We start from the raw sequence: 62,160 nt of genomic DNA on the forward strand, positions 1-62,160 counted from the left end.
CTGGCATAATAGTAAAAGATGTAAAGTTATTCGGAGGGCTCTTTTTAGTGGTATGAAGAGACCTATGAGGAAGATTTGAAGAAAAGATCTCTGAGGTCCCATTCACTCACGTAACTTTACATCTTTTCTTAAGCAAGCCCTATAAATGATACTACTGTTGTCTAAAGACGAGAATATGTATATATATATTTTGTTTGACATCGCTATATTACTAAGCTTTCAAATAGCTCATGAAATGATTGAAACACAATTATTTCTCTAGTGCAAAATGTAACATTGTAAAATGTAAATAATGTATTATTATTATTATTATTATTATTATTATAAATGTTATCGTTGAATATCTTACATTACCTGACCGGATGATCATTTTACTCGGGTAAAGCTGGCATACTAATTGTGTGTGCATTTAAAGCTGTCTATAGCTTTAGGGATTTAGTACAGGAAAAGTCCTTGGAGAATAATCACATCTTAGAAAAGTTGTACTTTTTAAACACTTACATACTTTCATAAGTCATATGTGTTTATTGGTATGATTAAAAGTTCTTTAGACTGAATTGCACACATTAAAAGGGAACTTTTGAAACTACCTGTAGCTTGTGCTTTTGCTTGTCCTTGAGGTTTATTTACTAAAATCTGGGGTGGCAGGAGAGTTTTTAATAGAGTTGTAGTTTCAGTTCAACAACTTCATAATCATTATGAAGGGCCAACTTTGCCAAGTTTCTTGTTTCTTTATTGTATTACTTATTTTTAAATGTGCATTGCTTGAGGAGTTTCATGAAAGGACATGCAAGGTCTCACTGGAATGTCTCAGGTCTTTGCATGGTCTTGAAAACAACTCACATATTAGTGAATCTATGAGCCCATATAGATGGATAAGATTGGCGTAAATAGGCATAACTGCTAAATACAAATCTTAATATAGAATTTTACATGAATCCTATTTCATTAAATTAAATAAATAATTATTAAATCCATATGTAATCAATAAAGTGACAGTGCATAAAACAACATATTGATGACTGTTTAAATGTAAATATACATATTTAAAGTGAAAATAGTGCAATACATATTATATATACTAGTGTTGTTAACTCATTACTGGCTTTTATCGATGTTGATTTTCATGATTGTTCTTTCTCCACATCTGGATCTTCAAAGGCTTGTTACTGGGGGTATTCTTACATAACATATATATACTCCTCGTACTCCAAACAGATATACTGTGGATAACAAAGCATCAAAGGGTAACTTTCTGCCTCTTACGCAACTTTCAAAACCTCTCTGAAAACCCACCTGTTCAGGGAAGCGTACAACATTCCTTCCCAGTACTCCCAACCAGTGTTCCCTCTAAGCTGTGCGCTTGTCCGCGCGCACATAGCTTTTTTAGAGAGCGCACATGTCCAAAAATTGTGCGCACAACAGTTTTTCCCAAAAAAAGAAAAAAAATATAATTTTTTTTTAAACTTTATGCGGCGCGGATATTGTGCGCACAAAATTTTTGCTCTGTGAAACTTTTTGCACAAGAGAAATTTTCTGCGCACGCTAACTAAGAAAAATTAGATGGAACATTGCTCCCAACCATCATCATAATCAAGCCATCTGAACAATCAACAGCTTCAACACATCATCGGAACCAGATCAACTCATCCCCATCCAAGCAGTCCTCTCCTACGGTCTCACTTCCCCCTCAACCACGGACTAGATTGTAAGCTCACAAGAGCAGGGCCCTCTTCTCCTTTGCACCAGTTTGTTATTGTATGTTTTTCTAAATTGTTATTCTGACTGTAACAGCGCAGCGGACTCTGTAATGTAATGTGGATTAGTTACTGGAGATTGGGATAAAAAAGGAGACGAGTTAACATACAAATACATTAAACTAAAATGTGATGTAAGTAGAATTTATTTAAATCAAGTCTTATTTTTACAGCAAAACATTCAGAAAAACAGGAACACAACATTTATATTAATGCAGTGTAAAGACGCATATTACAAATATTATTAAAAAATAGTGAACTAATTCTACAACTGAAAAATATAAAGATATGTGTATGGTATTCAGAAATGCTTGACGATGGCTACTTTATGACTTTGTCACAGAAGCATGCATTCTGATATCATCTTACTAATGTTATACTAACTTTTTGTTATCAAGAAGCAAAAGTTCATGTGATTAAAATGCAACTTCTAACTGCACCTGCACAACATCTACAGTAATTTGATTTGCTTGATATTCAGCTTTTTGGAAAAATATTTTAATTTTTCGGGAAATATTTTAATTTTAATATTTTAATAGGATTAACATTCATATTAACATTCTTCAGTATTTTTGACTGCATGTAATACTTTCAAAATTCCTAGAAACTTTGTCCATGTTCCTTATCTAAGGCACGGATGGCTTGTGCAAATGATCTTCTGATATACCCTATTTGCTCGATTATAAGACGACCCTGATTATAAGACGACCCCCCAAAATCAAAATATTAATTTAGGAAAAAAACAAAAAGCCTGAATATAAGACTACCCTATAGGAAAAAAGTTTTACCAGTAAATATTAATTCATGTAAACTAATTTTCATATTTAATAAAAGCTATGATTGAGAAAAATATATTTTTTATTTCCTTTTATTTGCCAACCTGCCCCCCCCCCAGTTATGCACATCTGCCCCCAGGCTTGCCACTCTGCCCCCAGAAATGCCTTATACCCCCCTTTTTGCCACTCTGCCCCATGATGTGCCTTTTAACCCTCTATATGCCACTCTGCCTCCAGAAATGTCTTATACCCTCCTATATGCCACTGTGCCCCATGATATGCCTTTTAACCCCCTATATGCCCCTCTGCCCCATGATATGCCTAATACCCCTATATGCCACTCTGGTATATAGGGGGTTAAAAGGCATATCATGGGGCTGAGTGGCATATAGGGGGTTAAAATGCATTTCTGGAGATATATATATATATATATATATATATATATATATATATATATATATATATATACACTGCTAACAGCAATCACACTCCTATCAAGCCAAGGCAGCCAGTACATGCTGGAACCTGGGGATGATAGAAGTGTGATTACAGCCTCCCTATGCCATGCTACCACCCCCACCCCCCTTACACATCCATGCTATCACACACACTCAGTCACAAACATTTAAATACTCATTCATTCCATTAATCACACATACACACACGCTCAAACCCCCCACCCCCTTACCTGAACTGCAGATCTCCCACTCGCAGACTTCTGCAGGGGCCCGGCTGTGCGAGCAACTTCCCTGGCCCCGCCCCCAGAGGAAGGAGGGGGGGAGGTAGAGTTATGTGAGGACTGTGCTAGCTTCCTGTTCTCCTGCTGCTAATAGCAGAGACGCTGCTCACAATCAAAACCCGGTAAGCAGCCTGGCCCCAGCAGAATGAGGTCTGATTAGAAGACAACCTCGATTATAAGACGAGGGGTATTTTTCAGAGCATTTGCTCTGGAAAAAACCTTGTCTTATAATCGAGCAAATACGGTAATAGGTGAATGGAGTTATGGATGCCCCAGGATTTTACAGTATTAGGCACCAAAATGCCTGTGGGGTTTTATCAGTGGGTGTTATCTATCACAGATGTACCTATGTCAGCTGATCAAAGAAAAGCCTTCAGGTCTATATAATCTATAAAATACAGAATATACAGAAAAAAAGACCAATACTCTCCTAATGCAGTACTCTCCAAGGAATCCCTTATTAGAACTATAGACATAAAAGAGTTGGCATCTTCTACTCCTACAGCTACGGTTCTTTAAAACGAAATACTAAAGCTGGATGTGTCTTAAAAGACGCGCATACACATAACAGGGAGGAAAAGGATTTTAAGAATTTATAGCTCTTTGTATAAGTAAATTCCAAACAACACCTCAATATGTGTTCAGCAACTTCTCCTGGGTATAGTGATACCACCCATACATAGGTTTGTTGGGTTGTTTGCATTGGACTGAGGGGAATGGAGTGGTGATATTTATTTGGTGTGTCTCTGTCTTGTGCGTGTATGCCTGTTACATATGTGCTCCTGAGGAAGTTGGGTAAAACTTTAAAAAACATATCGAGTATGAGTGCCATTTTTATGACTTTTTACTAGTTTTAATGTATGGCCCTCTTCAGGATACTCTATAAAAAAGCACTGGGCTTTCAATAATAGTTAGTCTGCTAAACAGTGATCAAAGATCACATGAAGCATGATACAGGTAGACATGGACAAAACAAATTGCCAATGTCTGAAAATGGGCAGAAAGTGGTGCTTTTCACCCCATGGGGTCAGGGGAAAAATCTTGTTCCTCCAACTGTTCGGGACAAGATAATCAATTACATGGAAGTGATGACATCCACTGGGTTAATGGTCCTCTAAACTTAAATAACGATTGAAGAATATCCACTTAGAGAAAAGCAGGCCAGAGTGATCATTTGTCTTTTTAAGATCTAAGATTGGTTCTATCTGGAATCAGAGCTGGCCTTAAGTGTTTTGGCGTCCTGTGCGGTCTACTCCTCTGGCGCCCCCCATCCCAAAAGGAAAGAAAGGAAAAAATCTCCCCCCTCTGCCCCTTCTCACTATCTACTACCCCCTCTCCCTATCATTACTTACCTCGCTGCCGGAGTCCTGTGGTGGGAGCAGGAGGCGTCCGTCTTCCCGCTCTGCCGCGGTGCGCGCTTCACAGCTGAGCGCCAGAATAATTACGGCGCTCAGCATGAAACGTCGGCACCACGACGGAGTAACGGAGAGTGAGGGGCGCCGAGCGGTTGCTAAAAACTTCACGAGTGACCGCTCGGCATCCCTGCCCGGGACTTAAATTAAAACACCGTTTTTTTTTTTGTTTTAACTTTATTTAACATCCTCCGTGTTAAATAAAGTTGAAAAAAACATTATTTAACATGGAGGATGTTAAATAAAGTTAAAAAAACAAACACACAAAACCCCCCGGTGTTTTAATTTAAGTCCCGGGCAGGCGCCCCTGTTGCCATGGCGCCCTGTGTGGCTGCACAGGTTGCACACCCCTAAGGCCGGCCCTGACTGGAATCCTTTTAAACAGGCAGAAGGTTGACCTCTAGGCTTGTCTGAGTGTGTGTACTGAACCAGATCTCTGCCTTCTAAAAACATGGCAGCAACTTAGATAGTGCTTACCTATTGTGGGGTGGTTCTCTGAGATAGACCTTACACCATACAATAGCGTTTATGTTGCAGTGCATCCTATAGGCTTACATCAACAATCCTTTGGATGACAGAAGTTTGATGAATGTTCTCAGAGCTTATACATGGTCTTTCCAAAGAGTTTTCTAATGGAGCCTATGACATCTTTGTTTCTCATGCTATACACTAGTGGGTTTAAAGCTGGAACGACTGCAATATATAACATAGAGAACAGCTTTTCTTGCTCCTCCATTTGCCCAGTATCTGGTTTCAGGTACACAATAATAGTTGTCCCAAAGAATACAATAACAACAGTCATATGTGAGGAGCAGCTGGAGAAAGCTTTAGCTCGCCCAGCTAAGCTATGAATCTTTAGGATGGCAGATGATATGTACACATAGGAGGTCAGGATAAGTAGGAATGGAAGAATCCCCAAAAGCACAGCCTCCGTGAACATTACCTTATGAATGATTGTGGTGTCGCTGCAGGAAAGTCTCATCATAGTTTTCATGTCACAGAAGAAATGATTTATTTCTTGAGAACAGCAGAATGACAGATTGGAGACTAGTATAGCGTACTTTAGAGAAGTAAAGGAACTAACTAGCCAGCAAGCAGTGGCTAGTAGAGCACACGTGTTCTTATTCATTATGATGACATACTGTAGTGGAATACAAATGGCAACATAGCGATCATAAGCCATAGCGGTCAGCAGCAGAAATTCCGTTATCACACAAGATACAAATAAAAACATTTGGGTTATACATCCAGAGAAAAGAATTCTGCTGTCGCCTGTTATTGTGATGGCCAGCAGCTTCGGCAGGATTGCAGACACATACACGATGTCCTGGACTGAGAGGTTGCACAGAAAAAAGTACATTGGTGTATGTAATATTGACACAAGGCATACAAGGCCGGTGATAATGAGATTTCCAAACATAGAAAAGAGGTACATCAATAGCACCCAAAAGGCAAGCGGAAACTGCAGTCCAGTATAGTTGGAAAATGCGAGAATGTGGAACTCATGATTTGATGTGAGATTTCGTTGCATTGTGACCATTCCTGTAATGCTGTAAGAAAGGGTTAATGTATTTCCATCATAAACGGCAATAGCAAGCGTAAAAACAGGGACATTTAAATTTCCATTCAAACAGCATCAAAATATCTAGCAATCATTTGAAGCACTCACGGGTCTTGTATCAATAAGAAAAATACATTGTTCCCATAAAAAGGACTGCTTTTTTTATGTCAATAAAATATTTTTTATAATTGATACAAGACCTGTGAGTTAGACCTATATGACCTTTTTTCAACATGTGTCAAAAAGAGTTTCATAGCTGTGGTAGAATAGTAGTTTTAATAAAGAAAAAGGAAATATCTTTAAATATTTAGTAGCTTGTTGTATAATGTTACAAAAATTTCCGCTGCCTCATTATAGTTTTTTTTTATTTTTTTAAACAAATCATATAAACGCTAATTTGAAAATATACAACAGACTTTATGAAGGGGAACCAGAAAGAAAAACTCTCCTGCAAATTATACCATTTGGAATCATGTTGATTTCCATGCAACCTTTATTTTTGCACAAAATGTGGCAAATATTGCCAGAACTCATTCAGTTATCCATAGATGATATACAGCTCACATTAAAAAAAACTCCAAATGCATTTGATGTTTATTGTATTTTTTTACGTTTTAAATTATTAAGGCATGATAATAGGAATACATATTCATGAAAATAAAGAACGTTTGTTCACATTGGATCTCCATAATTTGTTTTTCAAATTGTGGTAGTGCCATCTCTGGCCCTTCTATTCACTATATTACACTTATTTGTAATGAACGTGCCATTAGTAAAGTTAACAAACTTCACCTTTAACTGGAGATGCATTTCAAAATGCATTAGGACATACAAATTTGCCATACCTTTTAGTGAACCAATATTTATAGATTGAGATGTAGCACAACTTGACCTAAGAGGTCCATTCTTTAATACATCTGTAGATGTCTCAGGTCTATATCAGGAATATTCTGGGACTATATCTTGAATATTGGTCCACCAAATGTATCACAAACATACCAGTACACACACATCCAAGACCTGATTAAGGTCTGAGTCTCTACACCAGTTAAATGGGTGGAAAAATAACTGGATGTGCCAAATTGTTGTCAAATTCTATGCTTCTACTGTATGGCTCATCATTTGTAATACCAATTCAGGAATATCATTTTATGTATGGATATATTGCACATGAATATACACTTTGCATATAAATGTGCCATAACTTATTATGTATTAAGTCCTGTCGAGGTTAAGAAAAGAACAGTGTTAAACATAACATTTGCCCAAAACCTTTCCTATTTATATGGTAAATATTGTATTTAGGTATATATTGCATTTTTCTATTAAATGAAATATCTCAAACATACCTGAGCAAGTGATGATCACGTATGGATAAAACCAGCAGACAATGTTAAATGACTATATTGTAACGATTTAAGTATCTCTACAGCTTCGGGGAGTTGATACACGAAAAGGCCCAGGGAATTTTATTTCAATTACAAGTAAAGTTTTACTACTTTTTACAAACTTACTTTGTCAAGTTCTGCATTCTCTTTACATGTGGAGTTCTAGAGTTGTTTCATTTCCCTTTTCTTTTCTTTTCTTTCTTTCTTTGTCTCTTTACCAAAACATATAAAAGCATTGGACTTTAAAAACTGGAGCTCTGATACAGACCAGACTATAATGGCTAATAGTGGAATACCCAACATTTAGAATTTCAACAACAGTTTTACGGCATTAACATGCAGTTATTCTACGGCTACGAGCCACCAGATGGAGATAGGTTGGGTACACCACTAGGACAGGTTAGCCCAAAACCGGAAGAACCATTCTGAGCATCAAACTTGGAAAAGACTATGTTTTAAAAGATATAACTTATAGTAACAGAAATCAGGTCAGTCCTTAGATGATATTACGTGTTTGAAGCCTCTGCACAGGATATATAGTGCATAAGTTATTCTGGCATTATGGAGGACCTGAACGTTAGAAGAACATTAAAGTATTTCAGTTGAATAATATTAACCCCCTTAAGCAACCTTGGCATGTATAGATACAAAGTTAACTTGGATGTGTAGCCCGTGTAACGGTGCAGTTTAGTGGAAGGGACTTTGATAAGGGCTTAGTTATAAAAATATATAAGAAAAGCCATTTTGGGGTTAAGCCATTATTAACTGGCTTTACAAACCTGTTCTTGTCCCATCCTCCCTCTCATGGTACTGCTATTTGGAGTTCTTTCATATGCTGTCCTGTGGCTCAGAATCTAGGGGTGTAGGGGTGACATGGTATTCCCCTAATCTGGATCATTTTAGCAAGTTATTGGCACTTTGTAAGTTGTGGGTGGTTTATTCTTAACATAGTTCGTAAGGTTGAAAAAAGACCAAAGTCCATCAAGTTCAACCTATATACCTATTGTGTCCCTACTGTGTTGATTTGATTTCATTAAATCTGTGGGGTCATTGTCTAAGTGTTTCGGTATGATAGGGTGATATTAAAGGGGGTACATTGTTATGGTTTGCTGTCTGATAATGACTTAACAATTGTATAGTTATATTATTTTTTTATTTTGTTATATTAAAGCTGTGGACACATTTTTTTTCCATCAAAAAATTGTGTGACCCTCTTTTTTTTTTGATTGAGGTGGATTAGATGATGTGCCTGTCAAGGCACACGTTAAATAGAGGTTTGACTTTTGTAGCCTACACCACAAATGACAAATGCAACAAATGTCACAACATCAACAGCCCAGTAACAGCATGACCACAATATTTAGTACAGTGCTAGTACCATTTTTTACAAGATATTTAAAAGTGTTATGCTTACCATTGAGTATGATGTAAGTCCAACTAGTTTTCATCTCTATGCTAATAAATATAGGGCTAGTCAAATAATTTAATATAATATTTTTTTGATTTGTAGTAACTTGCTAGCACAATGAACAACTTAGCTTTTTTAGATTATGTAAAACAACTCATAGATTCACTAATATGCAAAGAGGCTTTGCAATTTTTGTAAGTTTCAGGCTGGGGCAGCGCACGCTCTGCAATAAGAAAGAGGGGGTGAGGGGTATACTTAGGCAATATACACCCCTGGTTAACTGCAAAGCCAGACTTAGTATCAGGCGGCCCAGGCCTGTGGTACCAAAAACAGGGGGGGAAGCCATAATGACCTGGCGTATGCTGAGCCAGATGTGCTGGGAATACTGCATCCAGATCCCCTTTAACCATGATGTATCCAATTCACGGTTGGGCTAAGGAGGGCAGTGTACAGCGTTAAAAGTGTGTGTTAGTGTATGGTGCTAGACTGAACGTGAGTTAGTGTGTGAGTGTTAGTGTATGGTGTTAGAGTGTGTGTCAGGAAGGTGATGTGCACAGTAAGGCACAGGGAGCAGAAGCAGTAAAGAAGCTGTGCAGATTAGGGGGCAGTGCAAGTATTTTCTATGCAGGAAGATCTCCCCGTCATTGGTTAACATGGGGTCCTTTTTTGCGATTGTTTCATTATTTCAACTTGCAAGCCCTCATAATTTCACAATAATCTATCCCAAGATAAAAAACTGAAATACATGACCACAGGTATGAACAAGAAAGTTACCTAAGGCCAAAGCAACAGAGAAGCAGGATTGTCTTAAAGCCACACCAAATCAATGTCAGTTTATGGTACAAAGTTTGTTTGGACAGGACTTAGATCCGTTCTTCCTGCTTTAGATAATGGAATATGTTACCCGCCAATCCACTGAGCACTGTGTGCTTACTGGACATTATCGGTTACAATATTATTATTTTAACCCCTTAATGACAAAGCCCGTACATGTACGGGCTCAAAATGCATTGTTTTCAATGGGTTTAGGGACCGCCCATTGTCCTTAAGGGGTTAAACAACTGTATGATAAAATTGAACATGTTTAACAGAATGCATTTATTAAATCATTAGAACATAATATGAATGTCTGTTTCTTAAATGTTAATGAATTTTACTAGTGGTTTAAAATATTCCCATGTGTCTTTAAGTGCAGAACATGTTAACAGATCATTTGGGATCACATCCCATAAGCCTGAGGAAACTTGCCTATCCACAGGAATATAAAAGACATAAAATATTCCCTTTCCAGGACTGCAGTTCTCAGGTAAGATTCATACATACCTTTTTATACAGGTCTAAGTCTAGGGATATTAGTGTACGCTCTGTAGAAAGTTATTTTAATGTTTAAACAGAGTCTAGAGTTTGTGTTTACCACCCTTATGTCTTACATAGTAAATTATGAGCTAGATGTGGTTAATAATAATAATAATATACATCTGTAAAAAATATATATATATTTTATATATATGTGTGCCATATAATAACTGTGCAGTGTGTTCACGTGGTTGATGTGTAAAATTGTTTCATCTAGTATTTTGTATAAAATGTATTTGTGTGCATTTCAAAAGATTACAAGAAGAAAGATATCAAAGTATCATAAATTAGCTAGATGTAATTTTCATTTTTTGTGTATTTTTTTCATGATAATACTGCAGCTCTAAAAAAAAACAGGCGGAATAGATGGGCCGAATGGTTCTTATCTGCTGTTCTATAATTACAAAACAATAATGCAGGTGATTACTCTGTCTATTTTACAGAAACACTGTTATATGTATCATATGAAACCAGTATATATATTGCTGTTAACGGCAAATGCAGATAGAATGAGCACCTGGGCACTTGGCAAAAGGAAAAATCAGTACGATATTAGCCTAAAGCTTCATCTGATGATATATCCAGATGGACACATCTGATTTCATACTTATCCTAAAGAAACCAAGAAAACACTACCGTTGTTCTTGACATAAGGGTCTTTAAAATTTAGCATGCTCATAGTAACCACATAATATGTATAGACGTTATTGATCGCTGACAAGACATGAATGGAAATGAATCAAACAACACATTCCACGGAGAGTTTCATATCCTGGCATTTCACAGATATACCGAACACCAGCTGCTTCTTTTCATTTGGGTATTACTGATGTACGTTGCCTCCATGGTTGGCAATGCAACTATTATTATACTTGTGTGTCTGGAGGCCAATCTCCGCACGCCAATGTATTTTTTCCTCTGTAACCTGTCAGCCCAAGACATCGTTTATGTCTCTGCCATCCTGCCAAAGCTGTTGTACATCACAATAACCAGTGACACCAGCATTTATTTTTCCTGCTGCATCACCCAGATGTTTCTTTTTGCGTTCTGCGTTGGTACGGAATTCTTCCTTCTGACTTGCATGTCTTATGATAGATATGTAGCTATTTGCCTTCCACTAAGCTATACTCTTATCATGAATAAGAAGGTATGCATCATTTTGGCCACATCGTCTTGGTTTCTTGGAGGATTGAACTCAATGATGCATTCTTTGATAATGGCTAACTTATCCTTTTGCAATGGTCAAGAAATCAATCATGTCTTCTGTGACGTGAAAACCTTGTTGAAAATGTCTTGCAGCGATACCACCAACATCCAGATTTTAATAATAGTGGAAGGCATTTTTTTTGGATTTCTGCCATTTCTATTGATTATCACTTCCTACGTGTACATTTTATGTGCCATCCTTCAGATTCGTCATTCAGCTGGAAGACTCAAAGTCTTTTCTAGTTGCTCATCGCACGTTACTGTTGTGGTACTTTTTTCTCTGACTTTCCTAAGCGTAAACCTGAAACCAAAGTCTAAACACTCACAGGAACAAGACAAGATGCTCTCCTTGCTGTACATTGTTCTGATTCCACTGTTAAATCCGCTAGTGTACAGCTTAAGAAATAAAGATGTCTTAAAAGCTCTGAAAAAAGTAATTGCAAGAAATATTCCAAAAGTATACATAGAAGCACAATAATTTTATCAAGACAATAACACTTGTGGATGGCAGTTATATTTAAAAAAGGATGTAAGAACGTGAGATCAGTAATGTAATTTATTAGTAACCGTGTACACTCAGGGCCGGACTGGGCCACCGGGATACTGGGAAGCAGCATTGAAAGCGGCACCCAGACCGTGGGGGTCAAAAGGCATTTCTGGAGGCAGAGTGGCATAAAGGGGGTTAAAAGGCATATAATGGGGCATAGTCGCATATAGGGGGTTAAAAGGCATATCAGGGAGGCAGAGTGGCATATAGGGGGGTATAAGGCATTTCTGGGGGCAGAGTGGCAAGCCGGGGGCAATTGTGCATAACTGGCGGGGCAGGTCGGCAAATAAAAGGAAATAAAAACAAAAAAAATATTTTTCTCAATCACAGCTTTTCTTAAATATGAAAAAATTGTTTACATGAATTAATAAAGAAATAAAAGTTTCTTACAAGAATATCCTGAAGAATAATGTGTTTTTTTCCACTGAATAAAATTGAACTTTTTCATCTAAAAATGTATGCAGTAGCAAATGTTTTGATTCCATTATGTTTTTAATGTATTTAATTTATTAGGGCCTTTTAACACTTTTGCTTTCTGGCATTTTAATACAAATAATGAGATAAAAAGAATGTTTTCTAGTTATTTGTACGGCAAATAGTGTGACTCGGGTATGTATAAGGGGTGCGTGTGGGTATGAGAGCTCGACTGCGAGATAAACTATATGGGGCTGATCTTCAAATGTTTCCAGGGCTGCTTTTCATTCCCAGTCCGGCCCTGTGTTCACTGTCTCCTGAGCCCAGACATGGCTTGACCTCACATCTGGGTGCAAGAAAGATTTTGAAGAAATCTTGCTAATTATGCATTATACAGGGCTGGTCAACCTCTTCCTGCAGCATAAGCTCCCTGTGGTTCATGAGCGCACTTGGACTACAAGAATCTGTCAGTCAAAGAAGTATATAATTATTCAATTTTTTATTAATATCTAATCATTGTAAAATGTACACATTTGTCCATAACACATACTCTGAGCTTGCAAGTCTGACCTTGTCTGTTATATAAAAATGGTTTATCAAATGTTTACATCATTTATACGTTTTATAACCATTTATTAGCCAAACATATTTTGACACAGTATATAAACATTTACCGTCAAAATCAAAGCAATATTGTTGATGTCTGTGGGTGGTCACGCTGACATTGTGTGTGGGGCTAACTCTACACAACTCAGAGAAGCGGCCCCTTACTCCGAGTCTCCAGACAAAACCGGGGAAGTTCCCAGGTATGCATGTAAGTTGTGGAGTAACTAAGACTGAATAGATATATATCTATCTATATATATATATATAGATATATATATATATCTATCTATATATATATATATATATATATATATATATATATATAGATATATATCTATCTATATATATATATATATATATAGATATATATATATATATATATATATATATACATACATACATATTTGTTTCGTTTTCGCCACGTTTGTTTTCAGGCAATGAATTTCGTTTCCCTGCCATTTGGCTCGGACGGAATTCAGGGGCCTTTTTAAATTCAGAACAACATTCAAAGGCGTTCTTAAAGGGGGGGGGGTATCCGACACCTTCTGGACTCACCTTTCATTATAGACACTGGCAGATGATGGGAACATCCACCTCCGTGGAGTAGGACTGAATTTTCTAAATATTATATATTGTACATATTATATAGTCACCAATTTTTATTACCACCAATATTTATTTATAAATGAAGAATAATACATAATATAATAGAAAGATAATAAAAAAAAAATTACTTGTCCACAAATTACAAGTTTGGCCAGTGGAATAAATGGGCAACTGTCTTAATCAACTAAACTCCACTCAGGAACAGGGGAAAAAATGTCTGCTGTAGTCCCTGTAATGCTTCTTCAATCCACCCCACAACATTTCATTTTCTGCACCAAAATAAATATTATTATTAATCAACTTGCAATATTATATATGAATAATGAGCATTAATCTCAGCCTCTGCTAAGCAAACTGTCACTGTTTCACATTCCAACTCCCATCAGTCTGTAACGGCTGCTACTGACAAGTTAAAATGGCGTCAGCACACTTACATATCCGATGCTTGTCGCTTCCCCTTGTAAATGCTGATTAGCCAGAGCTGTTGGACCCATCCATCACAGCCGTTACCATCAATACGTTGATTTTTTTTTTGCTACTTCTACCTATTAGTTATTGATATGTACCCTCCTATACACAGTCCCTCACACTTTACCTCATCAACAAGCGCCAAAACGACTTATTATACATGTCGATGAATGGGCGAATTATGACAAATTTTCAGTGAGAATGAAACGTTGATGTATTTGTAAATAAATCACTGGACGTGAATTTTCTGTAAATCTTATGAGTGCTTAGTTTGTTTCGGCTATATATATATATATTTGTAATCAAAGGTTTGCATACCCATTTTTAAAGAAAACATGAGTGAACAGGCAAAACACATTTCTTTTATTTCTTATGAGATTCATATTCAACTGTAGGTTATAACGGAATGGCCCAGTCATGGCAACAAAGAAAAAAATTAAATGAGCCCTGTTTAAAAGACCCCTTAGTTCTTAATATTGTGTATTGCCCCCTTTAGAATCAGTGACAGCATTCAGTCTTTTGTAATAGTTGTCTATAAGGCCCCAAATTCTTGCAGGTGGTATAGCTGCCCATTCTTCATGGCAAAATGCCTCCAGGTCATCCAAAGTCTTTGGTCGTCTCACATGGACTGCACGTTTGAAATCTCCCTAGAGTGGCTCGATGATATGAAGGTCAGGACACTGTGATGGCCACTCTAGCACCTTCACCCTTTTCTGCTGTAACCACTGGGGGTCAACTTGGCTTTGTGCTTAGGGTCATTGTCATGCTGGAAAGTCCAAGAGCATCCCATGTGCAGCTTTCTGACATGGTTTCACAGTCACTTGAGATTTCTCTAGTGTTGTGAGCTCTCTGCCTTTTTCTGTGGTGTACTGTGGGTGGTTCCCTGAAGCTCCGCCTTGCTCTGGCCTATATAAGCTGCAGGATTCCTTTGCCCTTGTGTTTTGTGTCCTGCTATAAAGTGCGTTCTTTTGTTCCTGTGTATGACCTGGTTCTGTCTGACTACCCTCCTGGCTCCTGATCCCTGGCATTCGTGCCCTGACTTTGCTGATCTCCGTCCTCCTGACAGCTCGTCTGACTACCCACTTTGCCCCAGCTTGTCTTTTGGTATACACTCCTGGATCATGATTTTGCTTTGTTCACTTGGTTTTTACACTTGGTTTTGCATTATATGTTTTGTGTCCGTCTGGTTACTGGTCACTTTTATGATAGAATACCCTATCAGCATGGCAGGGGGAGAGGATACTCCTTATCAACCAGCTCAGGTATTCAGCTGCATAGGCCCAAGAAAAGTACAGGGTCTGTCAGCCACTTGCTATGTCTGGATCCTGCTCCCTCATATCTCTCAACACACAAAAACACACACAATAAATCATCAGAACACGGATGCTGTTGCTGAACTACACTACTGCAGCATGTTCTTCTCCTTCTATGTCCCACACTGTTCTGGAGAGGTCCAGCTCAGGGCTGTCTATTGGCTCAATTGGTCACATGAGCACCAGAGGTGCACAGAAGTAAACTCGGTTTTGGAATTAACACAACACCCATGTGACTAACTGTCAGCTAAGGACAGCATAATATATATATAATTAGTATAGATTTGCACAAATGCCTATTTCTAAACTTTCTTTCTCTTTGGAAGTTATCCATTCTAATAACCTTTTAATGTGCTTATATTTTTGGGGTAATAGCCTCTAAGAAGTGTAGAAAATGCACTTTATGTTGTTAAACATGGAGCAGGACACAAATAATACATAAAGAATCAAGATCTGACAAGTTATTCATCGCTGACTCTTTTGGTTCACAAAATAATTAAATATGAAAAAATGAATGTGTATTTTTGTTTCATTTATAAAATTAAATCTTGAACATTTAGCACATTGAATGTATCCAAAATACATAATTATATTTTACTATAAGTTATAGTAATCTAAATACAGTATGAAATGTCCCCATACAAACACAAGCACTTTCCCAATACTCCTCTTAAATAGTATTAAAAATGGAACCACGCAAGAAGTCCATAGCTTCTTCTTTAGCAACATTACCCCTCTGTCCCCCTGATGTCCCTCTTTTCTAGTTCTAGCTTTCTAGCTTTAAAATATAATGTGCATAGAATTTTTTTTTAACTTTTATTTGTTATAAATATTGCAATATACAATCAATTACTTATAAACTTAAATGTATGACAACAATCAGAATGCAACAGTCAGGGACAACTGAAACCTAGTGTCCCTAAGTCCCGTCTTAAACACTTCATATAAACTGCAGGCACTCTACCATTCATACTGTGGAGCTCAACCCTGTGAGGTTAGGTTGTGAAACTCATATATTTGATAAGGTTGGTCCACCTTTATGTACTTATCAGACTATAGTGGACTCACATAGAGTTGATCTGAGTTGGAAAAAAATAGCAAATTGGATCTTTATAGCTTGTAAAGAACTCTGGGACACCCTCCTACAGATCAGGTGCACACTGGAGCACGAGATTATATACCCCACACAACCAGCAGCCATTGTGAACTGGTGGCCTCATTGACTTATTGGTAAAGGATGCAGTTGTAAGTTATGTTTTTGATGTCTTTTGGATGGTACATTGGATGGACCTTATTACCTTAGAGGAGTAACATGTGGAGGGGTTAGGCAGGGCTATTATATTAAACTTTTATGTTTTAGTTGTGGTCACTTAACTCACTCCATCCCACAAAACAAGGGATAGAGGAAGGAGGAAAAACGGGTTTGGCTCCTTGGCTCCCTTAAGATATTTTAACCCATATCCCACTAGGCACATGATTGCAGGCAAGGCAAGTGGATAGGTTGGGTTCATACCTCCAATAGGTAACTTTCATTTTTATTACTTATTGATCTGTATAAGGGTATCATGTTCCTAAGCAATTAATTGGAATTATTTAGCTTTGTAATGTCAGTATCTTCTTTAAGGCATTTTTTATCTCCTTATTCCTTATGCTATAGATCAAGGGATTTAACGTGGGAGTAACTGCTAGATACAGAACCGCAAACATCTGGTCAACATACACTGAGTTTTCAGAAGATGGCCTCATGTACATGCAGAGAAGAGTCCCATAGAAAATAAGAAGTACTGTAAGGTGGGATGTACAGGTAGAAAATGTTTTGCTCCTCCTCTGGGCTAAGTTAATCTTTAGTATATTAGATATTATTTTAGCATAAGACATTAGAATGAGCAAAAAGGGACATAGACCAATTACAAAGGATTCGATATATATCATAGCTTGAAATCCTTCCGTGTTGCCGCATGAAATCTTAGTAAGCGTTTTAATATCACAAAAAAGTTGATTGACATTTCTCGATCCACAAAATGATAGATAAGAAGCAAAGACGGTAACAAATAGGGAGTTGGAATAACCAGAGATCCAGCTGCTAGCAACAAGAAGAATACAGTTTCGTTTTCTCATGAGAACGGTATAAAGTAACGGGATGCAGATCGCGATGTAGCGATCACACGCCATTGCGGTCAGCAGGAAAATTTCTGTACAAGCCATTGATGTGAAAAAGAACAACTGGGCAAAGCAGGCAATGGACGAGACTCTGGAGTTACCCGTGATGATTATTTCCAGCAGTTTGGGAAGTGTGACTGAGGTATATAACACGTCCACAAAGGACAGATTGCATAGAAAAAAGTACATTGGGCTTTGTAAGTGGGGATCTATATAGGTTACAGTAATTATGACCATGTTCCACAAGATGCAAATCAAATACAACAATCCAAATCCAATAAAGAGAAGAACTTCCTTTCCAGTCATGTCAGAAAACACTATGATATAAAAGTCTGTATTAAACGTCGCGTTGTCCATTATCTTACGCATCCAGAAGCTTTAGGTACTATGATAGAATATAAGAAGGAACAATTAAGAATTTAATTATTTCAATAAAAATAATTTAGCAAAATGTGTTTATAGAGCATTAGTTTTAACCCTTTTTAACTACAACATTAAAAACATAATTCCTGTTGAATGTTTAAATCCTTCCTTATTATTATTATTTTTTTTTAAATATGTAAAAAAAAATAAAAGCATAACTTAGCATTATCTTTTAGGGAATGCTTATGTGTTATGTGACACTAAAGTGTGAGCTTATTTGTTTTTTCCATGCAAACTAGAAAACAGCTTATTATATTATTATTGCTTGTTTGCTTGACATGCTTCAAAGCTTAGCTTTAACAAAAAAAGAACATTGCAATATACTACAAATATATCAAATATATACTCAAATATCTATACTACAGAGGACATTCTTAATATGAGCTGAATAATAAAGGTTAAATGAAAAATGTAAGTAAAACAAGGGACACTTAGTTGAAAAAAAAGCTCTGATACTTTAATTAGAAACTCTGGCAATAAATAAATCAGGTGGAGAATGAGTCATTGCATTGTACTATACAAAGTATATATATAATATAATATATATATATATATATATATATATATATATATATATATATATACTACCATTCAAAACTTTGGGGCCACTTGGCTGTTTTCATGGAAAACTGTACTAGCTGTACTAACATAATTGCAAAGGGTTTTCTGATACATTAGCTTTCTAAAATGATGAACACATGAAACATGCCATTGAAACACACGAATGATAGTTGCTGATAAAGGGCCTCTGTACGCCTATGAAGATATTTAAGAATCAACCGTTAACACCTTAAAAAATAATCATCAAAAGCTAATAAACATTCTCATCTATTTGTTGTTATTTTAATGGACACAAATTGAACAGCTGTGTAGATATGTTTTAAAAGATGTGAGAGAATTTCTTAAATTGTTTCTATGCCGTTATCTACAATCTGTGTTTGAAAAAAAACATCAAGAAATTTCCAGTTTCAAATCATTATGGTTAATAATAAGCCTTAAAATATACGGTACTAGTGACTTCATTAATACATCACATAGTAGTAAGTCAAGGCAAAGGCGTACTTACATTTCGGAACATAGGAAAAGTCACTGATTGATAGCAAACGAACTCTGAATTTATTACAATCTCCGCGCCACATGTTACATTACAGATGTGTTCTCCAGGGAAATTAATACCAGGTATACATGTTGCCTTTCCATGGCTTTGGGAATTACCTGCGTAAAAAAATGAGGTTCCTATATTCTTTGTTTATCATTAAAACAAACCACATATGTGTTAACTCTTTAAGGCAGTAACAAACTTCTTTCACTCTAAAGAGGCCGATACATTCTACTTTAAAACACACTTTCGATTATTTTTTGATTTGTGTTAGATATATAAGAGAACATGAAGTAATAGAAACACCATTGACCTATTATTTATGTTTTTTCCCATCTTTTTTAATAGGTTACATTTATTTTCTAGGCCATATTTTTCTCTTTAATCCCTAACTTTATTTTCTTCAGGCTTTGGTAGCTGCAAGCTGCTACATGCATAGTATGTTATTGTTGAATGCATTGTATTTGGTTTACTGTGTTGGTATGTTTCATATTTACAACTTTCACACAAAAAAAATAATGTTTTACGTAATGTTTATATTATATATATTTTTCAGTTTATTTTACATTTTTATTTTTATTGTATAGAATAGTTAAGAAATTAAACCCGTATTATGTGTGCCTATTCTGCAGTATGCTGTGTACTGTCACTTTCCACATATTGAAAACATTTATTATAGGGTGTAGGGGCTTTTAAGACAATTATTTAGGTTATCACTTTAACTATTTTGTATACAGTGGCGTCGCTACAGGGGGGCAAGGGGGGGCAATTGCCCCCCCTAGGTTATTCCTTGCCCCCCCTGTTGCCCCCCCGCCGAATTTATAACCACCCAGGACAGTCCTTGACTGCTAACGACGGCATGGTGCCGTCGCTAGCAGTCCCAGTCAGGTGCTAACGACGGCACCATGCCGTCACTAGCACTATCTTACCTTGATGGAGGTCTGTGGACCTCCATCACCACCTACCCCGGTGATCTGCCCCTCACACTGAATCTGCCCGGTGACGTCTCGCGCAATGACGCGATGACGTCACCGCGCAACTTTATTAACAACTGACAATTGTCAGTTAAAGAGGTATGGGGGCATGCTGCTTAGATGCCTGTATCTCAGGCATCTAAGCAGCTACATACCCCCAACATATAATCGCCTCACCTTTCCAACGGTATATAGATTGTAAAAAAAGAATACAAAATATTAAGTTAAAAAAATAAAAATGTAAAAAAAAATTATTTGGGGTCTCTAAAGGCAGATAAAAAAAGATCAAAATTGCCTAGAGACCGCCAAATTAAATTATTTAAACATAAAGTAGTTTAACTTAAAAAAAAAAAAAAGTTTAAGTATTCTAGCTAAATGATCACTGTGGTAGCCAATGTTACCACAGCGATCATATAGCTATAAAAAGTCACATTCCCTTTTTAAAAATGGCCAATACTAATTTTTAATCCTATGATCCCTTTGATCATGGGGTTAAATTTAGCCAACGGTAGAGGGAGGCAATTTTTGAAATCCTGATGAACTGCAAATATTATTAAAATCAGCCATTTAGCCTGTGCGGTACGTGAGTAACCATCTCATCCCTGGAGCGCCTTGCATTTTTACTGCAAAACTTATTTTTGCTGTAAAAGTGATTTTTTTTTCTCCCTTTACCATCATTTCTTTGGGATTGTAAGGGGAAAGAATGGTGTGTGCTACTGTGAGTAAATGTATGGAAAGAATGGCGTGTGCTTCTGTGAGTGAATGGAGATATGAAAGGCGTGTGAATGATCAGTAATTAGGGTTGAAGCCTTGACGTGGCATTACTGCCCACGTAGGAAGTTAAATTATGGCACAAAAAGTACACATTTGCAAAAACTACACCCCTTGGCGCATCAAATGAGGGGCTGTATGTGTTTCTAGTACAAACCTGGAGTGCGCAAGACACAAATGAACATGTCGTTATGGTTAGAAAAAACATTTTCAAGCCAAAGCGACATATTCCATCATTATTTGTGCACTCAACTTTTTTCCTAGAAATACATGTAGCCCCTCATTTGAAGCTCCAAGGGGTGTAGTTTCTTAAAATGGATGAATTGTCTGAATGAGGGAGAGCATGAGTTAATGTGATTGTGTGTATCATAGATGTATAATTGTGGAAGGGCAAAGATGGCACTAGCAGGATGTTTGAGCTTTGGGGAACAAGATGGCACAGGCAGGGTGTATATGGGACAAAGATGGCAAATCTTATGTGTGTTATCTGGGTGCTGGCCTGGTTCTATGTGGACAGTGTGGACGCCAGGGCTGACTTTGGGGTGTGCAACCTGTGATCTATGCCTGTAATTTAGGGGGTTTTAAATATACCTTTAATGCTGTGTTTTTATGTGAATTCCAATTGATCTTTACCTGCAAAGCTTGGTTTGTGTGTTCTTCTGTAGATCCATATCTGCTATGCTATGTTTCCATACATTATTTATGTATACCTGCAAATACAGGGTTTGTATGTCTTGTTCAGTTGATTAATACCTGCAATGTTGTTTCCATGTATTGATTTGATCTATACCTGCAATGCTACGTTTCATATATTATTATTGTATACCTGCAAATACAGGATTTGTATGTCTGATTCTGTTTATTTGATATATACCTTCAGTGCTGAGATCACAAGTGATTTTCAATTGATCTATACATGCAAAGCTGGGTTTGTGTGTTAATGTGTTGATCTATACCTGCTATCGGCGGCAGGGTCTAATATTTATATATATATTTATATATATATCGGCAGCAGGGACTAATATTAGGCCCTGAAATCATTTAGTGGAAAAGTTAAGGTATTGTGTTGTTTAAAGGATTTCAAGGATTAGTCGTACTAAATTGTGGCTTCAGGCTTCCCATGTTGAATGATCAAGTATTGTATTGTCCAATAACAAAAGTATCATTCCATAGCACATTACTTTTGGCAATATATATATATATATATATATATATATATATATATATATATATATATATATACTGTATTTATCGGCGTATAACACGCACTTTTTTTAACTAAAATATGAGGTTGAAACCCTACCTGCGTGTTATACGCCGATAAATCCTAGAGCTGCACAATCTACCCCTGCACAGCTCTCTCGCGCGGCCTCTCTGATGCCGGGAGCCGGGTGATGACGTCACTCCGGCCCCGGCATCAGCACAAAAAGTAAAATGCTGGAAGATAAAGAGGACCCATACCAGATCTCCCAAACGGTAGGGAGTAATATATAAATTTAATGTGTGTGTGTGTGTCTGAGTGTGTTTGTGTGTCTCTGAGTGTGTGTGTGTGTGTGTGTCTCTGAGTGTGTTTGTGTGTGTGTGTGTGTCTAAGTGTGTGTCTGGCTGCATGTGTGTCTGAGTGTGTGTGTGTGTGTGGCTTAGTGTGTGTGTGTGTCTGAGTGTGTGTGTGTGTCTGAGTGTGTGTGTGTGTGTCTTAGTGTGTGTGTGTCTGAGTGTGTGTGGTTTCCCAGATAGCAGTGATTCTCATGAAGTTTTTTTTGTGCTTTTTCTTTATTCTTTATTTCTTTTATTACATTATAATAAATGTTATAATTTTATAAATATTATTCCAACATTAAGTTCATAGCTTCCAAGTTTAAATTTATTTTTTCTTACTCAAATTTCCTTAAAATGGGGGTGCGTGTTATACACCAGTGCGTGTTATACGCCGATAAATACGGTATATATATATATATATATATATGTGTGTGTGTGTGTGTGTTTTTTCAGTGGTATGATTTAATGGTGGAAATGATTAATGCCCCCCCAGTTTGACTGTGGCATCTTGTGTGCCCCCCCTATATATTGTTTCTAGAGTCGCCACTGTTTGTATATATTGGAAAATAGGTTTCTGGTGTTTTGTATTTTTAACATCATGAGATATGTCAAAGTGGATGCCTATGAATACCATTATTTGTCATGAAAAAATAGGTTACCATTAGTAAAGTGTTATTTCCTTAATCTAACCATAGCAAAACTGCCACACTTGTCCTAGCCTCCCAGGGGAGTTTGTGTCTCGTGAAATAAAAATAACTAATAATAACTAGTATTTACATAGCACCTTTCTCCTAGTTGTTTTTTATCGCATGCTCTTGGAAGTAACTCAATTGGCAGCTGAATAATAGTTATAAATTAAACTAATAATAATAATAGAATAAACGACTCATTTGAGTATACTTTACAATAAAAAGTGCTGTTCTACTTAGATAAAACATTAAATGCACTGTTGATTATCTTTACAAATAAACATTAGCTGCTTTGTCATTTTATTCTTCCTTCTGAAGTTTTTATTACATATAAATGGAAACCTAAGGCGTCTGGAGAGGGGTGCAAGAGGGGACAATTCCAGTAGGCTGTTTAGAGTTGGTTCATTCTTCTGCTCTCTAATTAATTGGAAAAGCCACACACCCTACTGTCAAAGTGGTTTGGTCTGCTCTCTTCTTCTGCAGCTGCTCCTTCACAGACACAGAGTCCCCACCTCGGCAGAGACACAGTTTGCATGCTGCAGACACGAAGCGTTTTATTCCAAACATGTATTGCAGCTAGTTTTAGTTAATACTCCAGCTGCTGAGACTACATTTTCCATGACTCTCAGCCAGTCTGGTATGTTAAGCATCATGGGATAGTGAATACTCAACAACTGAAGTACCAATGATTAGCTTTTATATAATTAAGGATTGGTACGGCATCTGCTGTGGAATGTACAACTCACGATTCTCAGTCATCCATTTGGTTGGCTGAACATCATAAGAAATTAAATAACAGCACTTTGAAATGTTTCCACAACTGCTACAAAACTACTAAGTGCCCTATTTTGGTTCCAAGCTTCTCTGTCCCTTTTATACTACCCTCTAACTACAATAGTATTACAAATAAAGATTACATCAACTTTTCTTGACTGCAACTGCCATGTTGTTGAGCATCAACAAATTACTAGTTCAGTATATGAATAGTAGCTAGTAACTGTAGATGGGGCTTTGGGGGCTACACTAAATCTACAGTACAAACACTAACCTTTGTTAACTGCATCTACAATAATATTCAGCAGCCATACTGGTAGCTGAACTTCTTGGAAGTTGTAGTTATAGACATATGCCTACCACCAGGACACCCACCTCCCGAGCCAACAAAGCTAGGCAATGAGGAGGAGGTAAGGAGGTATTGGGGTGGAAGAGGGTAAAGATGAGGAGGATATTTTGTCATTTTGTCCCTTCTAAGGTATTTTTCCAGATTCTATGGAAACAACTTATATGTAGATGCTTGACATGACAGGTGTTCCTGCAAAAAGTATAAATGTGCCAAACTATTATTTTATCAAAATATTATTTCAGGGAAGGATTTGAGCATTAAACAAATGTAGGAATTACATTTCTAATCTGCATTTAGAAACAATCAAGGTGCTATATTCAATGCATGTTTAAGTCACCTGTCCACTGCAGAAAATCTTTATTTTCCTCATTAAAGCTTTCTTCATGTCATTGTTCCTCAGACTGTATATTAAAGGATTTAGTATGGGAGTTACTGAGAGGTAAAGTACAGTGAACATTTTGTTAACTATCCCAAGGTTTGCTGATGGTGGCACCATGTACACAAAGAAAAGAGTGCCATAGAAGATGCCAATGACTGTGAGGTGTGATGTGCAGGTAGAGAAGGACTTTTTCCTACTCCCTCTTACATTTACCAGTAATATGTTGGTGATTATCTGAACATAGGACAATACAATCAAAATGAAAGGACAAACCCCCATGAACAATGTTTCTAAATACACCATGATCAGAAATGTTACCGTGTCCCCACAAGATATTTTTAACATCGGTTTAATGTCACAGAAAAGCTGATCTATGAATTTAGGGCCACAAAAAGAGATTTGCGTGGCCACAATTGTAACAAAGATAGAATTCCCATAGCCAGAGGCCCAGCTAAAGGCCAGAAGCAGGACACAATTTTTCCTTTTCATAAGAAGTGGGTAATGCAATGCTTTGCAGATAGCAACATAGCGATCGTACGCCATAACAGTAAGTAATAAAATTTCGGTACAGGCCATGGATGTGAAAAAATAAAACTGAACAAAGCATGCCGTGTATGAAATTCTGTTGTTTCCTGTAAGGAAAATGTCTAGTAGCTTTGGAAGTGTGACTGATGTGTACGATATATCCACAAAGGACAGGTTGCTTAGAAAAAAGTACATGGGAGTTTGTAAGCGAAGATCCATGTGGATGACAACAATAATTAACATGTTCCAAATTAGACAAATCAAGTAGAGGACTAAGAATACGACGAAGAGCGGGATCTGGTTCCCACCGCCACCGGAAAAGGTTAAGATATAAAAGTCTGGATCGTATGTTTGGTTGTCCGTTAGATGACCCATGTCATAGTATCCTGAAATGCAGAAAAAGTAACCTTAACATTAACAGCAACTAAATTGTAACTAAAAGAAACTACCTATAGATTTTTGTTTGTCAATCAGTATAATACTTTTGGAGAGATTTAGTTTTAAATTTAATAGTCTTCAATACAAAGTAAAAAAAAAAAATAACATTAAGGAAAATATTAATTAACTAATCAATTTCTGGTCCTAAATTCATATCCCTTCTCCACACCTGTCCTTACAAAGGGTGTCTGAGCTGGTCAATGGTAATCAGAGAGGAGTAATCATCATAGGGTGGAATAATCATACAGAGATCAGAAACATTTTCTGCCCAAATGGTATACACAGAAGGCTGCAGGAAAAAGTATGTGAAACCTAAAATTACCTGGATTTCTTGGTCATATATTGCATATATTGGTCATTTAATTTACTGCATATATACATATATTGCATATATTGGTCAGTAAATTTGATGTGATCATCAGCTAAGTCACAACAATAGACTAACATCATCTGCTTCCACTAATAAGACTAATAATAAAAACAATTACACATTTTCATGTCTTTTTTGAACACACCATGTAAACGTTCACAATGCAGGGTGGAAAAAGTATGTCAACCTTTTGAAGTAATAACTGGTTCACCCTCCTTTGGTGGCAATAACCTCAACCAAATGTTTCCTCTAGACCTGCACAAAAGTCAGGGGCAATTTAGGATTGTTCCTCTTTACAAGACTGTTCCAGTTCAGCGATATTTTGGGGATGTCTGGTATGATTCGCTCTCTTGAGGTCGTGCCACAGTATCTCAATCGGGCTGAGGACTTTGACTGAGCTATTGCAGAAGGTGTATTTTCTTCTGTTGAAACTGTTTATTTATACATTTAATGACCAATATAGGCAGAAATCCAGCTAATCCCAAAGGGTTCACATACCTTTTTCACATACTCACTTAAACCTGCAAACACACTTTAGAGGGTAACTTGGTGTACTTAAGTGTAAAAAGTATGGTTTGGAAAGAGATGAATATGCCTTTTTTTTCCAAATTATTTGAACTATTGTCAAAAATACTTATTAGTTATGCATAACAATGGATTTAGTGCAATGTTTAATAACAAGAGGATCATCCGCTGTTTTTAATGGTTTTAAGACCACTTTTAAAAGATTCACAAAAAATTGTATACATCATTGTTACTGTATAATAGTGTCGATTATGATTATTTTTTAAAGATGTGATTCCCAACCCAATCACACATTATTTAGAAATTCTCTAAAAGAGCTAACAATCTGACTTTATAACCTTGTAATTACAGATTTTCTCCCCAGTAACATAGCACATTGTATCTTATAAAAATTTAGATCTAAATATTTATATACACAGCATGGGGTTCTCACCCACACTAAATATTAAATCATGCACTTGGTGAATAATGTTGTATAAAATGCAACCTTAAACTGGGCACTGGTAAATCTGATTAAAGCAGGATTAGATATAAATATATAAATATATAAATATATAAATATTGCAGGGGGGGGGGAGCTAAAACTGTAAAAAAAAAATACAACTCAATATTGTATTAATTAAAATCTAAAAAATGCCCAGCGGTCATTAATTGTGATTAAATGAAATGTTTTGGATTGTTACAAAAATATGATTTAACATTCATCTTTTGAAAAATTTTATGAGAGTGATACATTACTATATATATATATATATATATATATATATATATATATATATATATATATACATTGAACAGCAGTAATATATGTGAAGTTTAAGAACATTGTATACTACTATTACCAATAATACATACCGTTTTTGAAACCAGTCATTCCTTAGTACTAAGTGGGTGATCAGGCATTATAGTGACATTTTCTCCCAGTCAGTTTGTTGCATGTCAGTTCATTGTGCATGCTTTATATTTGGTGATAACCCCGGGGAGACAGACAGATGCACTGATTTTTCTTTGTCTTGGGAATTATATATATATATATATATATTATAATGGTCTTACTCTCAAGAGCTATAATTATTATTATTATTATAATTATTAAGTGAAAACACTTATCTTCCATAACATTTATGTAAAATACTAAATTATATTTTTGCTTACAGAAACATCATAGCACCATATCATAGCACATCATAGCACCCTGCAATCACAGTACATAGACCATAACACAGAAATAATATAATATTGGATCATAATCTCAGCAAGACCGTCTTTGGAGGCCAGAGGCTTTAGAAACCACACAAGAGTATAAAATCAATATCATGTTGTTGGAAAGTTGCATAAAAGTCTCAGTGAAACTCCATCCCTATCCATACCCTAAAAAAACAGGGCCTTCTTTGGTCCTTTCAAATATAGGAAGAACCTTTGTATGATATGCACCCACCAGGTTAGGTCACCAGGGGATGATCGGTGAGACTAATTAATGATCAATGAAAAGAGTAATTAGTCATTGATAAAATATACATTTATTGTATTAAAATCTGTTATAAATAAAAACAAATCTATAACAAGTTTAGACCAATGACATTAATTGGCAAATTCAATCAATAGTGAGTGACTTAAAATATCACTATTAAGTAGACTTGGGCGCCGGCCAACTCTTCATGTTCGTCTTCATGTTCGTCTTCGTGGGGAAAAAAATCTTCCCACGAATATTCGCCCATTCCTGTGTTCGGTTCGGGCGAATATTCATGCACAGTCTTTGTGTTTGTTTTTTCCTTCATTTTTTCTTCTTTTCTTAGAAGGGGTTAATACGGGGTTAACGCGGTACGTAGCAGCTTTGGCGAAACTCGACCTTCTAAAGAGTTAAAGGTCCGTGCGAGCGACTCTATTGGTCGCTGGCAGGGAGCTCCTCTGGCAGACCAATAGAGCCGCTCGCACAGACCTTTAACTCCTTGCACAATCCTAAGGATTCCTAATGACTTGGATGAGCCTCACTCCCTCTCTGACAGCTGCCACTGATGGAAGGAGTGATCCACTGGCTCTAATAGGAGTGATCTTGTATGAAGATAGTGTGTACCGTGCTCTAACACCCAACCACCACTATAACTACACCAAATAAAAACCAGGAAACTGAACTGGATTAAAACTGGCCACAGCTCACTTTATTAAAAACACCATATCTAAACTGTGTTGTCATAAAATACTATTACATAAGATTAACAGGCCCTATGCCACAAAGTTCTGAAGGCCAAAGGGGGTCCAACCTGGTACTGACAAGGTGTACCTAATAAAGTGGCCCGTGAGTATATATATATATATATATATATATATATATATATATATATATATATATATATATATACAGTATATGTGCGACTAGATAGAATACAGTAGTGGTTAAGTACATTGCCTCATATGTGGGACACTGGAACCTGCCTTGCATAATGCCCAATAATATGAGCGCACAAAATAAGAGGTCTGAGTTAAATGTAGAGGAACAAGGACAAGTTAAGAGAACCTGGAACCGATGGATTGCTACTCTCACAGCAGAGAGCAACTACCATGGCTCATATTCCACAGAACGTACAGGGCTATTATTTCCAGATCCAGTGCTGGCAAGTGCTGGCCAATCAACCCGATATAGACAAGGACCAGAAGACCTGTAGCGGTGCCGAGTGACAGCAACATCAAGTAGAAGGAGTGTGAGAAGCTGGAGATGTACCACAACCTGAAAGAAGAACTAGAGAAGATGTGGAGAGTGAAGGCCAAAGTGGTCCCAGTGGTCACAGGAGCACTCAGGGCTGTGACTCCTAAGCTGGGAGATTGGCTCCAAAAGATTCCAGGAAAAACATCAGAACACAGAAATATTAGGAAAAGCTAAGATACTGCGCATAAACACCCACGCCTCTGATAGGGGAAGACACATACCTCCATTTATTTGTAAGCTTTCTCTCATAAGTCTTGACAATGGACTGTCATATTTCAGATTATATACAATTCTAATTCTTAAACATATCAATCAAATTAATATTGTTTTTACTTCTATGATTGTCTTTTGCCCTGTACTTGAGAGCTGCCTTGCTGAGTCAAGTGGACATTTTTATTATCACTAGCTTAATTTATGAAACCCAGGCACCTGTTTTTTAGTAGCTCCATCAGTCCCTGGCACACCAGGCAAAAGCCTCATACTTACCTGATCTGTTACCGCTCCAGCGGCAGATGGGGTCCTGCAGCGTGCGGTTGCTGTGTGAGTATAAAAATGTGTATCCTTAGATACAGATTAACGTGAGGTAGAAGGATACATCTGCCTCTGGCTGGGTGAAGAGAAAAAAGAGCATCTAGATTGATTAGATAATGCTAGTTTAGCTAATTCTATTTAGATAGCGCCCCTGAGGTGTTTTATATAAAATATCTTCAAAATGTAAAAACAATTTACACTGATCGACAAAAAACACATGCAATGGCCTCATTTAACAAATAATGTAGTTATGCTTAAAATTATGACATTAACCCCTTAAGGACAATGGGCGGTCCCTAAACCCGTTGAAAACAATGCATTTTGAGCCCGTACATGTACAGGCTTTAACAGTAAGGGGTTAACAGTTCTCTTTTAAATAAAATAATACTAACAGAAGCAACAGATAATTTTCACTGATGGATTCAATTACAGTTCTATCTCATAAGACCCCTGCATCTTTAAGTGCAGTAGTGCATTCGACGTATAGTCTTCCTTTTCTGAATCCTTGTAATTTAGTAATATTACATAAAATGATCAATATCTCTATAAGAGACATTCATTAGATAATAAAAAAGTACACCCACCTTTAAATAAAACATAATTTATTGTGTGTGTTTTTTTTTTATTAAAAGCTGCCTTGCGAGTGTAATCATACAATTTTAACCAACACTGCTTTTAGTCATCATCAGTAAAAAAAAAAAAAAAAAAATCCCAACATTAAATGACAGAATATAGCTGGAAAAGTATTTTTTCACATTTCCACCCATAAGTTAGTAGCAAACTGTACTTTTATTTAAACATCTTGACATTAATGTGTGCTCCCATATCTATTACCAAAAATGACATGCTGGCAAAGCCGTAACTAGGGCTTTTGGCACCTGTGCCCCATATTGACATCACATACTCTTTTTTGAACAGAAAGGAGGTGCAGGGGGATAGGCGCCACGCGGTTCAGGTGCGTTCCTCGTCTTGTGGTGCCTCTCTAGCCTAGTGGAGATTATGGCCTTTGGCCTTTGGCCTTTGGTGATGGTTTCAAAAAAGTGATTCAACAATGAATTTCATGTTTTTGCCTATGGTAAAAAAATTGACCAAGGCTCTTTTTACTTCCGAATTCTTGAAACTGTAGATTATGGGGTTCAACAAGGGTGAAGCCACAGTATAAAAGATAGAAAAGAACTTGTCTATAGTCTCCAAGTCTAAGCCCACACTGGGGCGGAAGTAAATACAGAACACCGTAAAATAAAACAGAGAAACTACAGTAAGGTGGGAGCCACATGTGGAGATTGCTTTAGATCTTCCTTCAGCGGATTTAATCCCTAAAATAGTTGACATTATGAATGCATAAGACGTTAATATTATAAGTAAGGAAAAAATACCCATCGATAGAGACAAGAAAAATACAAGAGATTTCCTAAAGCTGGTATTGGGGCATACCAGTTTTAAAAGTGGAGGGATGTCACAATAAAAATGGTTAATTTTATTTGAGCCACACAATGGAAAACTGAAAATAGTTACTGTATGCACTATAGAAGCCAGGCAGCTACTACAATAGGCTGCTGTCACCAGCCTCCAACACATAGATCTGTCCATAACATTATGGTAGGACAGAGGTCGACATATGGCAACATAACGATCGTATGCCATACCAGTGACCAAGAGGCACTCAGATGTAGCAAACATAACGAATAAAGACATTTGTATGGAACATGCCCATAAAGAAATAAATTTGATCTCTGCTAGAAAGTCCGAAAGCATCTTAGGTGTGATAGTCGAAGAATAGCACATGTCAACAAAGGACAGATGGCCAAGAAAGAAGTACATTGGAGTATGAAGATGTCTAGCTGTGGTTATCAACAGAATCATGCCAAAGTTGCTCAGAAATGAAAACATATAGATGACCAGAAAAACCACAAAGAAAAGTAATTGAAGGACGTGGTCATTGGTTAGTCCTGCTAAGATAAATTCAACAAATGTTGTCTGGTTCCAAATATCCATGAAGTTCTTGAAAGACGTTCTAAAAAATGCTGTAGAGCATAAACCTGAAAGTCAATAAAAAAACATATTTTTAGCAAAATGCATAGGTTTTTTTTAAGGAACTGTATCCAGTTTTTGAGCCATTTTTTTTTGTAAGTAGAACAATAAGATAATATAACACTGAAATGATTTATTGCTTATGAAATATCGATTACAGGTAAGCATTAAACAGCCAAGCCTGAAGTGCACCTTTTAGAAAATATTTTAAATTACAAGCTTACTCAGCATTGATTTAACCAGCAAGGACACAAATAAGAACAAAAGTGAGTTGGTGGGGTAAACGTATAAATAGATTTCACATAGAGGATAGTTAGGTCCCAGTGTCCTAGTGCAGCATTATAGCTTTATATATTATTATATCATGTATATTAGAAATGAAGGGTCACACTTGCTTGGGATAAGCAAAATGCTACTCCACCAGAAACATAGTCTAAAATTAAGGATAGTGTTTTTTTATCACTTGAAGATTATTGGGTTTACAGAAAGTAAAATAAATATACAACACAATCCAGCTACAACAGTGCAAACAAGCAATAAAAGTACACATATTGTACAAAAAATGAAACACTAAATAAATAAAAAACAACAAAAAAAACCACTAATATAAATAAATAGCAAAACATAGACTGTAGCAGAAACAGTAATGAACACACTCTACATCAACACAGTTGGCCAAGAAGAGACAACAGACAACCCAGAAGAGGGCAAGGACAAGAGAAAACAGAAAGACGAAATGAAGGGAAGAGGGGACAAAACGAAGAGTGAAGACTAGTGTTTTTTTTTTTAGCTGCATTTGATGTTATAGTAGATCTGAGTCACAGCACTAAAATAGGGTGCTCTATGCAAGGTACCAACATTTCTTCTAATAACTGGACAGAATGCTAGGATGACATGTAGTTGATACCTCTGCCCCTGATTGGCATACTCTGTGGTATAAAATTTCTCCTAGAATACAAAGAAATGTTCAATTTCCATTTGGTTGCTATGATGGTTTTTAAAACTGCCCTTTTCTGTTTCTTTGTATGGTGTTAATACGTTTTTGATCAGAATTTTCAGTTGCCTTTTCTCTATTGTTACTGGTCCTTTGGTAAAGTATCTGTGTAGATCAAATGTATAGCTAGAAACGTAAGCATTTTACTGCGTACGTTCATACTTCTTTCTGGTCTCATCTTACCTTTTCCTTATGTCTACATTAGTCCTTTGGCTGCGTCTCTATTTATTTACTATGGTTATGTTTCAATAAACTTGTTCTTAGATCAGTAAGTGAACTCTAGGGACTAGGTATTTCAACGGGATTAATTAATTTACACCACTACATCATATGAGACTTTTTGTTTTGATATAATTCTCACAACGTTAATGTTCAGCTGTAGTGAATATGCAACCATAGGCAACTTAGAACAGTGCAAACTTTTAAAAGTGAAATAACCCTAAAAATGAAATTAAAATAAAAAATATTTAAAATGTTCTGGCATATGCCTTAGTAAAATAACCAATGAACAAACTTTTGCTTGTGTACGGCATCTATAAAAACCATTGCAACATGAAAATATAAAAACGTGAGATTGTATACTTAATCTAACCTTTATTCGTGAATGCATGTTGATGTCCAGCTTGTATATTTACTACCACCAATTTGTATTCGCACTCAACAAAAACATAAGTTGACTGGGATCAGCACGACTAGCAAACTGTAGAGTTGTTGTGAGTTGAAACACAGCAGCAAATCCTGGATGCATCAATCCCTGACTTTCTTGAGAGTTGTAAATCCGATTTGGAATTGTGAATCTGCCTATATCACACCCCCTCATCATGTGCTACATGGCATAGGGTGTTGAAATGTAGTTAAAAAGTAAAAACCCTTTTTTGAAGGCATGAGGCTCATTTATGCAACCTGCATCCCCCAAACCCTGTGTTATACTGAGCGATGTTGGGGTTGAGTAAAAGAAAATATATATATATATAAAATATAAAAAAAATCTGTACCATTCCACCTTTACTGCAGCTATGAGGGTAAAGTCTATTCATCCCACACTACTCACACAAAGGATTTTTCATCCAGTGGCAGTCATGATCCACAGTGTCTCAATGTTCTCACTGTGCCCTAAGGTAGTAGGTAGTAAGAATAAGCCTTGCCTTTGGAGAACTGCTTAACTATGACAAACTGTCAAGCCCTGAGACCCACTCCTACTCAGAGCAAGGGTCCCTTACCTGCATTCAGCTCCGATGGCGGTGCACGTGGAGTAGGCTGCACCCCATGGCTTTGTGTAGCTACTACACCGCCTCTCGCATAGCTCTTATGCAAGTATATCAAGTGGCTCTTCAGTGGAGGAGTACATCACCAAGTTCTGGAGGGTAGTTGTGGAAATCCAATGCAATGAGTCTGTGCTACTTCACCCATTGCATCTGGGCTTGTCAGAATCCCTAAAAAATACCCTTGTGGAGACCACCAGTACTCTTGAGGGGATGATTCACCTAGTCACCTAGATGGACTGGAGACTTGGGGAGCGTGAAATGACGCGGATCACTCCTATCGGGCCGTCTCTCCCACAGACTCTTCCTATTCCTCCTACGACAACATCACCACCTGTGGAAGTACCCATGCAAATCGGCACGGCTTATGCCCAAGGCTCATTCTGTACCCTTCTGTGATAGATCATTTTTTTGTCTCCTAGAACAAGGCTTTCCAGATCTTTTAAAGCACAACAAGCCTACAAGCTTGTTTGTGTCTATGTGCCAGGAAGGCGGTGTGCAGACTTACATGTAAGGAACAGGGCACAGAGCAGTGAAGAAGCTGTACAGATTAGTGGGCAGAGCTATTAGTTCCTGTGCCTAGGTTTGATGCACCATGTGTACCTGGCTCAACTGTCCCTGTATAAGAAAGAATTGCTCTGCACCCTACTCTGTATAACTTCTTCACTGCTTAATCGTGCTATAATCATATTTTGGGGTCTAAATTAACATAGAATATGTCAACCTCTCTGGATACAAATGGTTCAAATACCACAATAGTATAAAATTCAAAATCTTTATTCAGTCCGTTTGTACCCCCTTGTAGTGCTTAAATACCGGTGTGTTTTCAATAAAACTGAGTTCCTGTTTTCACCTCAACATTGATGCTGTCTGATGTTTGGGGTGGGCTGCTGTAATAACTCAGTGTCCCTTTCAGGACGGTACATGCGCTGAGTAAGCTAAGCTAAGGCTAGCCACAGTGCCAACCAAAGCCAGCCTTAAGTGTTCTGGCGCCCTGTGCGGACTACTCCTCTGGCGCCCCCTTCTCACTATCCCCTGCCCCTGTTCACTACCCCCCTTTGCCCCTTCTCACTATCCCTCCCTCTGCCCCTTCTCACTATCCCCCCCTCTGCCCCTTCTCACTAACCCCCCCTCTGCCCCTTCTAACTATCTACTCCCTATCCCTACTTCTCATTATCCTCACTTACCTTGTCTTCCCGCTCTGTCGCGGTGCCGGCATTTCATGTTGAGCGCCGGAATATGATGTCATATTCCGGCGCTCAACAGGAAATGCTGGCACTGCGACGGAGTCACGGAGAGTGAGGGGCCCGAGCGGTTGCTGAAAACCACTCTGCACCCCTGCCCGGGACTTCAATGAAAGCATCTGGTTTTTTTTTGTTTTTTTTTACTTTATTTCACATGAAGGATGTTAAATAAAGTTTAAAAAAAACAAAAAACACAATGTTTTAATTTAAGTCCCGGGCAGGCGCCCCGGCTGCCATGGTGCCCACCCCTAAGGCCGGCCGTGGTGCCAACCCAGATCTAGTGCAACGGCATACCCCTTCTCTCTATAACACTGGTTCTGTCTGGCGCTAAAGGTGTTTACCTCTGGTGTTGCGGCAGGAGGAAGTGTAGTTTGGTGGGAGTACCCAGTCAGAGTACAGGGTGTCCTGTCACTGGTGAGACCTTGACGGACTTGACCTGGGAAGCAAGTCAGGAGTAAGGTTATATTTTAGTCAGTGTGTGAGCTTCTAGTCTTTCTACCAGGATGTCATTAACAAGTAGAAATTAAGCAGGAATTCCAAACATTATCCCCATGTTGCACATACCCTGTCCTGCACTCGGCAAGGAGAATTAAACGAGTATCCCCACCAGCTGCTATTATTACACAGCAGTTTTGGACATTCTCACTTTTTGGGTTCATCCAACTTGGATTAAACAGTCAGTCGCCGGCCAATAGTGTAAACCAATATGGGGGTCCTAGATGCTGTTGCTGGGAAGTGCTAGTATCTAAGGTGATAGGGTGCAACATCAGTAAATGACACTACCATTCAACGGCCTTAATAAAACTCTCAATGTCACAAGGGCACTCATCAAAGCTATTAAAAAACGGATGCGTTACTTTGAGGCCTGCGGTTGAACTAGAACTCTTGTTACAGTTCTTTATTTCTAGCACTCTTGCTTCTTGCCTTTCTTGCTCTGCTGCTGGGATCAAACATATGGTTATTAATACACACAAAGGCAATAAAAGAACGTTATCACAGATAATAATGCAAGCATGTTTTTTGGGTAGAGGGCTCGGTGATGATGGGAGTAAATCAGACTAAGGGGGGATTAGGCAGGTAGTCTGCCTAATACTTTTGAAGACTACTAATACTTAACATGTAATCTGAGACATTTGCATGGATTAGCACAGACAGTCTGGGTTAATGTTGCAAGAAAGGTGACTGTAACATGTAACTATAGTTTATTTTCTTGTATTGTGTAATTAGACTAATTATTTGGCTAGCCAAAGAAAGGCATTCCCTGAGCTCAAATTAATCGCTGTGGGTCTGTTGTAACAGTTACTGCATCTAACATTGTTTTTTTGTTCTGAAGATTATTTAAAATTGCCTATACTCTAGAGCTTGTCGCTCCCAGCACAAAAACCCCAATGGTTCCATGATTATGGCTTATGGGACTCGATCCCTCTTGACAGAACTCTATTTTGTAATAACTTGTTTCTGTGTGTTTGTATTTTGGGCCTAAATATTATGTATTCTATTAGCCCTATTAGTATGGAATTATCCATACCATAAGCTTCTGTGTCTCTCTTACTTACATACATTTTCTGTACAGTGCTGTGCAAAAGTATTAGGCAGGTATGAAATAATGCTGTAAAGCAAGAATGCTTTTAAAATAGACATGGCTACGGTTTATTTTTATAATTTAATAAAATGCAAACTTAGTGAACAGGAGAAAAATCTAAATCAAATCATGACAGGCTCATAGTCGATCCGTGGGCCTTCTAGGAAAAAACCCACCAGAATACCCAACCCCCCAAAATAAGACACGGACACCAGAATTGCAGTGGAAATTATATATGGCCAAATATTTGCTGCCATTTTTCTGCACACCAGTTAGAGTGTTTTCTTGAATAGTTAAGTCGCTTGGCATTGTTTCCATGTCTTCCATAAAGACTTCTCTGGACAGTAGATGGGTGTATGAGGGTACCACTGTTTTCTGCCAATGCTGAGCTGATGCCACTGCTCGACATCTTCAGATTGGCAAGGGACGTAAGCATGATGTGTTCTTCATCTGCTGTACTTCCTTGGCCGCCCCCCGCATCTACAGTCCTCAACATTTTTTTTTTTGGACATAATATCTGAAAATCCCTCTCTGTCTTGAAATTTCTGGCATCCCCAAAACAGATGCAACCCCAAAAATGCAAGGAACTTCCATCATGCTTCCATGTTGCCTGCAAACACTCATCCTTGTACTGCTCTCAAGCAACTTTACACTCATATATTATTTTTTTGTGATTGAAAAAACATTTATCTAAAAAAAGGAATTTCAGATTTGGTTGCCCACATCTCTACAGAGTTTTCTAAAAACATTTGCTTACCAGCTCAGACTAAACATGTTTTGGTAAATGTGTGCTGGTAATTATAGAATTTTTCCACAAGGTGTCACCTGTCCACTAGTTTATGAATATCTGAATCAACATAAAATTTTGAAAAACACATACCATGCTATCTTTGTTTGACTGTAGGTAAAATTTTATTGTATAAGTATACTAAAATGTAATAAATCTAGATCAGTAGTAATATTTCCTGTGCTCTATTAGTTTTCTTCACATCATATTTTTATTATATTCATGATACATTTATTATATTATATACATTTTTATATATATTAAAAGTAAGACGTAAGGAACGCTGTAGGCGCACCGGTCATTTGCCAAGTGTGCCAGATAGCTGCGGAAGACACTAATACTGAGTTTGTATGTTACAATGTGGTTATGTGTATGCTTTGTTTAGCCTGACTATGTGATATTAAAATATAGAATTTTTTTAAATGTCTGAGCTAATTTGCGAAGAATATTCGCTTTGTGGCATTTTTTTTGTACAAATTAGACTGGTTCATTCGGATTTGTACGAATTTTAATTTTAAAAAAAAATTGCCAGTTCCGTTAACGTCTGAAAACAAGGAGGGACCCCAATGAAACAAACTAAAACTAAGCAGAAAGCTCTGAATTTTCGTTTGCATTTCTTTGTGTTTGTGTTTTTTTCACTCTCATGCACTCTTGATCACGCTTTCTCTCACACTCTCTTACTCTTTCTCTCACACGGTCTCTCTCTCAAAGTCCCTCTACCGATTCCGTGTCTCGTCCCTATTTTTTGCAGCTCAGCATCTTCTCTTGACTCTTCTTGTTCTTCTGTCTTCTTGTTCTTCTGTCTTCTGTCTTCTTTGTTCGTCTGCTTCTCCCAGTATCAGCTCCGTTAACCAGGCCTCCTGGCTTTCCTTGTGGGGAAGTACTCCAAGAGGCCAGAATATTTCAGGCGGAGTTGCGGAGAACGTGAAGAGTTTCAGCACCTCTCTTTCTCCGTAAATGGGTCTGCATTTTTCTGGACACTCGTAGTACTTCCACAAAAGGGCCGGAGCAAGGGCGCACCCCAAGGAGGCAGCCTTTCCCTAGTTCCTTCAGTTGAGGGATAGGGTATGCTCAGAGGACCTCCCTTTTGAGGAAACGCTCTAGGAGGCCTGGTTAACAGAGCTGATACCGAGGAGAAGCGAACAAAGTGGAAGTGACTTGTCATTCCTCCTCTCAGGGATTTTACAGCAATCAGCATCAGCGATATTCTTGCATGTGTCAGGGAGGCGGGAGCAACAACCGCATATCCAGGAGACTCCCGGAACTTCCAGGAAACTTGAGACCTCTGTATTAGTTATACATCACTGTGCTGTGGCAAAGACAAGACCACGGTTCAGGTTTAAGTTTTGAGTAGTTTATTGATAAGGATACAGGGAGAGTTAAGCTCTGAATTCCCACATCCAGTATTTATAGAATAATCTCACATAGACTAACATAGATTTCTGGGTAGGTTATACATTCTTGGCACAAAGTTACCCCCAATGAGAATAAAGTAAAATATAAATTTTAAATAAAATTGTAAAACTAGTTAAAAGTAGAATATGTTTACGGCACAACGTAACTGTTCGAGGTTTGGTGAGTCCATTGTTAACTATGGAAAGAGTCCCTTAATATGTATAATATGGAAAATCTTAATAAACAAATAATAAATAAATAAATCGGTTTAATGAGACCAAAGAAGCAAAAAGTGAAACAACATCCCATCCCTAGTACACACACACTCTTACAGGGTTAGTAAAAGACAAAGATGGCTGGATTTATTCTAATTACTGAAAATCGAGGCCCCATTAGTCCAATATTTCTTCGACATCACTAAGCATATTTTTCTACTATTGCAACTACTAACCTACAGCATTACCCTTTTTGAGCAAACATCATTGTGTTAACTACAGTAACACAGAAACATATATAACACACATTCCCTTGTACAACATATTTTATGTTTGAAAGCACCATTACAGTCAAAGTCCTTTTTATTTGAATGCAAGGGTGCCATTGTGCAGGGCCGGCCCTACAATGGAGCCGACTGGGGCAATTGCCCCAGGCGGCACTTTAGAAGGGGCGGCACTTTGCCGCCCCAAGCGCTTTTTTTTTGTTGTTTTTTTGAAGCGGAGGAGAGAGACTCGCCGCAGGACTGTTTAAAGGTAAGTGTGTGTGTGTGGGGGGGTAGATTATGGCGTCGGCAAAGTTTAAAATGCCGCCCCCCCCGGCGTCGGCGGGGGGGCGGCATTTTAAACTTCGCCCCAGGCGGCGTTAAGTCTTCGGCTGGCCCTGCCATTGTGTATTAAGGTTAATGCTCATGCATGCACAGTTGGTAGTCCAACAACTGCATTAGTACAGAGAGCAAGTGGTGCTTCTGAAAGAACAATTTTTTATTTCACTGGAACGCAGAACAAATAAACTAATGACAAAAACAACACATTTCAGTGACAACTTGACCCTTTCAATTCCAGCACATGGTCTAAAAAAAAGCATAAACAGTCTAAAAAAAGAAGCCATAAAGCTACTTTTATACTAATTAATAAGACACTGAGTTCTATAGATTCCTATCCAATTATGTTTTCCACTTTAATCCATCTACAGTGTATATCATATATGAATCTAACTAAACTGCATTGCTCGATGATTCAAGCAGCCAATTAGTGGCAAGAATAGTCAGACCATTTTGGAGGTGCAGTTGCAGCAACAGGGCTGCAGTTTTATCCTCAGGTAAGTGTTTTTTTTTTAGTTTCTGAAGGATGAGAGTCACAGAATTTTTTCACTTTCTCATTAGATAGGCTGCCAGAGACTCTAAACGTCCCCTTTAACATTGAAAACGCCATCTACAGTGTTTCAAGAAGTAATGGGTCTCAGTTAACATATATTGAAATCAGTGAAGTCAAGCATCAATAAAATGTATTTTATTATCGTTTTCTTGTTTATTGATACAAGCAAAAATAGTATTAAATATATATTTTCACAGATTCACAGAGTCGTCCTGTTTTTAAGAAAAAAAAAACATAATCAAAAGATAGGTTTGTGTATAAATGTTAACGCCATCATGATCTTAGTTTGTTTTCACTTCCATCTTTTTCTTACAGATGTTCTATCAGAGATTTTACCTGGCCAAGTCTTGACAGGGCACTCTTTACCTCTTTATTTCTTAGACTGTATACAAGAGGGTTTAACATGGGAGTTAAGGCTGTATATAGGACAGAGAAGATCTGGTCAAGCTTATCAGAGCTTCCTGATGTTGGTCCCATGTACATACAGAGAATTGTTCCATAAAACATCACTAGAACAGTCAGGTGGGACGTGCAAGTAGAGAAAGCTTTTCTTCTACTTTCCTTTGATTTAATGTGCAGGATACTAATTATTATTTTAACGTACGATGTTATACTAAGCAAGAACGGCAGGAGTCCAAATAGCAGACACTCAATATAAATAACAATATGAAAGCTTGTGTCGGCGCAAGAGATTTTAGCTATAGCTTTAATGTCACAATAAAAGTTCTGAATCCTGTTAGACTGACAAAATGATAAGTTGGAAGCGAAACTGGTACAAAATAGGGAATTCCCACAACCAGATACCCAAATCAGTACCCAAATCATCACAATCTTTTTCCGGTTCATGATGAGATGGTACTTCAAGGGGTTACAAATGGCAACATAGCGATCGTACGCCATGACGGACAACAAAATAATTTCACTGCTCCCTATGAAATTATAAAAGTACATTTGAATGAAGCATTGTTCAAAGGATATTGAGTTGTTCCCTGTTGCTAGAATGTCCATCAGTTTCGGCAGGGTGACTGTGGTGTAACATATGTCTACAGCAGACAGGTTGCATAGAAAGAAGTACATTGGGGTATGTAGACGAGAATCCATTGATACCACTACAATAATGATTAGATTTCCCAGTAATCCAATCAAGTAGATACATAAAAACATCATGACAAGGAGAGTGTGGTTCTCTGCATTATTGGAAAATGCCACAATAAGAAATTCTTTTAGAAATGTTCGGTTCTCCATTATCCAAACCTTAAAGGACCAGGCGACGGTTGGGTGCTCTGAAAATAAAAAACACTTTATTTATATTTCTATAACTTTATGCATATAACAATCAAAAAAAAATATTACATACAAATCTAAATATCCATTGTAAAGGGGCAATGCACTGCTTTTTCCGTAGATAAAACATTTACCCCAACCTTAATTATAGTAAAAGTATGTTTTATAGTTACTAATAACTGCATTAAGTTACTAACATCTATATTAGGTGCTATAGTAAAACAGAAAGCATTGGAGCGATATGTCAAGGGTTAGGTGATATGTGTTAACCCCTAAATTATGAACCAATTTTTTTTTACATTAAAAGGTATATCCTTGTACAACAATAACAGTTACTGAACTGTCACTGAAGGTGAGGTTCATGCTCTCTTTTTTTCTCTTGTCCAGCCACATGTCCCCTTGATTCGATCCCATCTCATGTTACCTAGTCTCTCTCATGTACTCTTGTCCCTAGCTCATATCTATGCTGGGCAAATGTCTGATGGGCCAGGCTTATGGCTCTGCTCATTTACCTTTACTGATGCTTGTGCAGCATATCCGATAGCATATGGCGATGGGCTGGATATAAGGTAGAATAGTAACATCATTTAGAAGTCAACTCTTGTGTTCAGGTACATCATTGCTCAATTAAAAATGAATTAGAGATTCAGTACTGTGCAAAAGTTTTAGGAAGATGTGAAAAAAATGCTGTAAAGTAAAAATGCGTTCAAAAATAGACATATTAATAATTTATTTTTATCATTTAACAAAATGCAAAGTGAATGAATGGAAGAAAAATCTAAATCAAATCAATATTTGGTGTTAACACCCTTTGCCTTCAAAACAGGCGATGTTAAGGACTGTAGATGCAATGGTCAGCCAAGGAATCTTAGTGCAGATGAAAGACATATCATGCTTCCCTTCGCAATTGGAAGATGTCCAGCAATGCTATCAGCTCAGAAAACAGTAGGACCCTGCTACACCTATTTATTGTCCGCAGAAGTCTTGTCAGAAGTGATCTTCATGGAAGACTTGTGGCCAAAACGCCATGTAAACAAGGTCAAGTGGAGTGCAGAAAAATGGCAGCAGGTTCTCTGAACTGATGTCAAAATGTGAAAACATTGCCTGCAGCAGAAGGGAGTTTGTTCTGTGAAGGGCTGGAGATGGGTACAAGAATGAGTGTCTTCTGGCAGCACTGAAGTAGCATGGAGGTTCCTTACAAGTTTGGGGCTGCATTTCTGCAAATAGAATTTAGGATTTGGTCAGAATGAATCGCCTCCTCAATGTTGAGAAGTACAGGCAGATAAGTACCATCATGCAATACGATCAGCTGGGCATCTGATTGGCCCCAAATCTATTCTGCAAATCCACAGAAAAACTGTGGTTAGTTCTTCAAAATGTTTGAAACAACCTACTTGTGTACCTAGAAGAACTGATGCTGTTTTAAAGGCAGTCACTCAGTTTACATTTTATTAAATGATAAAAATAAACTACAAGCCTATTTGTGAATGCATTGTTAGTTTACAGCATATTTTTCATACCCCCCCAAAAAAAACATTTGCACGGTACTGTATATGTAGAGAATCTAGTCCACGTCCCCACCAGCATGATGATAAGTTCTCAAAAAGTATTTGTGCATTAGACATAAACAGAAAACAATTACCATTGCACCTGGTACATTTCAATGGTGTGATGATATAGGAAGAACAGGAGATTTTGCTTTCCTCTACAATAGGATCGTATTTCTTCCTGAATTTTTCTAGAATTATTATATGCAGATACATTTAGGAAAGACATTTAAATACCTGATAAATTCAGCCCTCAAATTGTATTTATTCCTTAATTCTTGGGAAAGATAAATCTGAAACCAATCTTTGTACACATGTATACCAGAGATATGATGTTTCGATACAAAAAGGTTTAAATTCATTTTGCACTTTACGGATCAGATGCTTTCAGGTGCAGAAGATGTTAGACACCCTGTTAAAAAATATATATGTAAATAATGCATAAAAAACACATCTTGGATTCTATAAAATGCCAAACAATTAGCACACGTCAAGAAACCAACAATGAAGCTTGTTGACTGATCCCTATATATGTATAAATGGAATTTCCCATAACAAAAAATGTAATTAAATTATACAAACAGTATACAAAAATCAACCAAGACCATATACTTATGTTGAAAAAGTAAAGAAGCCAATTAATAAGACATCCAGTCTATTATGATTTATTTAAAAAATAGAATATGAAATATTAATCGTTATATGAAATATGTAAATTGAGCCTGCCTAAAATTATGAATCACCTAAAATATACATTTCCCATTTTAAAAAAAGCAGAGAGAACATAACATACCTAAGGAAAAAAAATATGAATAACCACCAGTGGCATTTTGCCTGTCAGCAAGCAGATTTGAAGAGTGTATGGAGATTTACTGATCACTGTGCTATAACCATATATATATCTAATAGATCCTTTCTATAGGGAAAAATCCAAGTCATGGGATTGCCTCTATAAACCATTTGGCAGACGGAATTATCTTTTCACACATGGGTGAACTATCAGTATTTTAGTTCTTTCTCCATTATCACATTTATAATACTGCTGGGAAACCTTGGCCATGTTATTGTATTTTACAATATTATTAATATCAGAGACGTTATTAAAGGAGTAAATACAAGATCAGAAACATACTTTTCTAGTACTGGAGAAAACACCCAAGCCATTTACCAAAAATATTTGTTTATATTTGTCTCTTTTTTAATTTTTGCTTGCACACTTAATTGTCATGTGACACAAAAACAGACACTGCTGCTTATATGTGATTAAACCTTCAGATTAAATAATACATTGGAAGATATGCTTAATATGCTAGAGAACTCAAATAATGGTTTTAGGGCCCTCCTCACCTGTTGTTTCTGTAAGTCAAGTTGTTATGTTAGATACTACGTGTTATGACCTGTCTATCCATTGTACAGCGCTACGGAATTTGATGGCACTATATAAAAAAAATAAAAAATAATAGCAATGGTAGAACATTTTAAACTCCCTGACTTATTGTGAATTGTTAGGGTGGCTGAGCTGGCCATGCATCATGCATTGTTAAATTGGTATGAAGACTTTGACCACTTAAAGACCAAGGTTGTTTTACATTTTTTTACACTTATCTGTAACAAATTGTTTGTTGTTTTTTTTACAGGGCTTTCATCTGAAACCATACCCATACATACTAAACAATGTTTGGTCGTACATAACCAAACATTAAAAATGAACATAAAAAAATAAAAACACATTTTCTTAGTGTTGTCTATAATTTCATCCACAAATACATTTACATACCCAGTATATATTTAAAAAAAAATATTACATTTTAATTTTTAAAATACTTCTTTTTTGTTTTGGGCAGCATGACACACAAACAACAGACAAGGACAACCCTCGGGTGCCTATTCTGGTGCCCAACATCTAAATTGATTTATCACGCAACGAACAGACCGCTTATACCTCTATCTGAGTAATGATACTCCCCTCACTGAATACATGATCATGTAAGGTTGTTTTATTTCTTACACTTCCAACTTACAGAACTGAGTCATGGTCATAATGTACATCTGATTCACATTAATACCACCTCTAGGTTACCAATCCACCACCATATATATACTCAGAAACGTGGCTTTAACCACAAGCGGCTGCAAACGGCTCTCCCTGCCACATACAGAAAATGTATTTATACCACACTTTCCTCATTAACATACTTAGTTAGTATCATTTTTTATTTTTTTACTACACAGAACATCCATTTTAGTCACTTTTTTATGAGCTCCCCAGAGCCTATAACGTGACCATTTACACAATACAGAAATTTCCATTGTTACATTCACAGTTCCCATACTACAAATAAATCAATTAAGTATCACACCTACACTGCAAAATGGATATAATCTACTGCAGCTCTAGTAGCATACCTAGTGTGTGTGTGTGGGGGGGTCATCAGGGGGGTGCCACCACGCCGGCAACCCTCCAGAGATGGACTGTATTGTCCGTCACTAGAGGGGCAGGCTCGGTTGGGGAGATCAAGAATCTCCCTCACACCAGCTTAAAGGCAATCAACGGAGCGGGAGTTAATGCTCAGTTGTTATTGATACTTTTTTTTTTATACTTTTTTTATTTAAAGTAAGTAACACACCAGTAACACACAAAAAATCAATAACAATATTAATATAGAATACTAGATCATGGGCATGATAGGCGTGTGATTGCTGTTAGCAATTATATATATATATATATATATATATATATATATATATATAGTTATTACATTTTTTTGTCTGATTTTGGTGTTACTTACTTTTAATAAAAGTGTGGGGTTTTTGTGTTCTTTTTTTTATAAAGGCGTGGGGGGGGGCTCATTTTCAGTTTAGGCCAAGTGAATGCTGAATTATAGGTTTCAGTCCAGAATTTTCATTTTGGTGCATTCCTACTATATACAAAGCCAGACACTGGAGTGGTAGGCCTACACCACATCAATGTTTGGCTTAGTATATAGTGATAGGGGTTATGGACATCATTGTCAATTTCTGGCTCACTTCATAGTTATATGGATTATGCTATACCACAGTCAATGTGTGCCTCAGTGTATATAGTGATAGGTGCTATGCTGTACGACCATCAATGTGTTCCTTGGTATATAGTGATAGGTGTTTTGCTGTACCACCGTCAATGTCTGCCTCAGTATATAATGATAACAGTTATGCTGCACCACTGTCAATGTGTGTATTAGTATATACCGATAGAAGCTATGCAGTCTTAAAGTGTGTGTGGGGGGTACCACATACAGGATTCTGCCCCAGGTGCCAAACACACAGAGTAAAGTAAGTAATATAGAATTGCAACCTTTATACTGTATCTTACATTTTAAATTGCATTTTATATTATATCATGTTTTGTAATGGAATTGTAATTTTATTCCATTCATATATATTTTGAGCATTTATATGTGACCATTTTTCCAATATGACATATTTTATACATATATGATTATGTCAAAGGATAAAAAAAATCTTTATTTTTTATTTTCATACACATTCAGAACTTAGATGCTTCTTCTTTTTACTTTTATTTTTGTTTCTCCTTATCTTTCCTTGTTTCTCTCTACAATAAGGTTACAAAGTTTCCTAGGGACTTATGAAGAAGCCTTAACAGTGAAACACGTCAAGTGCACAGCAACATACATCTTTTTATCAGAACAACAACTGCCTATTTAACCAACAATCATATTATTTTAACCAACAGCAATGCATGTGTAAAAAACTCCAACAAAATAAAGTTTCCACAAACTTTGGAAGAGATTTGTGATGAAATGGTCCTAGTAATGTTAAGCTCATTTATTTATGTTTCTTCAATTAAAAAAAATCCTTTCATGTTTTAAAAAAAGATTATGCGAGTTTCAGGCAAAGGCATGTGAGTTTCTGCTTGTGAAAGCAAGATTTTTCACTAGTAAACTTGTGAGCAGGGTCCTCTACACCTGATTTATCAGTTTGTCTTAGTCTGTCAATTCTAGTCTTGTCATTCCCCCTTGAATATATGTATTATTAGAAACAGTGCGTAAATTGTTGGCGCTATATAAATAAAAGATAATAATAAAGTAATAATCACCCTGTAAAAGGGTGACCTATGGATAGACTTTAATAGTGTTAAATTATTCATAGATCTAGTATATAGTTTAAAAAAATAAAATGTAAGCTATTAGAAAAGTGACATAAATGTAAAAAATATTTTTATTTTAAAGCTAACATGCTGTCTATGAGCTTAACCAATAACGAATACAACAACAGCTATATTAAAAGAAGTATAACTTGTGTGTCTCTTCCACTCTATAATAAACATTGTATATACAGTGAAATTTAATATAATACAAGTATTTAATCTTGTTATGTAATATGGAAGGCTTCTACAGCAAAGGTTTTAGGTGTTGCAGATGTTGCTTATGTGTACACAATGTGAGCAGCCCAATTATTGGATCTACTTGATTATTAACCCCCTATTATCCCTATTTTGTAAGCTACTGATTTTTTTTTTTAGGGATGGAATAAGTAGAAAAAAAGATAACACAAGGGCAGCATTTTTTTATATATGGCTGTGACACCTTTTTCCACAGATCTCTGTCTCTCTGGTGTTAAAGAGTCCCTCGCTTTTAAACTAAATCTTTTCCTAGGTTTTAATCTTAGAATCAATATTTGACTCACCGTTGACTTACATGTCTAGAATTCATCCTCATAACTATTCTTCTCAAAGCACATTTTACATCTTTATTTCTTAAACTGTATATGAGAGGATTTAACATGGGGGTCACTGCCGTATACATAGCCGAGAACACCTGATCTAACTTATCTGACTTTCCTGAGGTTGGCATCATGTATGTGCATATAGAAGTAACATAGAACAGGAGAAGAACGATGAGGTGGGATGTGCAGGTGGAAAAGACCTTTCTCCTACTTGCTTTTGACTTAATATGCAAAATGTTGTTAATTATTTTAATATAAGAAGTCAAACTGAGCAAAAAAGTGCAGAGTCCAAATACCATGCAATCTACATATATAATAATGTGAAACGTTATTTCGGGACATATTTTTGCAAGTGCTTTGGTATCACAATAGAAGTGCTGGATGCTGTTGGAACGACAAAATGATAACTTGGAAACAAAACCAGTAAAAATAGAGGCATTTCCCAAACCTATTGTCCAAATTATGAACATAAGAAGTAAAACATGCTTATTATTCATAATAAAATGGTAGTGTAAGGGGTTACAAATGGCAATATACCGGTCATATGCCATACAGGACAATAAGGTAACCTCTGTTCCAGCTGTAAATACAAAAAAGTACATCTGAGCAATGCATTGCATATAGGGTATTAAGTTATTCCCAGTGAGCAGAATACCCATCAGTTTCGGAAAAATGACCGTGGTGTAAAAGATGTCTATTGTGGACAAGTTGCAGAGAAAGAAGTACATGGGAGTATGTAAATGAGCATCCACTATTACAACTATAATTATAACTACATTCCCAATGATTCCGGGTATATATAGAAAGAAAAATAAAATGAAGAGAAGAGGCTTTCTCTCTGTATTGTTGGAGAATGCAAACATTTTAAATCCTTCAATAATAGTCTGGTTGTCCATCATATATTTTCCTGCAAGGAGAAAATAAGAATAGTTTTAATAGTTATACTTAGAAATATTTTTGAAAAGTACTTTGATTTGCAATAAATACATTTTATTAAACATTCAAATTCTAAAATGCAATCAGAAAGAATTACTCTGTTGTTGGATTGAGGGATGTAACTTCATGGACCAAGAGGGTCAGTTGTCCCAGGCACTGCAAGGTGAGGGGCTCGCTTAAGCATCCCCCATGACAATACTCGTGCACCACTATCAGCGTCCTACCGTTAGTTTGGGGAGAGACCTCCAATACTACCCCAGGCGCTAATAGCCCTAATTACCGTATTTGCTCGATTATAAGACGAGGTTTTTTTCAGAGCAAATGCTCTGAAAAATAACCATCGTCTTATATTCGAGGTCGTCTTCTAATCAGACCTCAAATAGAGGTCTGACTACAAGACTAAGATCCAGATGCCCCGCAGCACTGCAGGGGACCTGGATCCTTCTCTCCTGCAGCCAGTGGGCATCTGCAACCTCCTCTGACCTGACCTTCCAGTACTCATTCTTTTGAAGTGCCGGCAGCAGTAGCATATAGGGGGTGTAAGGCATATATGGGGGCAGAGTGGCATATAGGGGGTGTAAGGAATATCTGGAGGCAGAGTGGCATATAGGGGGTATAAGGCAAATCTGGGGGGCAGATGTGCATAACTGGGGGCAGGTTGGCAAATAAAAGGAAATAAAAACATTTTTCTCAATCATAGTTTTAATTATATAAGAAAAAATAGTTTACATGAATCAATATTTACTAGTAAAACTTTTTTCTTATAGGGGAGTCTTATATTCAGGCTTTTTCTTTTTTTCCTAAATTAATTTTCACATTTTGGGGGGGGGGTCTTCTTATAATCGAGCAAATACGGTATTAAATTATGGATTGTTTAAAATACTTTGTGATATTTTGTTTCTGACTCACAACACCCTAAATGCGTTATTAAATATGACACAAATTTGTAGACTATTTTAAATAATAATTCTTGTGTGGCAATTGGGATATTCTGACATTTCCTGCATTTACATTTTACTTCATGCAATGCAGAAATTAGTTTCTTACCTCAATGAGAATGTGATTGTATGAGTTACTCCAGGATTTGATGGGAGTTAAATAAATTGTTTCAACAAGCTGTTATGTCCAGGTTTTGCCTGAGTTTCTGTTGGTTGGGATACATTAGAAGCATAGAAACATAGAATACTGTTACATAAACGATTTCCCCAAACCCGCATATCTTTAGCAAAAAAAATAATATTGCATTCTTGGTTAACAGATATTGTGTCCTGTGTTGTCTTTTCCTTTAAGATTGATCTTCACAACTTTCCCCTCAATATCACAAATATACTAAATATATTTTAAATTATCTTTCTTAAATAAAACAAGAATTCAGAATGAAATGCTTATCTAAATGGTATTATTTTAAGGAGACTATATTTTTATACTAAATATTAGAACTAACAATTTACTTCATACAGAAATAAATGCAAAATAAACAAGTAATGTCCCCAATGGCCCCTCATACTAAACAATGTACCTTTACATGCTCATCAGGTTGAGCCTTCTTTGTTATCTCTTTACATTTCATTGTGCGTTATATAAACCCAGGTATAATGTTATTTGTACATCAAGGGACAGATACATACTCACTTGATTTAATCCCTAAACACTTTGCTTTACACGGCTTGACATGCTCTATATCTATCTGTTTTTAACCTCTTCACATTTTAGAAGCCAATAGCCTGCATATAAGGGCACAGTTCATACTCATACCAATTAGAGAGGACATACTTTAACCAGGTAGGGGGAAAATAACATTTTACTAAGTATTTCCTTGGTGGCAGGGCAGTATGATACCATTTTTCTTCAAGCTTGAGGATCAAATTCCTTGAGATTCTGAGATTTTCCCACATTTACTCTCACTCTCTCTCTCACACTTTCATTCTTGTTTACTCTCCCGCACTTTATAAATGTTTGCCTACCTTCTCTGTTGACCACTTTCAATTCTGCAGACCGCTTCCACATCTTCCAAATCTGTTATCTTTATCCGCATCTCTGTGCCCATAACCCGGCAAGAAATTTTGCCAAAATTGCAGTGCTTGTGGTGACGTCCTCTCTCCAGTCATCCAATCAGGGGAGAGTATGTAACCGAAAGCGCTGTCATTTTACCCTCACTTGAAGTATGGGCAATATGGGGTGCTTTCAGAGAAAAGATAGAAGATAAAGATTAAAATACAGAAATGGGTGGCAAAAGCAGAAGTGGTTGGCAGAAACAAGAGTGGTTGGCAGAAGTGGAAATGGTTAACAGAGAAGGTAGGAAAACACGTAGGCTGCAAAAGTCAATTAGATAGGTGTTTTTTGAATGACATTCACTGGGTGTGTGCGCTAAATGCTTAGTAGTGGCAGTAGTGGCAATTTTCGAATCCCTCACACCCATACAGAGCACCAGCGCTAGATTTGCCAGAGCAGCAGCCATTTGGTTGGTATCACCTAAAGGTTTATTTGACGGCTTGCATTATCATATCATTATATCTATCAGTATTTCAACCTCCAGGTGTAATCTGGTAAGATCTTTTTGTATTCCAAGAAGTCATACATTTTCTGTATCAGTGGAGTAAATAAAGGAGTGATCTGGCTTGAACTGGCCTTGCTTTGGCTTTGACTCTCACTCTCACATCACTAAACATCTGTAAAACCAGCACTACCTGTCCCACTAATGCCCATTCCCCTCCGCCCAATGTGCTGGACACCCCAGTGCGCTACTCACAAGCACGTGAAGTTAAAAGCCAGCTGCTGCACTAGGATCTGCTCAATCATGTTCAGGGTGGAGTTCTAGTGAGTGAAAGGCCTGACAATCCGTTGGGACCTTTCAATTAGTTTTGACAGCCGGCACTGCCCGTTAGTTGCAGTAGCAGAAAACCCACAAATTCTTCCTTTTCAACAGATTTATCAGTCACATGGATAATGCTGTGCCAGCCTATGGGCCAATCCACCATGCTAGTATCTTCATAAGAGCTGCCAAAATGTGAGCTGATGTGTGTTGCTTATCCATAACCAGTGGCGTCGGCGGGGGGGGGGCAGAGGGGGCCATGCCCCCCCTACATCATGCTGTGCCCCCCTGTGTGCCCCCCCAATTGAAACGCCATCTTTTTTTTTTTTAATAGACGCAAAGGAGAGAGAGAGGCCAAGAGAGGAATACGTTTTTAGCAACCGTTCGGCGCCTCTCACTCTTCTCCGCGAGGCCTCTGCCTTGGTCGCGGTGGCGGCAATTCAAGCTGAGCGCCAGAATATGACGTCATGCCTCTCAATGTCACGGTGCAGTCAGAAGGACTGACTCTCATTGTCTTCCCCTGATCTGCAGTCAGTGTGGCAAATATATATTTTTTGGTGTGGTAGCGGAGGGAGTGATTGCATGCAAGGGAGCGTTGAGCGGAGCCCAGGGAAATGCTTGGGTAGGGTCCAATTTTTCACTATAAAATATATTGGCAACAGGGTCTAATATTTATATATATTTTGACAGCAGGGGCAAATATTTATATATATATATATATATATATATATATATATATATATATATATTGGCAGCAGGGGCAAATATTTATATATGTTGGCAGCAGGGTCTAATATTAATATATATCAGCAGCAGGGGCTAATATTAATATATATCGTCAGCAGGGGCTAATATTAATATATATTGGCAGCAGGGGCTAATATTAATATTTATTGGCAGCAGGGTCTAGTATTTATATTCATGTTGGCAGCAGGGTCTAATATTTATATATATATATATATATATCGGCAGCAGGGGCTAATATTAATACATATTGGCTGCAGGGGCTATTATCAATAAATATTAGCTGCAGGGGCTAATATTTATATATATATATATATATATATATATATATATATATTGGCTGCAGGGGCTAATATTAATATATATCGGCAGCAGGGGCTAATATTAATACATATTGGCTGCAGGGGCTATTATCAATAAATATTAGCTGCAGGGGCTAATATTTATATATATATATATATATATATATTGGCTGCAGGGGCTAATATTAATATATATTGGCAGCAGGGTATAATTTTTATGTATATCACAGGAGGGTGTAATATAAGTATATATCCGCAGCAGGGGCTAATATTAATATATATCAGGAGCAGGGTGTAATATTTATATATATATTTATATATAGTGTATATGTACCGTTTTATAATTGGCCCCCTACTTTGGTCCCTGGCCCCCTTGTGCCCTCTAAATATGAAAGCTGGAGACGCCACTGTCCATAACCTCTGCCTGCGGTACAAAGGACCTACATCGCTGCTGACCTTCTGAATAAGTTCTGCTGTCGCCATGTGTGCACCATTAGTGAAAAAAGGCATGTTTTGCAGCGACCCATATGTCGGAAGTGAAGTGGATAATCTGTCTGTCCTCCTTGGACAGCTCTTCCCTCAACAATGACACGTGGGAATGGTATAGAGCACTAATTTCCTTCTAAAATGGTGTATCACTGTGGTGGGATTTTGAACGCTGATGTTGGTTCATTACAAAATCAGGGATATACAGAACGCAGTCTATAGATTTTGGTTAATACTGGGCACAGAATGGGGGGAAGCAAGAGGCAGGCGATTAAGTACACCCCTCCCATAGTGTATTTTATAGGGAATGGAGTTGAGGGGTATGATTGATGGCATATGTAATGTTGTCATAAACTGCAGACACTCAGAGATTACTTTTAACAGCAATTTCTTTATTTTGCTTCTTAACATCACCATATTCCTCCTTCCATGTCCCAGCTCCCAGTAAGCCAATCCCCCACTTCCTGTTCCTGTCCAGAGTCCTCCTCTCTTAAAGGGAGAGAGATGCTTACTGTATGTTACATCACCCCTTTTTTTTTTTTTTACAAGAAACTTTTGAAACATGAACATTACAGCATATACCCCTGAACTTTATTTTTTCCTTATTCACCCAAACACAGTTATGGGGAGAGGGAATTGTTAGCCCTCCTCTTTATTAATTAGATGTCCTTTGGACATGGTTCAAACCTTATTCGACTTGTACCCGCCTGTTCCTGTAAGCACGGATTCACTATATTAATTAGCGAGGCACATAAGTGCGAAGTTTTGTTCTATTTATTTGCTTTATGGTTTTAGCCACACAAGTGGTTATGGTTAATTTGAAAATTAACAAAACATTGTGGATTTTTTTGTGACTTTAATGAATTTTTGACTTGGATTTCATCAAACTGCATAGGTTTGTTGCTGAAAGCGAATATTTCTTGCCAATCTGCAGCATTTTGCAATTTTATTAAAATGCACAATTTTAAAAATGTGTATTTACCCTTTAAAAACATGCTTGAGGAATGTTACTTTACTTTCAACCTCACTAATCCTTTAAGTGTACTTTTTACCTCTTTGTTTCTCAAACTATATATTAGGGGATTTAACATTGGAATTACTGCTGCATAGAGAACGGAAGACACTTGGTCCTGTTCAAGCGAATGTCCTGATGTTGGCCCCATATACGTAAATAAAATAGTTCCATAGAACATTATAAGAACGATGAGATGGGAAGTGCATGTGGAGAAGGCTTTCATTCTACATTTGGAAGACTTAATGTGTAAGATGGTGTTGATTATTTTAATATAAGACGTTAAACAAAGTAAAAATGGGAAAAGTCCAAACATAAATGTTTCTACATAGATTACAGTGTGAAAACTTATGCCCGAGCAGGATATTTTTGACAAAGTTTTAATATCACAGAAGAAATGTTGAATTTTATTAGAGTGGCAAAAGGATAGATTGGAAGCAAAACCAGTGCAAAATATTGAATTCCCACATCCAGATATCCAACTGCACAACAAGAGCAAGATGCATTTTCTCTGGTTCATAATTAATTGATAATGTAATGGGTAACATATAGCAATATACCGATCATATGCCATGAAAGATAACAAGATCACTTGTGTTCCGGCCATGAAGAGAACGGCATACAACTGGATGAAGCACTTTGTGAAAGATATTGTGCTTTGCCCCGTTAAGAGGATGTCCATCAGTTTAGGGATGGTTATTGTAGTGAACAAAGTGTCTGCAGAAGCCAGGTTACAGAGAAAGAAGTACATAGGAGTATGTAAGCGAGTATTGATTAATATCACAGCAACTATAAGTACATTCCAGAGAACACCAATGAAGTATACCAGGAAAAAGAAAACAAAAAGAAAAATCTGATTATCTGGATTGTTTGAAAATGCTAAAATCTGAAAATGTTTAGTCATTGTTCTATTTTCCATCAGCGTGCCTACAGTCTGAAAAATTAAAAAGGAAAGTCATTATAGAAAGAGGTTATTGCCTCTGAAATGTATGCATTTTTTAAAGTTTTATTTTATATATGTTACTTATAAATCATTTAGGGAACAACAAAGCTTCAGTCTTTTAACAGACGGACACTTGATGATTTGATGAATTTCGAACTCTTGAATTCTTACAATGAACTTATGGTGGTCGCTGTTATGGTACTAGTGGCTGAAATGAACAGTAAGAGAATCGGCAACAAGCAGTGGTCAATGGTTAGAAGAATTTCCGGAAAAAAAATCAGGCAAATCACATCAATATAGAAATGAGGATAGCTGATGAATTGATTTTGAGCTAGGGTTTGAGAAAGTAGGGAAACATTCAGAGAGTGTGAGAGAGTGTGAGTGAAAGAGACCACACATTTTGGATACAATTTTACCAGACAAACCAAGGCATGATTACTGCCAGCCCTGTTCAATCTAAACATAAATTAAATAGAACTTGCAAACTGAAATAAAAGGCCTCAAACGGCAGCATTGAAACAAAGTAATTGGCATCTATCAGTCTGGAAAGGGTTACATCTACACATATAACCTTCTAGTGTTAAACTATGACCTTGTTCTAACACTTCAACTCATTTAAAATGAACTTCCCTAATGTTCTTTGTTCAATGCATTTACGTATTTAAATGTTTCTGTCATATCTTGTTTCTTCTTTCTTTCAAGCTACATTTAGTTTTTTCTAAATCATCAGCAGATTCTGAGAGTCGAGAGTGAGCAGTATTTCTTACAGTTTGACTCTGGTTGCTAATTTATTTTTGGTAGTACCCTGTTTTAGGTTTTGCTTAACGGAAAACCTAAACTTTGCAATAACAATAAAAAATGTACGATAACATCAAGTTGACAATCTGCAAAAATTCACATCATTAACACACATTAAGAAAAGAGGGCCCTGCTCCTGCAAGGGCATACTATTACCTACTTAATTCACTTAATGGTAGAAACAATGCTTACCTCTGACAGTATGGTGCAATCATATGACTGATTTAAAAATATTAGTCAGCAAACAATACAAAGATTTTATAGCTTACAGGCAGACAGACCTGGATACACAAGGGGGTTCTTTCATTACTATCATGGGACTTGTCTACCATAGTTACAGTAATAGTAAAAGTATGTAAGTAAGTAAATAGATATTTTACCAAATGGTGGTTTGAATATGTGCCAACAGGGCTGCCATCAGGGGGTATGCCCGGTAGTTATGTACCAGGCCAGATGAAAGAGCAAGGAGGCTGGGCCCCCTGCTTGGCCACAGGGTTGCACTGAGGCAGACACCAGTGACTAAAGCACCCAGCCAGATGTGACCTCAAGGTAGTGGAGATCACTGTAATGGCCCCCGCAGGCTCCAACTACAGCTCCACCAAACCCCCCCAGGCATACCACTAGATTAGCACTGTAGCTGCACTTCCTCAGGCCTAAAACTCTGAGTCAGAATGCCGGGCTATGACATCATTTCCTGGCACTCAGACATAGACAGCATGTGAAGACCTTGAGGGAGCACAAGTGCTGGCACCTACCTACCCCTCCTGAGCCAACAGGTTGTGTGTGTATAATAAGTATAAAGTATAAGTAAGTATAAATAAGGATGTATGTATGTTAGTTTATGTGTGTAAGTAAGTTATTGTGGGTAGGTGTCACGCCCTCGGGTTCCGTTGCCGGCGGGCGGGGGTCCGTCTGCGGTACACGGAGACTCGATACGGTCACCCCGGGGTCCGGGGGCCGCGGACGTTTTCCCGCTTGCGGCGCACGGATGCCCGAGGCACCGGCGGTCTCCGTTCCCGCCGGCGATCAATCCCGTGACCGCCGGTACAGGAGAAGGAGTAGCACTTTAGGGAACTCCTCAACGAGCAATCTTATGATTGCTCTTCGGCAGAGGAGTTCCCAGAAAAAGGTACTTACCTCTCCTCCGGTCGTCCGTTGATCCTCTAGGGGCGCTGCTATGCAGAACCCGGGGAGTTGATGGACGGCTGGAGGCGCGGCCATGACGTCTGTGGAGGTGGGGCCTGAGAGTGGCGCCAGATTTAAAAGTCAGTCTGTGCTACTCTCAGGCACCCTGTTGTGGTCTATTCAAGTGCTCCTGTGTTTTGCTGTGAATTGATCTGTGTTTTGACCCTTGCATTTCCTGACTACGTTTTGCCCTACGATTCTGTACCTCTGCCTGTGATTCCTGTGTACCGACGCGGCTTGGCTGACTACCTCCTCGTGTTTTGAACCTCGGCTTGCCTGACTACCTGCTTCGTTACCAACCTGGCTTCCCTGACCATTCTTCTGTGATTCACCCCTTCGGTTCTGATCTGCTGGTATACCGCTATTTGCTGTTCACCTTGCATAGAACTCAGTGCATACCTACTTTCTGTCTACACAGAGGCCTCCTCACTGTTGGGATCATCTAAGTCCTGGATTATCGCTGTCGAGGGCTCCTCTCTCTTCAGTGGTTCTCTGGGCAGAATAACTTCTGCGGTGAGTGCCTCAGGTGTAGCGGACGCGACAGTAGGTAAGTATAATACCATGTGTGGAGTTATGTTACTGTATGTGTGTATGTTAGCATAAGTGTTTTAATCTGTTTAAGTATGTTAGTGTAAAGGCTGAAACGTACGTCATGGCTGTGCCCCAGTGCACAAAGCAAGGTCAATAAAGACATGCTTGGATGAGTTTGGTGTGGAAGAACTTTCGCTTTCAGGCAACTGAATTTGTTTGTTGTCCAAAACATATTTCTCCATCTCTGTATCCCAGTCCTGTTAATGTCCCCTGCATCATCCCCCTGCCTTGTATCTGCTCCCCACCTGCTTACATACCTTCTACAGCCATTTTCTTATCTCCTCCGCTCTGGGCATATCTGGGAGGCATAAATTAACATTTACTAGTAAAACTTTTTTCCTATAGGGTAGTTTTATATTCAGGCTTTTTATTTCTTCCTAAATTAATATTCAAATTTTTGGGGGTCGTCTTATAATCGTGCAAATATGGTAATTTTATAAAATTCCCTACTTACTATGATTAGATAAAGTAAACTTACTTATTTATTAATGACCACCAAACAATAATATTAACAAATTAGAATACAATTAATAAACATTAAAATTCCCCACATTTAAACCACATCTAGACTAACGACTCCCATTTCACCCACGCAATTTACTAGCAAATAAACCCTAACCTTGCCCACTCAGTAACCCTAACCTTTATACTAAAATTTCCCACTCAACATTTTGAGCGTTAAAATTCCCTACTCAGGAACCGGAACACTAACATTTTCTAACACTTAAATTCAATAGTAAGTAACCCTAACACTAAAATTCTCTGCTAAATAACCATTTATGGTTATTGAATGAATAAAAAAGAATTACTTAAAAAAAAAAAGAAAGTTATACATTCTTAAGGGTGAAAATTTTTTACCTTTAAGGTTAAAAAATATAACCTGTAAGAGTAATAAATTAATGTAAATGTAAAAAAAATAATTGACATTATATTGTTCTCCAGTCCCTCTCTAGCCCACAAGGGGCAGAGCAACGAAACAAAGGCAATGTCTCTGCAGCCAACATCAGCACGGCAAGTGGATCGCTGAAGAGAGTGGCGTGCGGGGTGATGCTTGACATATTATTACGTCCTGGGTCCTCAAATGTAGGGAAAGAACAAGGGTACATTGACTCACAGGACACAACTAGACAGAGAAAATTATTCAAGTCTTCATGTTGTTTTGCGTATTTGTTATTGAATTAAACTCCTATATACAGTAAACGGCATATTATAAATAAACCCTTAGATTTTTTTGTGAGGGTAATCACAATTTAAAATATAAATTTAAAGTCGGACATTCTTGATGTTCTAATGTGTGTATGGTTTGATTTGACTCAATGGGGTTAAACATTGGTGTAAACAAAAAAGCTTTCCAAAATTATAAAAATTAATATCAGCTATTTTCCTACATGATATTTTCAATCCCTTTTGGATTACAAGTGAGCCTTCGGGAATATTATTCAACCTGATAATAGTATGTCCATGGCAAAATGATCAGCGATCCTCACTCAGTGTTTTAATGTGAGCTGTTTACTGCCATAGTCATAAGACCATACTGTGAGGTAAGTTATATTTGTCTGATGAAGAATAAGAGCATTAGCAATAATTTCCAGAAATAACACAAAAACAGTTTTTCTTTTTTTTTTTCTTCTCAGAATGGACTTCCAGGTCAGCTATAACATTGAACATGCTGGTAGGGTACTAGCTTATTCCAAATATCTGTAAATTGATTAATAATTGTAATTGACAATCAAAGCATATACTATGTCATTAACCACCATGATTAAAACTATTATCTTACACTGTAGTAAATAAAATGGAGATGAAAATGCGTCCCTTCCTCTACAATACAAGATGATGGAAAACCAGACAGTTCTTAAAGAATTTTTCATTCATGGATTTTCCAATAGTGCCAAGTACACAATCGTCTTATTTGTTATATTTTTACTTATTTACTTGCTTGGAATACTTGGAAATTTGATTATTATCATAGTGATTTTCAAGGATGTACACCTACATACTCCTATGTATTACTTTATCTGCAACTTGTCATCTGTGGACATCTTTTATACCACAGTCACCCTTCCTAAACTTATGGATATTCAATTGACTGGTAAAATATCGATGTCTTTTATACAGTGCTTTAGTCAGATGTACTTTTTCATATTCATGGGTGTCACAGAAGTTTTACTGCTCTCCTCCATGGCTTATGATCGTTATATTGCTATATGTTTTCCCCTACAATATCAATATATGATGAGTAACAGAAAATGTATTCTTATTTTTGTAGGCATCTGGATGTCTGCATGTGGCAATGCTTTGTATATGACCGGTTTTGCTTCCACATTATCATTTTGTCATTCTAACAAATTACAACAGTTCTTCTGTGATATCAAGGCCCTTTCTGAACTATCCTGTGCAGACATGATAATTTATGTTGTAGTCTACGTAGAGACTTTCTTTTTTGGACTGTGTCCTTTTTTGCTTATTTTAATATCGTACGTCAAAATAATCACCGGCATCCTACACATTAGGTCCAAAGATGGTAGAAGAAAAGCCTTCTCTACCTGCACCTCGCATCTCACTGTTCTATTCCTCTTTTATGCAACTATTTTGTGGTTGTACACAAAGCCACCAATAAAACACTCTGAGGAAATAGACCAGGTGTTTTCAGTGCTGTACACAGCAGTGACTCCAATGTTAAACCCGCTAATATACAGTCTGAGAAACAAAGAGATAAAAGATGCACTGATAAGACTTCTAGTAAACAGCATAAAGTCATGGCAGACTTGAAAAATGAAATTTGTTTTTAGAAATTGTGGGTAATGTAATAAAAAGTCTGGTTTGGTATCTGTGATGTCTTGGTAATAATTAAAGGAAAAATATGTAGGGTTTGAATTCAGTATGGGAACTGGTTATATACATTCTAACATTTTTAGCTTACATTCTACAACAAAGACGCATTCTTTTTTATCTAGCATGACAATTGTTTTGCTTTAATCAAATAAACATGTTACTGAATGACATCCAACTGCAAAACACCAGTTCAGGTTGCCAAAAAATTGTGAGTTTGCAGCAGCGAATTCACACAAGTTGGATTTTGTAATACAGTTTATACTGTATATTTATTTAAGAATTTAAATAATTATATCTATATAATTATACATATGCATATTTTTCACAAATGAATAATGAGATATTTTTTTCTTTGCTGCACTGGTAGAACTCTTTGTTGTTGAGCCACAGGGGCTAGTGCTGTGTTTATAAATTAGCTATGAGGATTTGCTCAATAAATGTATGTATATATGAGAGGGCTGCGGCATCCCCAAAACATTTGTACAAGGGACAACTCATCTTCATGAGCCACTGATTAAACATGGGGCCCTAGTGCATCTTTTTTTTGCTCTACAAGATTTTTGTTCTACATGGTATTCTTTTCTTTGGTTGTCCATGGTTCATGGTGGACCACATTTAAAACACCCGTACCAGTAGGCTGGCAGGTGGTTGTTAATATTCTAGTCTACTATTTATTTGGATGCAATTTTAAAGCCACACACATTTGGGAATGGAGTGCCAAAAATAGTGCAGACCGGCACAGTGAAATTTACCCTTTGGAAAGCCACATCAACAACTTGTGCCTCTCTCGCTCTTCTTCATCCGTTCCCTGTGATAAAAAAAGAGTTTCAATTCTCTCTAAATATCCCAGGTTTGGGGGCAAGATACATCCAATTCACCCTTTGGGCGACAGGATGATGGACAGCAAAAATCCCTGCCCACCTAATTGGCTTTGCAACCTGTAAAGAATTGAAAGTGCAAGCTTCCTAAGCAGCGTGCTAATTGTCCATAGCTGGACATTAGTTATATAACAGGGGTTACTAAAAGGTCAGGAAAGTCAAGGCATAAAGTTTTGGCGGGCTAGGTTAGCTAAATCAAATTCTAGGTTGCTGGGCAGGCAGTTTATTTAGCACAGCTGATTGGTTAATCAGATGTGCTGCAGCACGAGCGTTTGAGTGGGCGTTCTATGCGGCGGGAAAAATAAGCACAGCTGATTGGTGCAGTCAGCTGTGCTCACGGCGCGAGTCAACTCTAAAATAAATAAATAAGCTGCGCGCAGGGAGATTAAATTCACCTAAAGAGAAATCTTCAAGGAGCTGTTGCTGAGCGAGCGTCCCACCCCCCCTCCCTTTTGTGTTTAAATGTAAGGTATGTAATATGTTATATTGTCGTAGTTTTATAAGGGGTAAAGGTCGCCTCTGTGTTGAGGTGGACAGAGGCTTGGTGTTACACAATCTGGCTGAGAAAGGACGGATTGCATTTGGTGTATTATATATAAGAAGTTATTTG

General features: G+C 37.4%; 7 protein-coding genes across 7 annotated transcripts; 2 read left to right on the top strand and 5 right to left on the bottom strand.

Moving 5' to 3' along the window:
* Nucleotides 1-5,279: 5,279 nt before the first annotated feature.
* LOC128491497 (olfactory receptor 2A12-like) lies at nucleotides 5,280-6,215 on the bottom strand. The gene has a single exon (XM_053463816.1). It carries the CDS (start codon nucleotides 6,213-6,215, stop codon nucleotides 5,280-5,282), a length of 936 nt encoding a protein of 311 aa, XP_053319791.1.
* A 4,906-nt stretch (nucleotides 6,216-11,121) lies between these two features.
* On the top strand, nucleotides 11,122-12,081 carry LOC128491498 (olfactory receptor 1019-like). Its single transcript, XM_053463817.1, has one exon. The coding sequence runs from the start codon at nucleotides 11,122-11,124 to the stop codon at nucleotides 12,079-12,081; it is 960 nt and encodes a 319-aa protein (XP_053319792.1).
* Nucleotides 12,082-30,839: 18,758 nt separating this feature from the next.
* On the bottom strand, nucleotides 30,840-31,802 carry LOC128491499 (olfactory receptor 154-like). Its single transcript, XM_053463818.1, has one exon. It carries the CDS (start codon nucleotides 31,800-31,802, stop codon nucleotides 30,840-30,842), a length of 963 nt encoding a protein of 320 aa, XP_053319793.1.
* An 8,979-nt stretch (nucleotides 31,803-40,781) lies between these two features.
* LOC128491501 (olfactory receptor 1-like) lies at nucleotides 40,782-41,636 on the bottom strand. The gene has a single exon (XM_053463819.1). The coding sequence runs from the start codon at nucleotides 41,634-41,636 to the stop codon at nucleotides 40,782-40,784; it is 855 nt and encodes a 284-aa protein (XP_053319794.1).
* Nucleotides 41,637-47,985: 6,349 nt separating this feature from the next.
* LOC128491502 (olfactory receptor 1-like) lies at nucleotides 47,986-48,924 on the bottom strand. Its single transcript, XM_053463820.1, has one exon. The coding sequence runs from the start codon at nucleotides 48,922-48,924 to the stop codon at nucleotides 47,986-47,988; it is 939 nt and encodes a 312-aa protein (XP_053319795.1).
* Nucleotides 48,925-53,967: 5,043 nt separating this feature from the next.
* On the bottom strand, nucleotides 53,968-57,282 carry LOC128491503 (olfactory receptor 5V1-like). The gene is made up of 3 exons (XM_053463821.1): nucleotides 57,199-57,282; nucleotides 54,361-55,254; nucleotides 53,968-54,021 (listed from the first exon to the last, which is right to left on the bottom strand). The coding sequence occupies exons 1-3, from the start codon at nucleotides 57,280-57,282 to the stop codon at nucleotides 53,968-53,970; spliced, it is 1,032 nt and encodes a 343-aa protein (XP_053319796.1).
* Nucleotides 57,283-59,670: 2,388 nt separating this feature from the next.
* LOC128491504 (olfactory receptor 1-like) lies at nucleotides 59,671-60,609 on the top strand. The gene has a single exon (XM_053463823.1). It carries the CDS (start codon nucleotides 59,671-59,673, stop codon nucleotides 60,607-60,609), a length of 939 nt encoding a protein of 312 aa, XP_053319798.1.
* Nucleotides 60,610-62,160: the final 1,551 nt, after the last annotated feature.

This window comes from Spea bombifrons, chromosome 4 (assembly GCF_027358695.1).
Source record: "Spea bombifrons isolate aSpeBom1 chromosome 4, aSpeBom1.2.pri, whole genome shotgun sequence".
NCBI lineage: Eukaryota > Metazoa > Chordata > Amphibia > Anura > Pelobatidae > Spea > Spea bombifrons.

Bases quoted from the DNA above. Each gene is read 5' to 3' on its own strand.
- LOC128491504 (XM_053463823.1), top strand. From the start codon at position 59,671: ATGATGGAAAACCAGACAGTTCTTAAAGAATTTTTCATTCATGGATTT.
- LOC128491497 (XM_053463816.1), bottom strand. From the start codon at position 6,215: ATGCAACGAAATCTCACATCAAATCATGAGTTCCACATTCTCGCATTT.
- LOC128491498 (XM_053463817.1), top strand. From the start codon at position 11,122: ATGAATGGAAATGAATCAAACAACACATTCCACGGAGAGTTTCATATC.
- LOC128491499 (XM_053463818.1), bottom strand. From the start codon at position 31,802: ATGGATATTTGGAACCAGACAACATTTGTTGAATTTATCTTAGCAGGA.
- LOC128491503 (XM_053463821.1), bottom strand. From the start codon at position 57,282: ATGGCCGCGCCTCCAGCCGTCCATCAACTCCCCGGGTTCTGCATAGCA. The intron at 55,255-57,198 runs GTAAGTACCTTT...TTAATTTTTCAG, and splicing joins AACGGACGACCGGAGGAGAG to ACTGTAGGCACGCTGATGGA. The intron at 54,022-54,360 runs GTAAAAAGTACA...CCGTGCTTACAG, and splicing joins ATAGTTTGAGAAACAAAGAG to GAACAGGCGGGTACAAGTCG.
- LOC128491502 (XM_053463820.1), bottom strand. From the start codon at position 48,924: ATGGACAACCAGACTATTATTGAAGGATTTAAAATGTTTGCATTCTCC.
- LOC128491501 (XM_053463819.1), bottom strand. From the start codon at position 41,636: ATGTTTTTATGTATCTACTTGATTGGATTACTGGGAAATCTAATCATT.